This window comes from Ranitomeya variabilis, chromosome 2 (assembly GCF_051348905.1).
Source record: "Ranitomeya variabilis isolate aRanVar5 chromosome 2, aRanVar5.hap1, whole genome shotgun sequence".
Lineage (NCBI taxonomy): Eukaryota > Metazoa > Chordata > Amphibia > Anura > Dendrobatidae > Ranitomeya > Ranitomeya variabilis.
Genome location: NC_135233.1, coordinates 146,770,312 through 146,842,400, shown reverse-complemented (window position 1 = coordinate 146,842,400; position 72,089 = coordinate 146,770,312). Strand labels below are relative to the sequence as shown.

At 44.6% G+C, this 72,089-nt stretch overlaps 1 protein-coding gene across 1 annotated transcript; it reads right to left on the bottom strand.

Moving 5' to 3' along the window:
• Nucleotides 1–19,376: 19,376 nt before the first annotated feature.
• Nucleotides 19,377–50,418, bottom strand: LOC143804704 (sulfotransferase 6B1-like). Its single transcript, XM_077283066.1, has 7 exons — nucleotides 50,127–50,418; nucleotides 46,404–46,513; nucleotides 43,049–43,138; nucleotides 30,568–30,694; nucleotides 27,581–27,675; nucleotides 23,325–23,481; nucleotides 19,377–19,548 (listed from the first exon to the last, which is right to left on the bottom strand). Exons 1-7 carry the CDS (start codon nucleotides 50,323–50,325, stop codon nucleotides 19,418–19,420), a joined length of 909 nt encoding a protein of 302 aa, XP_077139181.1. The 5' UTR covers nucleotides 50,326–50,418; the 3' UTR covers nucleotides 19,377–19,417.
• Between the last annotated feature and the right edge of the window lie 21,671 nt (nucleotides 50,419–72,089).

Genomic DNA, 72,089 nt, shown 5'->3' with positions numbered 1-72,089 from the left:
CTAATTTGTGGAAAAACACTACATAGGATAAAGTAGAGGAGGGTTTTTGGGCCTTGCAGCGCCGTTTACGGCTGTCTGCACGGTCTCCGTGTGACTGCAGCTCGCCCTGTAGTCTGTGAGCAGCCGTAGCCTGGTTGTCTGCAGCTCAGGGTTGTTCACTGCGTCATACCGCCAAATCAATTTTAATTTTTTTTCAAGTAGTGTAGTCTGCTGCTAATTAATTTAAAAAAATCCTATTAGTGTCTTTCCACCCGTCTCCAGCTAATTTGTGGAAAAACACTACATAGGATAAAGTAGAGGAGGGTTTTTGGGCCTTGCAGCGCCGTTTACGGCTGTCTGCACGGTCTCCGTGTGACTGCAGCTCGCCCTGTAGTCTGTGAGCAGCCGTAGCCTGGTTGTCTGCAGCTCAGGGTTGTTCACTGCGTCATACCGCCAAATCAATTTTAATTTTTTTTCAAGTAGTGTAGTCTGCTGCTAATTAATTTAAAAAAATCCTATTAGTGTCTTTCCACCCGTCTCCAGCTAATTTGTGGAAAAACACTACATAGGATAAAGTAGAGGAGGGTTTTTGGGCCTTTCAGCGCCGTTTACGGCTGTCTGCACGGTCTCTGTGTGACTGCAGCTCTATCTGTTGTCAGTTCAGCCCCCAAAAAAGAAATAAATAATAAAGTTCACCAAACACACCAGTTACACCACTTTACATTTGTGTAGGCCACATTAGCTCATATTAAAGTCTAGTCCACACTTTAGAAAATTAGTGTTTCTTATACCTGTTAGGAGGAGTTGCTCAGGAATAAGCACACAAAGCCGTTAGTACTTTTCTGCTTATCTTTATCAGTCAACCAAGATGAAGAAGGCAGTGAGTAAGGCACGTGGGCGTGGGCGCGGAGCAGGGAGGGGACGTGGGGATTCTGTGCCTGCTGCGGGCACCGGTGACTCATCAGCACCCACTTTCACCAGGCAACAGTCGTTCATGCGCAGCTTTGTGTCAGAGCGCCGTACACCGCTGCTGCGTGAAGACCAAATTGAAGCCGTTGTCGGATGGATGGCAGCTAATGCATCAACTTCCATTAGTGCCACATCCTCTCAGACACAGAGCACTGGAGAGCAGCCATCTGTCTCTTCACCACCTGCCAAATTGCCCAGACAGACAGAGAGCCCAGGACAGGAGCCGTCTCTACTTCTGTTCTCTGAATCTCTTGGCTTGGAAACAGGGGGCCAGCCAAGCAGCATTGGAGAAATGGAAGAAGAGGCAGGGTGCAGTGATGCCCAACAGCTTTTTCTGTCTTCCTCTGAAGAGGCGGGTGGGCCAGTGGCTCCGGTCACCACATCGCAGGCCGCATCAGCTGATGATGACACTCAGGTGCCACTTACTGGTGCGTGCTCTGCTGCTGAGACTACCCAGGAGGAGCAGTTGGGGGCAGAGGGTAGTGTAGATGATGAGGTCCTCGACCCATCTTGGCGTGAGGGACAGGAAGGTGGTGGGAGCAGCTCTGAGGAAGAGATTCCCCGTACGGCCCAAAGAGGGAGAGGGAGGGGGAAGACTGCGGATCCTGCAGCCTCCGCTTTGGCACCCGTTAGGAGCATGTCTCTTCCAAAAGCCAAAAAGGGCGCTCCCAAGACTTGCAGTGCCTGGTCCTTTTTTGACACAGTTGCAGATGACATTTGCTATGTCAGATGCAACGTGTGTCATCAAAAAGTCAAAAGAGGTCGAAATGTCAGCAGCCTCAATACCTCCAACATGTGGAAACATGTGCGCACCAGGCACCCGGCGTTGTTAGAAAAACACACTGAAGAGGTAGGCCAACCAACAGCGGCAGCTACCACCTCTTCAGCTCGTGTTGCCTCTTCCTCTAGCTCACACGCAGCTGGTTCGGCTTCCTCCCAGGATCGCCGTGGAAGAACCTCTGGCCCTGTTGTCCAGAGACCCGCTGTAATTCCACCCGCAGTACCACTTTCCCAGTCATCCACACACTCCCAGCCCAGTCTACAGCCATCGGTAGTACAGGCATGGGAGAAAAGGCGGCCTTTCTCGTCAAACCACCCACGAGCACAGGCTCTGACTGCAGGCATTGCCAAACTTCTGTCACTGGAAATGCTGTCATTCAGGCTGGTGGAGACTGACAGCTTCCGTGACTTGATGTCATTGGCAGTCCCACAGTACAATGTGCCCAGCCGCTTTTACTTCAGCAGGCAAGCCGTCCCTGCCCTGCACAAGCATGTGGAGGGACACATAAAACACGCGCTACTGAACGCCGTCAGTAGCAAGGTCCACCTCACCACCGATGCGTGGACCAGTCAACATGGACAGGGGCGATACCTTTCCCTCACTGCCCATTGGGTTAATGTCATTGAGCCGGGTACAGACCGTGCGAGTGGCGCAGGACGTGTCCTGCCCACTCCAAGGATTGCAGGAATCCATTCTGTACGCATTGACTCCTCCTCTTACACCAGTTCCTCAGAATCATCGCTGCAGGAGCCGTCACAGTCCACCTCCACATGGACCCGTGATGAACGTGTACCTGTTACGACCGACATGAGCACAGCCGTGGCCAAACGTCAACAGGCCGTGTTGAAATTAATTTTTTTGGGGAATCGTAGCCACACAGCGCAGGAGCTCTGGAATGCCATCAAGCAGGAGAGCGATGTGTGGTTTGTGCCAGCGAATCTCCAGCCAGGCATGGTAGTGTGTGATAATGGCCGAAATCTGGTGGCAGCTCTGGGCCTCGGCAACCTCACTCACATCCCATGTCTGGCACATGTGCTCAATTTGGTCGTGCAGAGCTTTTTGAGGGACTATCCGGATCTTGATGCACTGCTGCACAAGGTCCGCCTAGAGTGTGCTCACTTGCGGCGTTCCAGCACGGCAAAAGCGCGCATTGCGGCTCTGCAGCGCCGACACCGCCTGCCGGAACATCGCATCATATGTGACCTACCTACCAGGTGGAATTCCACGTTACATATGTTGGAGCGGTTGTGTGAGCAGCAGCAAGCTGTAATGGAGTACCAGCTGCTTCAGGCGCAAAGAAGTCGCACTCAGCGCCGTACAGACTTCACAACCACAGAGTGGGCCACTATGAATGACGTCTGCCAGGTTTTGCGTCCCTTTGATTATTCCACGCGGATGGCGAGTGCAGATGATGCACTAGTCAGCATGACTGTCCCCCTTATCTGCCTGCTTGAAAAATCACTGCAAGCGCTAAGGGATGATGTTGTGGAAGAGGTGGAGGATGAGGATTCACCATTTCCATCATCTTCTGGACAGTCAGCGCCACGTGGTTCCTCACAAACGCTTAGGCAGGGGACAGTTTGTGAGGAGGATGAGGAGGAGTCAATGGAGGAGGAAGACGTCCGTCCAGAGGAGGGAGTTACCGAATTGTCCAGTACTCAGTGTGTACAGCGAGGGTGGGGTGATGACGAGCGGGCAGAGATCACGCCTCCAGCAGGGGACAGCGTTTCTTGGGCAGTTGGCAGTCTGCAGCACATGGTGGATTACATGCTGCAGTGCCTGAGAAACGACCGCCGCATCGCCCACATTCTCAACATGTCTGATTATTGGGTGTTCACCCTCCTCGATCCTCGCTACCGGGACAACGTAGAAAGCCTCATCACACCGTTGAACCGTGAGCGAAAAATGCGGGAGTACCAAGACACACTGGTCAATTCCATCATCTTCTCCATTCCAACTGAGAGAAGTGCTGCTAGTGCATTCCAAAGCAGCTCAGTGCGTCCAGGCAGTGGTGGAGGCTCTGCACAAAGAGGGAGCAGAAGCAGTGCCTCTGCCCAAGGCAAGACCAGTATGGCCCAACTGTGGCACAGTTTTCTGTGCCCCCCACAAAAGTCTACACCATCACAGACGGCTCCAGTCAGCAGGAGGCAACGGTTCCGTCAGATGGTGACAGACTACATGTCTTGCCCTCTTGCTGTACTCCCAGACGGCTCTTCCCCTTTCAAGTTTTGGGTCTCAAAGCTGGATACATGGCCAGAGCTAAGCCAGTATGCATTGGAGGTGCTGTCTTGCCCTGCGGCCAGTGTATTATCGGAACGTGTCTTTAGTGCTGCAGGTGGTGTACTAACTGACCGTCGCATGCGACTATCCTCCGATAACGTTGACCGGCTTACTTTCCTGAAAATGAACAAGGCCTGGATCTCGCAGGAATTTGCCACTCCTCCTCCTGATTAAATAATTAGGTCGCTGTATACGTTATCCAGGTCTCCTGTTGTGTTCATCTTTCTACCACCTGAACTTAAATTCCTGTGCTCCAACACCGCCAGTTGAGGCTCAGAAGTGCCGTCTGCACAGTCAAAACATACGACCCAGTGTTATTGGGTTTCAGTAACGTCAGCTGATCCCCAGCTGTGTAGCCGGCAATGTGTCATGCGACCGCCACGCTGACACAACAACTGAAATGTAAGGGAATCTGTCCCCCCCCCCCCAAGGCGTTTGTTACTGAAAGAGCCACCTTGTGCAGCAGTAATGCTGCACAAGGAAAAGGTAGCTATTTTTGTTTAGCTCCTTGCACACGCAGAACTTAACACTTATAAAATGTGTCCCCTGCAACCGTAAAACCGTCCCGGAGGTGGGACTTTCCTTCGTAATGTGACGCAGCACAGCCGTCATTCCTACCCCCCCGGCGCCGCGCACCGGCTCCTCAGCGTTGTTTTATTCCGTCCCGGAGCCTGCGCTGTTATGTTATCCCGTGGCCAGGCACACTTAGCGCTGCCCGTCTTCTGGCATCATTTGGTGTCAGGATGGCTGCGCCTGTGCGGCCGCGCTGGCAGAGAGCCCGCCTCGCAGTGTCTTCTGATTTAATCCCACTGGGGGCCTGGGATCCATGGACATGCGCAGTGCATATCTGAACCTCCACCTCTCACTCATTTCCCTATGGCTTCTTCAGACTGTTCGGTGTCAGCTGGTCCCTAATAGCATGCCACGGCCGTGACACCGCACAGTCTTAAGAAGCCGTAGGGAGGGGAGTGAGAGGCGAGGATATGCACTGCGCATGGCCATGGATCCCAGGCCCCCAGTGGGATTAAATCAGAAGACACTGCGAGGCGGGCTCTCTGCCAGCGCGGCCGCACAGGCGCAGCCAGCCTGACACCAAATGATGTCAGAAGATGGGCAGCGCTAAGTGTGCCTGGCCACGGGATAACATAACAGCGCAGGCTCCGGGACGGAATAAAACAACGCTGAGGAGCCGGTGCGCGGCGCCGGGGGGGTAGGAATGACGGCTGTGCTGCGTCACATTACGAAGGAAAGTCCCACCTCCGGGACGGTTTTACGGTTGCAGGGGACACATTTTATAAGTGTTTAGTTCTGCGTGTGCAAGGAGCATGATGAAAAGAGCCACCTTTTCCTTTTGCATCTTTTGTGCTGCACAAGCTGGCTCTTTCAGCTACAAACGCCTTGGGGGGGGGGTTAAAGGTTCCCTTTCGACTTTCTCAGGCTTCGGCCTACATTGTGTTCCTCTGCTTTTCCACCTGTCCCTGGGCTCCAACACCGCCAGTTGCCGTCCAGAAGTGCTGTACGCACAGTCAACAGTCCCTCCTCTGTTATTGGGGTTCAGTAACGTCAGCTGTTCCCCTGCTGTGTGTGTGGCAATCCCTCCTACCTCCTCCAACCTCCTCCTCCTCCTCCACCTGTCCCTGGGCTCCAACACCGCCAGTTGCCGTCCAGAAGTGCTGTACGCACAGTCAACAGTCCCTCCTCTGTTATTGGGGTTCAGTAACGTCAGCTGTTCCCCTGCTGTGTGTGTGGCAATCCCTCCTACCTCCTCCAACCTCCTCCACCTGTCCCTGGGCTCCAACACCGCCAGTTGCCGTCCAGAAGTGCTGTACGCACAGTCAACAGTCCCTCCTCTGTTATTGGGGTTCAGTAACGTCAGCTGTTCCCCTGCTGTGTGTGTGGCAATCCCTCCTACCTCCTCCAACCTCCTCCTCCACCTGTCCCTGGGCTCCAACACCGCCAGTTGCCATCCAGAAGTGCTGTACGCACAGTCAACAGTCCCTCCTCTGTTATTGGGGTTCAGTAACGTCAGCTGTTCCCCTGCTGTGTGTGTGGCAATCCCTCCTACCTCCTCCAACCTCCTCCAACCTCCTCCACCTGTCCCTGGGCTCCAACACCGCCAGTTGCCGTCCAGAAGTGCTGTACGCACAGTCAACAGTCCCTCCTCTGTTATTGGGGTTCAGTAACGTCAGCTGTTCCCCTGCTGTGTGTGTGGCAATCCCTCCTACCTCCTCCAACCTCCTCCTCCTCCTCCACCTGTCCCTGGGCTCCAACACCGCCAGTTGCCGTCCAGAAGTGCTGTACGCACAGTCAACAGTCCCTCCTCTGTTATTGGGGTTCAGTAACGTCAGCTGTTCCCCTGCTGTGTGTGTGGCAATCCCTCCTACCTCCTCCAACCTCCTCCACCTGTCCCTGGGCTCCAACACCGCCAGTTGCCGTCCAGAAGTGCTGTACGCACAGTCAACAGTCCCTCCTCTGTTATTGGGGTTCAGTAACGTCAGCTGTTCCCCTGCTGTGTGTGTGGCAATCCCTCCTACCTCCTCCAACCTCCTCTTCCTCCTCCACCTGTCCCTGGGCTCCAACACCGCCAGTTGCCGTCCAGAAGTGCTGTACGCACAGTCAACAGTCCCTCCTCTGTTATTGGGGTTCAGTAACGTCAGCTGTTCCCCTGCTGTGTGTGTGGCAATCCCTCCTACCTCCTCCAACCTCCTCCACCTGTCCCTGGGCTCCAACACCGCCAGTTGCCGTCCAGAAGTGCTGTACGCACAGTCAACAGTCCCTCCTCTGTTATTGGGGTTCAGTAACGTCAGCTGTTCCCCTGCTGTGTGTGTGGCAATCCCTCCTACCTCCTCCAACCTCCTCCAACCTCCTCCACCTGTCCCTGGGCTCCAACACCGCCAGTTGCCGTCCAGAAGTGCTGTACGCACAGTCAACAGTCCCTCCTCTGTTATTGGGGTTCAGTAACGTCAGCTGTTCCCCTGCTGTGTATGTGGCAATCCCTCCTACCTCCTCCAACCTCCTCCAACCTCCTCCACCTGTCCCTGGGCTCCAACACCGCCAGTTGCCGTCCAGAAGTGCTGTACGCACAGTCAACAGTCCCTCCTCTGTTATTGGGGTTCAGTAACGTCAGCTGTTCCCCTGCTGTGTGTGTGGCAATCCCTCCTACCTCCTCCAACCTCCTCCAACCTCCTCCACCTGTCCCTGGGCTCCAACACCGCCAGTTGCCGTCCAGAAGTGCTGTACGCACAGTCAACAGTCCCTCCTCTGTTATTGGGGTTCAGTAACGTCAGCTGTTCCCCTGCTGTGTATGTGGCAATCCCTCCTACCTCCTCCAACCTCCTCCAACCTCCTCCACCTGTCCCTGGGCTCCAACACCGCCAGTTGCCGTCCAGAAGTGCTGTACGCACAGTCAACAGTCCCTCCTCTGTTATTGGGGTTCAGTAACGTCAGCTGTTCCCCTGCTGTGTGTGTGGCAATCCCTCCTACCTCCTCCAACCTCCTCCAACCTCCTCCACCTGTCCCTGGGCTCCAACACCGCCAGTTGCCGTCCAGAAGTGCTGTACGCACAGTCAACAGTCCCTCCTCTGTTATTGGGGTTCAGTAACGTCAGCTGTTCCCCTGCTGTGTGTGTGGCAATCCCTCCTACCTCCTCCAACCTCCTCCAACCTCCTCCACCTGTCCCTGGGCTCCAACACCGCCAGTTGCCGTCCAGAAGTGCTGTACGCACAGTCAACAGTCCCTCCTCTGTTATTGGGGTTCAGTAACGTCAGCTGTTCCCCTGCTGTGTGTGTGGCAATCCCTCCTACCTCCTCCAACCTCCTCCAACCTCCTCCACCTGTCCCTGGGCTCCAACACCGCCAGTTGCCGTCCAGAAGTGCTGTACGCACAGAGCCAAACACCTCGCCAATGTGTTAGTGGGGTTCAGCACCGCCAGCTGTTCCCCTGCTGTGTATACGGCAACGTGTACTGCGACCGCCACGCAGTCACAACAAGTTTACTTTAAGGGAACCTGTCCCCCCCCCCCCCCAGGCGTTTGTTACTGAAGGAGCCACCTTGTGCAGCAGTAATGATGCAAAGGGAAAAAGTGCCTCTTTTCGTGGTGCTCCTTGCACATGCGGAACCTAACAGTTATGAAATGTGTCCCCTCACAGCGTAAAACCGTCCGGTAGGTGGAACTTTCCTTTGTCGTGTGACGCAGCACAGCCATCATTTTTACCCCCTTGGCGCCGTGCGCCGCCTCCTCAGCGTTGTTTGAATCTGTCCCGGAGCCTGCGCTGTTAGGTTAGCCCTTGGCCATGCACACATGTTGCGGTGCCCGTCTTCTGACATCATTTGGTGTCAGGCTGGCTGCGCCTGTGCGGGTGCGCTGGCCGAGATCCCGCCTCGCAGTGTCGTCTAATGTAATCCCACCGCGGGCCTGTGATCCGTGCCCGTGCGCAGTGCATATCCTCGCCTCTCACTCCCCTCCCTACGGCTTCTTCAGACTGTGCGATGTCAGCTGGTCCCTAATAGCATGCCACGGCCGTGACACCGCACAGTCTGAAAAAGCCGTAGGGAGGGGAGTGAGAGGCGAGGATATGCACTGCGCACGGGCACGGATCACAGGCCCGCGGTGGGATTACATTAGACGACACTGCGAGGCGGGATCTCGGCCAGCGCACCCGCACAGGCGCAGCCAGCCTGACACCAAATGATGTCAGAAGACGGGCACCGCAACATGTGTGCATGGCCAAGGGCTAACCTAACAGCGCAGGCTCCGGGACAGATTCAAACAACGCTGAGGAGGCGGCGCACGGCGCCAAGGGGGTAAAAATGATGGCTGTGCTGCGTCACACGACAAAGGAAAGTTCCACCTACCGGACGGTTTTACGCTGTGAGGGGACACATTTCATAACTGTTAGGTTCCGCATGTGCAAGGACCATAATTAAAAGAGCTAAGTTTACCTTTTCCAGCATTAGTGCTGTACACAATGGCTCTTTCAGCTACAAACGCCTGGGGGGGGGGGGGGTTAAAGGTTTCCTTTCAACTTGCTCGAGTGCAGGCTTCGGCCTACACTCCGCTCCCCCTGCTCCTCCTGCTGACCCTGGGCTCTAACACCGCCAGTTGGGGCCCGGTACTGCTAGCTGCACAGAGAAAAACACCAGCCAATGTGTCAGTGGGGTTCAGCACCGCCAGCTGTTCCCCTGCTGTGCAGCCGGCATCGTGTCCTGCAAAAGCCACGCAGACACAAGAACTGAAATTGAAGGGAACCTGTCCCCCCTCCCCCAGGCGTTTTTACGTTATCCAGCCACCTTGTACAGCGGTAATGCTGCATGTGTGCAAGGTGGCTCAGAAACGTATTCTCCTCGCACATGTGGAACTGAAAACACGTCTGCAATGTGTCCTCTGTGTGACCATTTAACCGTCCCGGTGGTGTGACTTTCCTTTGTAATGACACGCTGCAACCCCCTTGGTAGCGCTGCCCGTCTTCTGGCATCATTGTTTGGCTGGCTGCGCCTCTGCGGCCGCCCTGACCCACACAACGCCCCTCGGTGTCTTATTTATTGGGACTGCGAGGGTGTGATTGATGGGCAGGATCAGTGCATCAGTTCGCCTGTCCCTCCTCTCCTTCCGCCTTCTTCGGACTGTGCGGCTTCATGGCCGTGGCATGCGATAAGGGATCAGATGACGCCGCACAGTCTGAAGCGGGTGTAAGGACCCGAGTGTGAGAGGCCAACATATGTGCTGCGCCAGGCCCTGAATCCCAGCCCCGCAGTGTTTTTACAATGTTAAGACACTGCGGGGCTGGGATTCATGGTCATCGCGAACCGCACCGGCCGACATTAAATGATGTCAGAAGATGGGCAGCGCTAACAGCGCTAGGCCAGGGGATAACACGACAGCGCAGACTCCTGTACAGCAAATAACAACGCTCAGGAGGCTGCACCCAGCACCAAGGTGGGATTCTTGACATCTGTGCTGCGTCTCATTACAAAGGGAACTCGCGCCTCCAACACAGTTTGACTGTATAAAGGGCTAAATGTTATACGTGTTTCATTCAGCGTGTGCAAGGAGCGAAATTAAAAGAGCAACCTTTGACTTGTGCAGCACTACTGCTGCATAAGCTGTGGCTCTTCTACTTTCTAACCCCTGAGGGGGGGTTAAAGGTTACCTTTGAAATTGGTTCAAGTAGGCTTCGGCCTACACTCTGCTCCCCCTGCAGAGCCCGGGCTCCAACACCGCTAGTTGCTGTCCGGAAGTGCTGGCTGCACAGAGCCAAACACCTCGCCAATGTGTCAGTGGGGTCCAGCACCGCCAGCTGTTCCCCTGCTGTGCAGCCGGCAACGTGTCCTGCGACCGCCACGCAGACACAACAGACCCAAAGCTGCCGCCAGTGCAGGCTTCGGCCTACACTCCCCTCCCCCTGCTCCTGCTCCTCCTCCTCCTGCTGACCCTGGGCTCTAACAAACCGCCAGTTGGGGCCCAGATGTGCTAGCTGCACAGAGAAAAACACCAGCCAATGTGTCAGTGGGGTCCAGCACCGCCAGCTGTTCCCCTGCTGTGCAGCCGGCAACGTGTCCTGCAAAAGCCACGCAGACACAAGAACTGAAATTGAAGGGAACCTGTCCCCCCTCCCCCAGGCGTTTTTACGTTATCCAGCCACCTTGTACAGCGGTAATGCTGCATGTGTGCAAGGTGGCTCAGAAACGTATTCTCCTCGCACATGTGGAACTGAAAACACGTCTGCAATGTGTCCTCTGTGTGACCATTTAACCGTCCCGGTGGTGTGACTTTCCTTTGTAATGACACGCTGCAACCCCCTTGGTAGCGCTGCCCGTCTTCTGGCATCATTGTTTGGCTGGCTGCGCCTCTGCGGCCGCCCTGACCCACACAACGCCCCTCGGTGTCTTATTTATTGGGACTGCGAGGGTGTGATTGATGGGCAGGATCAGTGCATCAGTTCGCCTGTCCCTCCTCTCCTTCCGCCTTCTTCGGACTGTGCGGCTTCATGGCCGTGGCATGCGATAAGGGATCAGATGACGCCGCACAGTCTGAAGCGGGTGTAAGGACCCGAGTGTGAGAGGCCAACATATGTGCTGCGCCAGGCCCTGAATCCCAGCCCCGCAGTGTTTTTACAATGTTAAGACACTGCGGGGCTGGGATTCATGGTCATCGCGAACCGCACCGGCCGACATTAAATGATGTCAGAAGATGGGCAGCGCTAACAGCGCTAGGCCAGGGGATAACACGACAGCGCAGACTCCTGTACAGCAAATAACAACGCTCAGGAGGCTGCACCCAGCACCAAGGTGGGATTCTTGACATCTGTGCTGCGTCTCATTACAAAGGGAACTCGCGCCTCCAACACAGTTTGACTGTATAAAGGGCTAAATGTTATACGTGTTTCATTCAGCGTGTGCAAGGAGCGAAATTAAAAGAGCAACCTTTGACTTGTGCAGCACTACTGCTGCATAAGCTGTGGCTCTTCTACTTTCTAACCCCTGAGGGGGGGTTAAAGGTTACCTTTGAAATTGGTTCAAGTAGGCTTCGGCCTACACTCTGCTCCCCCTGCAGAGCCCGGGCTCCAACACCGCTAGTTGCTGTCCGGAAGTGCTGGCTGCACAGAGCCAAACACCTCGCCAATGTGTCAGTGGGGTCCAGCACCGCCAGCTGTTCCCCTGCTGTGCAGCCGGCAACGTGTCCTGCGACCGCCACGCAGACACAACAGACCCAAAGCTGCCGCCAGTGCAGGCTTCGGCCTACACTCCCCTCCCCCTGCTCCTGCTCCTCCTCCTCCTGCTGACCCTGGGCTCTAACAAACTGCCAGTTGGGGCCCAGATGTGCTAGCTGCACAGAGAAAAACACCAGCCAATGTGTCAGTGGGGTCCAGCACCGCCAGCTGTTCCCCTGCTGTGCAGCCGGCAACGTGTCCTGCAAAAGCCACGCAGACACAAGAACTGAAATTGAAGGGAACCTGTCCCCCCTCCCCCAGGCGTTTTTACGTTATCCAGCCACCTTGTACAGCGGTAATGCTGCATGTGTGCAAGGTGGCTCAGAAACGTATTCTCCTCGCACATGTGGAACTGAAAACACGTCTGCAATGTGTCCTCTGTGTGACCATTTAACCGTCCCGGTGGTGTGACTTTCCTTTGTAATGACACGCTGCAACCCCCTTGGTAGCGCTGCCCGTCTTCTGGCATCATTGTTTGGCTGGCTGCGCCTCTGCGGCCGCCCTGACCCACACAACGCCCCTCGGTGTCTTATTTATTGGGACTGCGAGGGTGTGATTGATGGGCAGGATCAGTGCATCAGTTCGCCTGTCCCTCCTCTCCTTCCGCCTTCTTCGGACTGTGCGGCTTCATGGCCGTGGCATGCGATAAGGGATCAGATGACGCCGCACAGTCTGAAGCGGGTGTAAGGACCCGAGTGTGAGAGGCCAACATATGTGCTGCGCCAGGCCCTGAATCGCAGCCCCGCAGTGTTTTTACAATGTTAAGACACTGCGGGGCTGGGATTCATGGTCATCGCGAACCGCACCGGCCGACATTAAATGATGTCAGAAGATGGGCAGCGCTAACAGCGCTAGGCCAGGGGATAACACGACAGCGCAGACTCCTGTACAGCAAATAACAACGCTCAGGAGGCTGCACCCAGCACCAAGGTGGGATTCTTGACATCTGTGCTGCGTCTCATTACAAAGGGAACTCGCGCCTCCAACACAGTTTGACTGTATAAAGGGCTAAATGTTATACGTGTTTCATTCAGCGTGTGCAAGGAGCGAAATTAAAAGAGCAACCTTTGACTTGTGCAGCACTACTGCTGCATAAGCTGTGGCTCTTCTACTTTCTAACCCCTGAGGGGGGGTTAAAGGTTACCTTTGAAATTGGTTCAAGTAGGCTTCGGCCTACACTCTGCTCCCCCTGCAGAGCCCCGGGCTCCAACACCGCTAGTTGCTGTCCGGAAGTGCTGGCTGCACAGAGCCAAACACCTCGCCAATGTGTCAGTGGGGTCCAGCACCGCCAGCTGTTCCCCTGCTGTGCAGCCGGCAACGTGTCCTGCGACCGCCACGCAGACACAACAGACCCAAAGCTGCCGCCAGTGCAGGCTTCGGCCTACACTCCCCTCCCCCTGCTCCTGCTCCTCCTCCTCCTGCTGACCCTGGGCTCTAACAAACCGCCAGTTGGGGCCCAGATGTGCTAGCTGCACAGAGAAAAACACCAGCCAATGTGTCAGTGGGGTCCAGCACCGCCAGCTGTTCCCCTGCTGTGCAGCCGGCAACGTGTCCTGCAAAAGCCACGCAGACACAAGAACTGAAATTGAAGGGAACCTGTCCCCCCTCCCCCAGGCGTTTTTACGTTATCCAGCCACCTTGTACAGCGGTAATGCTGCATGTGTGCAAGGTGGCTCAGAAACGTATTCTCCTCGCACATGTGGAACTGAAAACACGTCTGCAATGTGTCCTCTGTGTGACCATTTAACCGTCCCGGTGGTGTGACTTTCCTTTGTAATGACACGCTGCAACCCCCTTGGTAGCGCTGCCCGTCTTCTGGCATCATTGTTTGGCTGGCTGCGCCTCTGCGGCCGCCCTGACCCACACAACGCCCCTCGGTGTCTTATTTATTGGGACTGCGAGGGTGTGATTGATGGGCAGGATCAGTGCATCAGTTCGCCTGTCCCTCCTCTCCTTCCGCCTTCTTCGGACTGTGCGGCTTCATGGCCGTGGCATGCGATAAGGGATCAGATGACGCCGCACAGTCTGAAGCGGGTGTAAGGACCCGAGTGTGAGAGGCCAACATATGTGCTGCGCCAGGCCCTGAATCCCAGCCCCGCAGTGTTTTTACAATGTTAAGACACTGCGGGGCTGGGATTCATGGTCATCGCGAACCGCACCGGCCGACATTAAATGATGTCAGAAGATGGGCAGCGCTAACAGCGCTAGGCCAGGGGATAACACGACAGCGCAGACTCCTGTACAGCAAATAACAACGCTCAGGAGGCTGCACCCAGCACCAAGGTGGGATTCTTGACATCTGTGCTGCGTCTCATTACAAAGGGAACTCGCGCCTCCAACACAGTTTGACTGTATAAAGGGCTAAATGTTATACGTGTTTCATTCAGCGTGTGCAAGGAGCGAAATTAAAAGAGCAACCTTTGACTTGTGCAGCACTACTGCTGCATAAGCTGTGGCTCTTCTACTTTCTAACCCCTGAGGGGGGGTTAAAGGTTACCTTTGAAATTGGTTCAAGTAGGCTTCGGCCTACACTCTGCTCCCCCTGCAGAGCCCGGGCTCCAACACCGCTAGTTGCTGTCCGGAAGTGCTGGCTGCACAGAGCCAAACACCTCGCCAATGTGTCAGTGGGGTCCAGCACCGCCAGCTGTTCCCCTGCTGTGCAGCCGGCAACGTGTCCTGCAAAAGCCACGCAGACACTTGCTCTTGGACCTTCTGCTCCCCATCCTGGTTCCAGTACCGTCAGCTGGTTCCGGGCAGAGCCTTTGGCTTAGGTGCCTCCCTTTGGTATCCGAGTTCCACCAACGTCAGGTGGTCCTTGGTAGTGCTTTCAGGCACGGGTACCTCCTGCTTAGTAACCGGGTTCCAGTAACATCAGCTGGTCCTCGGTAGTTCCATTGGCTCTTGGACCTTCGGCTACCCATCCGGGTTCCAGCACCGTCAGCTGGTTCTCGGCAGTGTCTTTTGCTCTTGTACCTTCTGCTCCCCATCCTGGTTCCAGTACCGTCAGCTGGTTCCGGGCAGAGCCTTTGGCTTAGGTGCCTCCCTCTGGGTATCTGAGTTCCACCAACGTCAGGTGGTCCTTGGTAGTGCTTTCAGCACAGGTACCTCCTGCTTAGTAACCGGGTTCCAGTAACGTCAGCTGGTCCTCGGTCGTTCCATTGGCTCTTGGACCTTCGGGTAGCCATCCGAGTTCCAGTTCCATCAGCTGGTTCTCGGCATTTTCTCAGCCTTCTTGTACCTTCTGCTACATTTCCAAGTTCAAGAGACTAAACACGATGACCCGGAAGACCACCCCTAAGATGACGACGACACCAGAGACGACAACCACCGTGATGACGACGACCCTGGAGACGATGACCCTGAAGACCACCCCGATGACGACGACCCCGGAGACCACCCCGATGACGACGACCCCGGAGACGACGACCCTGGAGATGACGACGACCTGGAAGACCGAGAAGCAGAAGAACAAGAGGCTGCAGAACAAAGAGCAGAAGGACATTAAGCATAACACAAAATATCAGAGCAAAAAATATTATGTAAATTATAAGCAGAAGAAGACTAAGCAGTGTATGGGGGTGAGTCCGTTCCTCCTCGTGGTGCCCCTGGATAAAGCCTGATGCTGCAGGCCAAACTGAACGCGGACAAATGTAACTGTTTTGTGACAGGCAGAACGGAAGGTGTAATCTTCAAACTTTTATAGATAACAACTACGGGAATGCCTGTCACAAATAAGAATATGATGAAGAAGTAGAATATGATGAAGATAATAGTAAACTAAAAACAATATGAACAATGTAACCCAAAAAATAATAGGTAGAAGATGAAGAAGAAGATGAATAAGGTGAAGAAGTTGATGTCAAAGAAGCTGATGATGAGGATAATTAAGAAGAAAGCGTGGGAGAAGTAAAAAAAAAGGTGAAGGGCGTGGAAGCAGTGAAACATCAATATCTGACATTAAAAAAAAAATTAACATAGTCAAATTCTTTCTAACGCCGAACGTCATAAAAAAAAACGCAAAATCCTGCTATTCTATTACATTGGGCTAAACCTCTGTGCCTTTAATATCTCCGCCACGTCCCCCAATACATCCTACATTATTCTTAGTTGTTTTCCTTCATGTAGAATGAACCTACAAGTGTATAAAGGGTTTCTTTTAATTCCGATATTTTCGTCCCATTGACTTGCATTGGGATCGGGTATCGGTATCGGATTAGATCCGATACTTTGACGGTATCGGCCGATACTTTCCGATACCGATACTTTCCGATATCGGAAGGTATCGCTCAACACTACTTACCACTGACGTTCTTTCTGATGCAATTGTTCACTTTTCACGTCTAATCCATCTGGCCCAGACAGACATGACAACTTCTTCCAGCCAGGACTCGGCTGCAGAGAATGCAACAAAGACACATTTCACTTTTCACAATGGGACTATTTCCAACCTGCACAAATTGCTCATCCTGCTGATACCCCAATACTGAGTAGCTGCTGCCTTATGTGTCCCTATTAGTGCACCTATTGTGTGGTACTATGTGCCCTCTAAATTCTAAAGCAACCTACTAGAATACAGTAATGCCGCGTGCAAGTGCCCTAGAAAACTGCCCATGTTTTGTCCCCTAAAAAGTAATATTGCCCTGTGTGTGTCCCTTTTACAGTCACAGTAACCTGAATTCCCCTATAACAATAAGCGCCCACTTTAAATTTAATAATGTCCCAAGTGTCCCCTCTGTACAGCTCCCCTATACACAGTATGATGCTCTCTTATACACAGTGTAATGCCCCCTCATTGTATATATACTGACCCCTTAATATCCCCCAAACTGTTTAATGGCTCCAACACTGTATGATGGCCCTGTCACTGTAATCTCCACACTGTATGATGGCTCCCTAGATAGCCTCCATATAGCATAATACACCAGATAGTCCTCAATATAGTATAATGCACTCCCCATAGGTCTCCACATAGTATAATGCACTCCCCAGAGGCAGAATCTATATTGTATAATGCATTCCCCATAGGCAGACTCTATATTATATAATGCACTCCCCATAGGTCTCCGTATAGTATAATGCACTCCCCATAGGCAGACTCTATATATAGTATAATGCACTCCCCATATGTCTCCATATAGCATAATTCACTCCCCATAGGTTTACATATAGTATACTGCACTCCCCATAGGCAGACTCTATAGTATAATGTACCCCTCTATAGGGAGACTATATAGTATAATGCACCCCCATAGGCAGACTCTATGGTGTATTGCAGCCCCTAATATAATGCACCCCTATAGGCAGCCTCTATAGTGTAATGCACCCCATAGGCAGACTCTATAGTATAAAGCACCCCCACAGGCAGCCTCTAGTATAATGCAGCCCCTAATAAAATGCACCCCCATAGGCAGCCTCTATAGTGTAATGCACCCTATAAGCCTCCATATAGTATAGTGCACCCCCATAGGCAGCCTCTATAGTGTAATGCTGTATCAAGGTGGCACAGGGTGGTAGCCATGGTCAAGTTTACTAAGACACAGTCAGTCAGCACACCAGCCCCTTGCACACAAACAGACAAGTGAAGTCCCAGTCCTGTGGTACAGTCATTTACCTTCATCATATGCTCACTTCAGCCACTGGTAATGAGTATTCAGGAAATCACCCCAGGCCACAGTTCCAATCCAACGGGAAAACACAATTCTTCCTGCTCTGTCCCTGCAACTTCTCGAGACTGCTCAGCATCAATGGCTCCCACCAAGATTTGAGAACCACAACAGTCCTTCTGGAGATGTTCCCACAGTACCAGGACACATCCACACTGCCCGACAGTCCGTGGCAGCTTGTATTTCCTTGACCGGGGTACCCTCTGTTCCTGGACATGGTGAGCGTCTTGCCCTGGGCAAGCCTGCCCGGGAACTGCTCCTGATCAGGAAGTGCTTTCTCTAAGAGTCTGCTGTACAGCCTCTCTCCTCCCATTAAAATTCATTTTATCCCTAAGCTTGTGCATTACAAACACAGCACATTACAATATACACAGTGGAAGAACAGGCATAATAAACACAGCACATTACATTGGCAAAGCATGGCACATTAATACATGACATCACCATATAAAACATGAGGGAACCATTTGGGTGCCGCATGGGCTCGGTGTGTAGGAGAGATGAGGCAGTTGAGGGTCCCTGCCAACTCCTTACACTCCTCCCTCCTAAAATATCATCATCCCCGCATGCCCCATAGGCAGACTCTGTGGTGTAATGCACCCCCATAGGCAGCCTCTATAGTGTATTGCACCCCCATAGGCAGCCTGCTGGCATTCTCCACAACTAATACACCAGGATGAAATAGTTTGGAAACAAATACAGCAGAAAACCCAGGAGTGTGCTCACCTCTTGGCTGAAATTGGGCTACCTTTAGAAAAACTTCAGACCCTTGGAGATTGCACTCGCCCAAGAACTGGCGAGCTAAAAGGGAGGAGGAATGTAAGAGGAGGTGACAGTACTTCTGATGAACCTTGGCGATGTGTATCTTTGGTGTTGGAAGGCTGCCATCTACTGTCTAGAAAGGAGCATGCAAAATTAACTGTAACAGAAAGCGTTGCGGGGGTACGAACTCAAATACGACACCCAGTCAGGTGCCATCGATGACGAAGTTCTTGAATATAAAAGGTCTGCGCCAAAACTGGAGTGGGTTTTGGTGTCAAGAGAGAGATTTACAGACATGTACAAGAAAAGACATTGCAGCCGCAGTGATAGGCCTCAGTGGAAACGTGTGCCAGCAGGGTGTTGGTCGCTTGCAGACAGGACCCAGACAGCACCAAGTCAGATCCAGAGCCCAGACTACTCCAGTCAAGACCATAGGATCCGATCTACGCTGGTCAAGAGCCTGAGCCCGAGCTGTGCTAGTCAAGGCCCAAATCACAGACCGATGCCAGTCAAAATGTGGAGCCCAGCTCTTTTCCCCAGACCCGAGAGACACCCACTAATGGTCCAGCACAGAAGATCTACCTGGAAGAGAACACCTGCGGTAGTGGAAGGAAAACACAGGTGAGCAGGGCTGTCGCTTCCAGCACTGACGTACGATACACAGGTCGACCTGAGCTAGGACAACAGATAGAGTGGAGGTCAGTTGGAGCGAAGGAGTCTTAACATGCTCTTGTAGACTTTGTCAGAAGGACTTGCGGCCTAGAGGGAAACCCGATGACCCCCCTCTAGGGCCATTCTTATGGGAGGAGCTAGCGTAGCAGCTCCCACAGTAACAGGTGTACCACCCCCGTTAGAGGGACACACACATAATCCCCAGAAGACTTCTCTGTCATTCAAATTGAAGTCAAAGATTTATTATATGTTCCACATTGTGTAATTTTTTTGTGATTACTCTGTTTATACTGTTTAACTGTTTGCTAACTACTACAAGCTCCTCATGTCCGTCTGTACGTTGCATCCAGTTACCTGCTTTACAGGATAGTCCTAGAGATATCTGTTCTTTCATTAGGGATACAAATGGATCCTAGTATATCATTGGGATATGATAGTACATTTCCCAACTATATGACATAGCAGTATACCATAGGGGTTCTGAAAAATTTAATACTTGGCACCATAAACATGATACCAAATATATCAGTATCTAAATGCATAAAAAGACAGTATAAAGGATCCAGGTGAATATAAAATATTTATTGTACCACGTTACAGTTTCACCATTTACAGTGGACACCATACTTCAGCATTTCTCCAAGTTTGGTTCCGGCTAAACACTCTTCAAATTTTTCATCCATTTCTTGGCTTTGTGCTTCTGAGAAATTATTTTTCCAGTCTCCAACATCACCTAGAAAAAACAGTGATCAGTTAGTGATTGTCAGGGTCATGAGTCCTCTGGATTTTTTCTACAAACGTTAAAAGTGTCCTGTGTTAAGAAAAGTGAATTTAGGGACAACAGCAACATTACTCCCTGCCATTTACACAGAATATGGCAAATGACATTGGATTAATGCCCCATAAAGCAAATATTGGCACAAAATGGATGTTTAATGTGAACACCCTGGGATAAGCTAAGAAAACCTCTTGAGAAAAAATCAACACATTTAATGTGACATGTTTGATTTTTACCAGCTCTGAAAAAGCATGGAGTTGTAGGGAGCCGGGGCCAGGGCCGCTGTCATGGCCGGCAGTAACCCTTGTATGACCCCCTGGCCCTCTCCCAGCACAAGATCATGTTTTCTTCTCTGAGTACCTCGGTGCTACTTCTCTGTGTCATCTGGGGTCTCCCGGTACGAGAGTGTCTTCTCTACAGACAGCTCCGCAATTAAAGAGTCACAGTCTGGCTTCACTTTAACTTCAACTTCTTTACTTAACACAGCATTATCCAGGGCACAGTCAATCATAATAATTGGCAACGCTATACCTTGCCTTCCCTTCTCTCTGTCACTAAACCTGTCCCCGGGACGGTTCATTTCCTCCGGTCCCTCAGTGCCCTCAATTCCCAGAATTCCTGCTTCTCGTGGGGGTATTCTTTGCCATTTCGCCCCGGTCCTCAGAATAGCAGGCCATGCAAAAATCTGCCACATCTTGGATACTTTGCTCCTGTTCTGCTAAGCCTTCTTCCCGTAGCACCACAGTCCCACTTATACTGCACCACTATCTCTGGTGTCACTGTGCTTTGTTCAATACTCTGGCCCCCTGGATACTGACTGCTGGGCCCACGCTTCTAACAAACGTTGCAGGGCACGGTGTTGCCCTGGGCTAGCCATCCCTGTGTTCCACACGGGCACCCCGGCCCCAACTGCCTAAACCCGGGAAAACCTCACTACTTATCCCACTGTGTCCCTCCTATAATTATCTATGTGTTTGCACTAACTACACTATCTATGAGCTATGAACATAAACATGCCCCCCATCTAGTGGCCAACCCTGCCAACGCCACTTTCCCTAGTCTTGTGCGCATCAATGTAACAATATACAGTACATGTCATGCATTATACATATAACAGAAAATGGTAATACACTTAGATGTGTAGCAGTACCACAACTGAACATTGGTAATACACCTAAAGGTGTAGCAGTACTACGAGCATAAAGATAAACATATTTTTCTCATCCCCTTACAGAGTCAAGTAAGTGAACCCAGTGATATCAAAAGGTGTATTGTTCATTAGATCAACAATTATTCCACTAATAAGAGAACACAATAGATTTTTGAGGAATTTTTATTTATTCACTTGATCTCCAGCGTGTTTGCCAAATATTCTATTACTGAGGAGATATTATAGCACTAGTTCCTAGCTTTTCTATATGTGGTACCCGTACCCCAGGGGACTATATGCAAGGTTCTAATGTGAGTTTAATGTGAAGCATGATATATGAACCTAGACTTGAGTGTACTTTGATGTCTTTTATTTAAAGAGGATTTGTCACTATGTCCAAAGTGGCCAGTTTTTCCTTTTATTTTATTACTGCATAACTCAAGTATTCCACTTTTTTTTTCTTTTAACCTTCCATAAGGTTCCAGAGATGTGGGCATCACTGACAGGCCACGTGCACACGTTCAGCATTTGGTCAGTATTTTACCTCAGTGTTTCTAAACTAAAACCAAGAGTGGGTGATAAATACCGCAGTGGTGACGTGTTTCTATTATACTTTGATTATTCCACTCCTAATTTTGCCTTACAAATACTGATGTAAAATACTGACCAAATACTGAATATGTGATCATGGCCATAGGCTGCATGCCAGACACTGTGCACTACACTTATCTGTGTGCCCTATGCGAGCCTTATCCATGTGCATTTATAATGCTAGGCAGCCATCCCCTCCATGAACGGTACGTGTGTGAGTGATTGTTTCATTAGTGCTGACTTTTTTCTGTGATTTTTTTTTTTTATTCCATATCCTTTTCGATGAAGAGTTTTTATGTAAGACTAAATGTTAGGTCTTTATCAAGGGGGTGTTGCTCATTTAGCAGAGCAGCCAAAAGACATGACCCTTTGGTAAAGACTATAAAAAATAGCACTAAATAAAAAGGCTCATATCTCTGGAACCATATAGCAGATTAAAAAAAAATAAAAATGGCATAGTCAATATGAATGGAATAAGGGCTCATACTCATCTGTGTAAAAAATGGACAAGTGCAATCCGATAAAAACAATGGGATTGCTTGCATTCTGACTAATGTCATTCAATGATTCACTGTTCATCTTTGACTTTTTTTCAGCTCAGATCGGACTGAGTAAAAAAACAGCATGATGCAAGTGGCCATGTGTATCAGATGAGACTTGCCAATGCAAGTCAAAGGGTGCGAGAAAAAATTACAGGGCACACGGACAATGCATGTGCCATGTGATTTTTACGCACCCATCTCACAGGAAACCCAACTGCGTGAGAAAGTAGTCTTATTTTGGGGGGGTCCCATATTTTAATAACCAGTAAAAGCTAAGTAGACAGCTGGGGGCTGATATTAATAGCCTGTGAAGCTCCATGTTTATTACCCCCTTCCCAGGCTCTAAACATCACTCCCCAGCTGTCTGCTTTCCCTCAGCTGGTTATTAAAAATGTGGGGGACCACACGCCTTTTTTTTAACGTATTTAATTATAATCTCAATACATGTACAGGGAGCTGGACTGCACTATATATCTCAATTACATTGATGTATCTATCTCTGTATCCAAGATTGTTTTATTAGTTACTAAACTAGCTTGAAATGACAGAGAATTACTGCATTTAATAGCTGATGTTAAAAACGCAATGCATTCGGCTGCATATGCATGTCATTTGGCTGTCATATGGATTGTAGGTGATAAAAATCGCATGACACTTGTCTGACTTTTCAGAAACAGCATTGGACTGATTTTCTATGCAGTTGAATATGAGCCCTAAGACCAAAACCAGTCACTTTTGACCTGGTTATAGGTCCTCATTAAGTAGCAGGTATATGGCTTACAATTATTAAACACGGTTCAAATGTTGCATAAAATTCTGATATCATTCATAAAATCAAACAGGCGCCGTTCCAATGGTGACTGCACTCATATTACCAGTACTCACGTGAGTTTGGTATGACACATGAGGTCAGCACCCAATCACCACTGGCATCACTGTCCCCACCTTTGGACGCATAAGTTTCAATAGGTAATGAGAGCTGCAGCTTGCCACTCACTTCCTCTTGATCACTAATATATCTGAAGGAGGAGACAGCGACACCGGCACTGATTAGGCACAGGGCTCATATCTCATAATAACCTCAAGTGAACCTTAGGAACGCCAGTGTTGACTCCTCTGGAACAGCACCAGCACAGAAGGTGAATAGAAGTGATGTATTTTCATCACTGGGGTAAACATTCAGATCCAGTTGGCATTGTCCTAGTAGTGGACAAACCCTTTAATTAAGGCTGTGGCTATAGAACTTTTTATCCTCCAATCATTGTGTTTGTGTCAGTTACCTATTTAATATGTTTTTTGTTTCTTATGTAAAACCATTTACTGCTTTTCATATATCAAACTGCAGCATTAAAAGCAGTAGACTTTTGTTGCTGGACAGCGAAATAATGCAATTTTTGCTAATAAATTCTAGTCATTGAATACGGTAAAAAGGTAGTTAAAATTTTCACCTTTTCTAAAAACAATGTGTCCGAAAGCACCATGTGTTTTCCCAGAATTATCTTTCATAGCCTTGAACGTTCCTTTTTCAGCAACTTGCTTCACTTGTTCTTCAGTAATTGGGATTCCTAAGAATTCACTTATCTTCTTCACTGATCCTTCCAGGTCCTAGGAAGACAGTAGATTTCATTTGGGTTACTACCAGAAATAAACCAATCTTATCCTGTTCTCTATTATTTCTTCTGTAGGCACATGATCGGTTGTAAACCGTATTAATTTATTTTGACCTTTATGCAAACACCAAGCACTATCTTACCGCTTCCTGTCTGTATCATCCTTCATTTTCAGTACTGCACACGATAACTACCGGTGACTACAAATGTATTTGTTTTATGTGTAAGCAACATGGTCACCGATTCAAAAAAGACAAGCAATTAAAACATAGAAAATGGAAAACTCCATGATGCAATTTAACTGTTAATAAAATTAAAATCTTGGTACTATTTTCGCGCACATGACATTTTTTGATCGCTTTCTATTCTTATTTTTGGGAGGCATAATGAACAAAAACAAGATATTTGGGATTGTTTTATTTGTTTTTTTCCACTGTGTGGTAAAAGTGATAAGACGACCTTATTCTTTGGGTCTTTACAATTACAGCGATACCACATTTATATTTTTTTATGTTTTGGCCCTCTTACACAAAATCTATTTTATAGAAAAAAAGAATTGTTTTTGCATCACTGTATTCTGCGACCTATAGTTTTTTTATTTTTCCACTGATGCAGCTGTATGGTGGCTAGCAATCTTTTTTTGGGAAAAGATGGTCTTTTATTTACATTTGATCTTTTGATCAAATCTGAATCCACTTTTTGTTTGGTGGTATGATGAAAAAGCATAGTTTTTTGCCTCTTGTTTTTTTCTTTTTTTGCGGTGTTCACTGAAGGGGTTAAATATTTTAACAGCTTTATTGATTGGGTCGTTCTGGACACGGTGATACCAAATATGTATACCATAATATGACATGTTTTCTTATTTTTATTTTGTGATTTTTTTTTTTTAATTTTTAAAATTTGTTTTTACTTTTTTTTAACTTTTTTAATTAGTCCGCTATGGAACTTTCACTTTTAGCAGTCTGATGGCTGGTTTAATGCATTGTAATACACCAGCATTGCAATGCTTCATACCTGTCAGTTTTTCACTGAGGGAAGCCTCTTAGACCATGATCTGAGCATGGTTTAACAGGTCTTCCGTAGCTTTGTGATTCAGATATCATCATGGCAACCTTGGGTCACCATGGCAACGATCCAGCCCTAGTGATGAACGTTGCGGGTGCACTGATCGGATGGAAGAGGGAGACCCCTACCTCTCACAGCCTCTTAAATTTTATGATCAATATTGATCGCAGCATTTAGTGGGTTAAACAGAAAGTCATGTTATCTATCATGTTAGCTGAACACCCGGCGGCAATCGTGCGGTCACAGCTCTTGTGCCGCACACGATACCATGACGTGATTATACTTCATTGGTCGGGAACTCTTTACCTTCCATGATGTATGGGTACGTCAATTGTTGTAAAGGGGTTAAGTGCATAAACAGCAGCAATCGAGATGAGGTCTGTCTGCTACTGATACTGGCAGATGACGGTTATAGGTCATAGCCAGAGTTTGAATGGTATGGCGCAGGCTCAGCTCTTGAACTCGCTCCATGTAAGCAGAACCTCATGGTAGTTACGTCAAGGTGCATGAAGGGGTTACATTTCACTTATCTGTTTCTAAAGATGGAAAAACAAATGTAATTCCCCAACCCAGATGTGAAATACGATTTTAGATTTAGTAAAAAAAAACCTAAACAAACATTTTTTACACCTACACCACAATACGCTACTGCATACATGCACATACTACAAACAGACATATAATTCAACGTACAATTCCAGATACACAGATATGTACGCAGACAAGTGCACATTTGCAGACACGCATATACACAAAGCATATTCATATATACATACATGTATAAAGATACGTACATAGTTGTATACTTATTCAGACATATACATGCAGTGGAAAAAAATAAATATTTGATTCATTCCCATTTTTTCCGCCTATGAATAATGAAGAGGTCTGTAATTTTTCTCGTGGGTACACTTCAACTGTGAGAGACAGAATCTAAAAATAAAAACCAGAAAATCACATTGTATAATTTTTAAATAATTAAATTGGATTTTATTGCTTGAAATACGTATTTGATCACCTACCATCCAGCAAGAATTCTGTCTCTCATAGACTTGTTACTTTTTCTAAAAGAAGCCCTCCTACGCTGTACTTATTACCTGCATTAATTGTACCTGTTTGAACTCACTACCTGTATAAAAGACAGCTGTCCATACAGTAAATCATACACCAGCCTTTCCATCACGGCCAAGATCAAAAAGCTGTCTAAGGACACCAGGGATAAAATTGTTGACCTCCACAAGGCTAGGATTGGCTACAGGACAATAGGTAAGCAGCTTGGTGAGAAGGCACCAACTGTTGGTACAATTATTAGAAAATGGAAGAAACACAGGATGACTGTCAATCTTCCTGAGTCTGGGGCTGCATGCAAGATTTTGCATCGTGAGGTTAGGATGATTCTGAGAAAGGTCAGGAATCAGCCCGGACAACATGGGAGGACCTAGTCAATGACCAGAAAAGAACTGGGACCACAGTCTCAAACATAACTGTTAGTAACACACTACACCGTCATAGATTAAAATCCTGCAGGGCATGCAAGGACCACCTGCTCACACCGGAACATGTCGTGGCCCATTTGAAGCTCACCATTGACCATCTGGATGATCAAGAGGAGGCATGGGAGAAGGTCATAAGAAGAAGGTCATGAGACCAAAGTAGAAATCTTTGGTATGTACTCCAATGAGTACAACCCAAAGAACACCATCCCAACCGTGAAGCATGAAGGGGGAAACATCATACTTTAAGAAGGTGCTTTTCTGCAACGGAGACAGGACGACTGCACCATATTGAAGGGAGAATAGATGGGGTCATGTATGTAAGATTTTGGCCAACAACCTCTTTCCCTCAGTAGGAACTTTAAAGATGGGTAATGGCTGGATCTTCCAACATGACAATTACCCAAAACACACAGCCAAAACAACTAACAAGTGGCTCCGTAAGAAGCATTTCAAAGTCCTGGAGTGGCCTAGCCAGTTTACAGACCTGAACCCAATAGAAAATATTTGAACTGAGCTGAAACTCAATGTTGCCCAGGGACAGCCCCAAAACCTGAAAGATCCGGAGAAGATCTGTATGGAGGAGTGGGCCCAAATTACTGCTGCAGTGTGTGCAAACTTGGTCAAGAACTACAGGAGACGTCTGACCTCGGTAATTGCAAACAAAGGTTTCTGTATCAAATATTGGGTTCTAAGAGGAAAGATTTATCCGCGTGGCGAGTGACATACCATCTCTGGCTTGTCAAGGTAAGGAGGCTTATTCGCCATGCAAAGCTACTCAGGGAAATTTAATATGCAAATTGCCTCTTCAGAGAAAAAGAGGACTTGAACTCTTAAGCACCACCTGTTGGAAGTAGCTACCCTACGAGTCACAATCAACCCTATAACAAGTCTTGCAATGTGACTTACGATAAAAGCCAATATTAAGTTCTGCTTTTCTATTATGTCAAGAATTTATTTCATGTAATAAAATGTAAATTAATTATGTAAACATCATACAATGTGATTTTTCTGGACTTTTTTTAAGATTGTGTATCTCACAGTTGAAGTGTACCTACGATAAAAATTACAGACCTCTCCATTTTTTGTATGTGGGAAATCTTGCAAAATCAACAGAAGACATGTACACATACGTACATGCATATACACAGGCATATAGACATACACAAACAAACACACATAAAGCATACATTTATTATGTAGATTTGTACACCTGATGAAGCTTTGATATTAAAATGAGTCAAGCTCATAAAATACTACATTTGATATCAGAATTAGCCATGCATTTTCAAAGTAAGTACGTCAGTCCATCAATAGTGCTGAGAGATCGATTTATTTATGTATATAGTTTGTCTTATCAAATCTGGTGAGAAATCCATTTAAGGACAATTGAGAACAATCAAGCAAATCTGGTTCCCATCTGTTACAAGCTAGCAAAGCGGAATGGCATTTTGTATGTAGTTTTAAAACCTTGGGGATAAATATAATATTAAACATATAGTTAGTCATCATTCAGAAGAGTGAAAGCTGGCTTACTTCTTTCATATCTTCAAATGTCATCAACAAAACTGTATCTTCATCAAGATGTTTGTTCCAAGCAACTGCATGATCAAAATAGGATCCCCACACAACTAAAATGATCAAAGTTAAGCAATTAGTCTGAAATTCTAAAGAAATGTCTAGATTTGTGAAATGAGAAATCATAGAAACTTGATAAAAATGTATGAAGTTTTTCTACAGTTGTGCAAAATTAAGATAGTTTTCCTTTTTATTCAATAACATTAACATGTAAAAAATTATATAATCACAACCACGGAAGAGAATAACAGGAATTATTATAATTATTTATGTTTAGAGCACCATTGATTCCATGGTGCTGTACATGAGAGGGTTACATACAAAATACAAATATAAATTACAGTGAATAAACTAGCAATGACAGACTGTTACTGAAAGGAGAGGTCCCTACCCTTGCGGGCTTACGGTCTACTGGATAATGGTGAAGGAGACAGTAGATTGGAGGGTTGAGACAGCTCCGGTGGTGGTGAATTAGCATCAAGGTTATTGCAGGCTGTAAGCTTACTTAAAGAAACATATTTTCAAGTTCCTTCTGAAAGCTCTGAAACTTCGGGATAATCGGACATGTTGAGTCACAGAATTTCAGAGTATGGGAATGCTCGGGAGAAGTCTTGATTGCGATTGGGTGAGGAACATATAAGAGTAGAAGAGAAGGTCTTGAGAAGACCGGAGATTACATGTTGGAAGGTAAAGGGAGATTAGTTTGGAGATATATGGAGGAGACACAATATGACTGCCTTGGTAGGTCAATGTTAATTATTTGAACTGGATACATCGAGGAATCGGGAGCCAATGAAAATATTTGCAGAAGGGAGAAATAGAGAAATAGTGAGTAGAGAGATGGATTAGTTGTACAGCAGAGTTAAGGACGGACTGGAGAGGTGCGAGAGTGTTAGCAGGGAGGCCACAGAGGAGGATATTGCAGTAGTGAAGGTAAGAGATGATGATGGCGTGCACTAACATTTTAGTAGATTCAGTGTTGAGGAAAGGGCAGATTCTGGAAATGTTTTTGAGTTGGAGGTGGCAGGAGGTGTCAAGAGCTTGCATGTACGGTTTGAAGGACATGGCAGATTGGAAAGATTCTCCGAGGCAGCGGACCTGCAGTACAGGGGAAACATTATATCATTTATTGTGATAGATAGATAGATAGATAGATAGATAGATAGATAGATCAGATAGAGGAGTTAAGTGATATTGAGGATAAATGATGAGTTCAGATTTGTCTACATTGAGCATTAGGAAGGATAATGAGAAGACAGAGGATATGGCTGATAAACTGTCAGGGATTTTGAACAGCAGAGAGGGGACATCTGCTGTCAAAGAGTTATATAAGATATGGAAGAAAAGTTCAGCATGGACATGCTGTTTGAGGAGTTTGGAGGCAAACAGTAGCAGTAATATGGAGTGATAGCAGGACAAAGAGGTTGGGTCAAGGGATAGCTTCTTTAGGATAGGTGTGATTGGGGCATGTTTGAAAGCAGAATGGAAGTTATCAAAGGTTAGCGATAGGTTGAAAAAATGGGATAGGGCTAGGATAAACATGGTGAGGATGGGGAGGAGGTGGGATGGGGTCAAATGCACAATTGGTGAGGCGCGATTTGGAGAGGAGTGAGCTCTCTAATATTATGTACTAAAAATAGAGCGATATTGAAATTAAAGCATTTGTAAGAGAGTGGATGGAAATTATGATAATCTTTCAGTTCTAATGATTAATTTCATGACACATTGGCCCTCATTAATTAAGAATGGCGTTTTGTACGTCAGTCTTAATAAGGGGCATGCAGTTATAAGATGCACCAATACATTCGATGTTTCTTATCCGTAGTGTGCACCTTGCCAGAAATGTCAGAGAGTGCACTAACATTTCTGATGTAAGAAACTCTGCCACTATTGATGAATTTGACTGGTGGGCCACCTCCTCCTCATCTCTGCCTATCTTGGTTGAGTTGCATGAAACTGGTATGAAAATGCACAATGTCCCAAAATGTTCACACAACTCCACATTAAGCAAAAATTTACCAAATGTCCAAAGTGTTTTATATCAGTTATATCAGCTGAACATCATAGGAGTCAATGGGAGAGAAATTAGCAAATATGTTCGGAAACGATCTTCGGACATAAATTCGACACGGATAGGGTACCAATATGGCACGAATATGGCAAATTCGGTCATTTCTGAACATATTCACTCTACTTGTTACATCCATATTACATTAAAGGACAGGCTTCGAGTAGAATAGCTTATGAATTATGTGGCTACTCTCCAATTGTTGAGAGGTTTCCAATCTCCTAAGGACACATAGCCTGTATTCGTTCCTTGGTGCCAAGAAACACAGGGTTTGAGTTTAGTCCCTTAAATATTCAATTACTGAGCACAATCTATACAAAGATTTATGGGAACCCTCCTATATCACACAGTCCGCAGGTATACCTCTAGACTCTTAGAAGCTAAACTCTTTCTTTAACTTGCAATCAAACAAATGCCTATGCAGGGCAGAAATTTGTAAATGCTAAACTAAAAAAGAACATTCAACACAACATTTAATGCTGAGCAGAACTTGTTCTCCTTTTGCAACATGAGGAATGTTTAATCTCAGGATATTGGGGTGAGAGAGCATCTTACTATCTTGTCTATTTGATTGTCCAAGAGCTAAACCTTGTCATGTTGTATTTGTATTCTGTCCTCATTTTGATCACTCTCCCATGCTGCTTCTGCATCGTCTCACTTTGATTTGGACAAGCACTCAATTTTGACCTCTTATTCTTAACTTTCTCTCCTTTTTCATTAATCCTATACCTCTTGTACTATCCAATGTTTGGAACATTTCATTAATGGACTTCTTTTTCCTGACTATTACACTATCCTTGTTTCAATATCTGTTTTATTGTAAAAAATATCAAAGCACAAAAAAAATTGGTAAAAAGTTAAACTTTTAATACAGTACCTTTACCAGCCATGAAATCTGGGAAAAAATCATCCCAGCTATTGTAGCTGGGAAGCATTGGGTTGTTATTGTAGAAGTGAAAAAGTGACACGGCTGTATCTTTTGGATTTCGAAACACCACCAGCATCTGTACAATACAAAATAGCAATGAAAATATAAGAGGTTAGAATTTTAACATTTTGGCCATTGGAATGCAGGTAACAGACAATTCACTATGCCAGGAAAGTATGGAGATATATACAGTCATGGCCGAAAGTGTTGGCACCCTTCAAATTGTTCCATAAAATGAAGTACTTCTCCCAGAAAATTATTGCAATTACACGTTTTGTTATACACATGTTTATTTTCTGTGTGTATATTGGAACAACACTAAAAACAGATTAAAAAAAAGGTAAATTGGACCTAATTTTGAGCTAAACATCAAAATTGTTGGCAACTTTCCAAAATTGTGGGTAAACAACTTTGTTTCAAGCATGTGATGCTCATTCAAACTAACCTGTGGCAAGTAACAGGTGAGGCAATATGAAAATCATACCTGAAACCAGATAAAAAGGTGAGAATTTGACTCAATCTTTGCATTGTGTGTCTGTGTGTCCCACACTAAGCTTTGAGGACAGAAAGAGCAGAAGATAAGTGTCTGAGGACTTGAGAGCCTAAATTATTGAAAATATCAGCAATCTCAAGGTTACAAGTCCATTTCCAGAGATCTTGATAATCTCCGTGAATGCAAACATCAGGGAAAATTGATCAAAGGTTACAACTCAGGATAGTGCAGATGGTGGATAAGCAGCTCCAATCAAAGCCCAAAGACACTCAAGCTGTCCTGCAGGCTCAGGGTGCATCAGTGTCAGCACAAACTATCCATCAACATTTGAATTAAATTAATCACTAATGCGGGAGACCCAGGAGGACCCCTTTGCTGAAATAAAAAGCTAGACAGTTTGCAGTTTGTCAAAATGTATGTGAGTAAGCCAAAATCCTTCTGGGAAGCATTTTGTAGCCAGGTGAGACCAAGATAGAGCTTTTTAGTAAAACATATAGTACCACGGTTTACAAAAAACAAATGTGCAAGGCATAATGTAGTGCCTACTGTCAAAAAGCTGGGTTTGCGTCCTAGGTCATGGGTCTTCCAGCCTGACAATGACCCCAAACATACTTCAAGAAGCACCCAGAAATGAATAGAAACAAAGCGCTGGAGAGTTCTGAAGTGGACAGCAATGAGTCCGGATCTAAATCCCAGTTAACACCCATGGATAGATATTGAAATTCCTGTTGCAAGAATGCGCCTTCAAATATGAGAGACGTGGAGCAGTTTGCAAAAGAATAGTGGTCCAAATGAGAGATGTAAGAAGCTTATTGATGATTGTAGGAAGTGATTGATTGCAGATATCTTTCTAAGGGGTTTGCAACCAAATATTAAGATGAGAGTATCAACATTTCTGTCCGGTCCATTTTAGGGGTTTTGTGTGAAATTATGTCCAATTTGCCTTTTCTCTCTGTTTTTTGTGTTGTTCCAATGCACACAAAGGAAATAAACATGTACAGTATATCACAAAAATGTGTAATTGCAACAATTTTCTGGGAGAAATACTTCATTTTCTGAAACAATTTTAAGGGTGCCAACATTTTTGGCCATGACTGTATATTGTAGAAATAAAATCATGTACAAAAAAGCATTTCTACAAAACCTTGATTTTGAGGAACCACCAAAGATGCCGTTTCCTTTTCCGGTCCTCATCTTTGAGAAGACTAGAAGACCACATTTAGTATAATGTTAATAATGGATTTTGTGATGCTAACTAAATCTTGTGCAATGCTGTACTTTGGACCAGTGCATTTATGTACAATCATAAATTATTTATCCAAAAAGATAACACTGTAATTGCACACTATACAGGTCCTTCTCAAAAAATTAGCATATAGTGTTAAATTTCATTATTTACCATAATGTAATGATTACAATTAAACTTTCATATATTATAGATTCATTATCCACCAACTGAAATTTATCAGGTCTTTTATTGTTTTAATACTGATGATTTTGGCCTACAACTCCTGATAACCCAAAAAACCTGTCTCAATAAATTAGCATATCAAGAAAAGGTTCTCTAAACGACCTATTACCCTAATCTTCTGAATCAACTAATTAACTCTAAACACATGCAAAAGATACCTGAGGCTTTTAAAAACTCCCTGCCTGGTTCATTACTCAAAACCCCCATCATGGGTAAGACTAGCGACCTGACAGATGTCAAGAAGGCCATCATTGACACCCTCAAGCAAGAGGGTAAGACCCAGAAAGAAATTTCTCAACAAATAGGCTGTTCCCAGAGTGCTGTATCAAGGCACCTCAATGGTAAGTCTGTTGGAAGGAAACAATGTGGCAGAAAACGCTGTACAACGAGAAGAGGTGACCGGACCCTGAGGAAGATTGTGGAGAAGGACCGATTCCAGACCTTGGGGAACCTGAGGAAGCAGTGGACTGAGTCTGGTGTGGAAACATCCAGAGCCACCATGCACAGGCATGTGCAGGAAATGGGCTACAGGTGCCGCATTCCCCAGGTAAAGCCACTTTTGAACCATAAACAGCGGCAGAAGCGCCTGACCTGGGCTACAGAGAAGCAGCACTGGACTGTTGCTAAGTGGTCCCAAGTACTTTTTTCTGATGAAAGCAAATTTTGCATGTCATTCGGAAATCAAGGTGCCAGAGTCTGGAGGAAGACTGGGGAGAAGGAAATGCCAAAATGCCTGAAGTCCAGTGTCAAGTACCCAGTCAGTGATGGTGTGGGGTGCCATGTCAGCTGCTGGTGTTGGTCCACTGTGTTTCATCAAGGGCAGGGTCAATGCAGCTAGCTATCAGGAGATTTTGGAGCACTTCATGCTTCCTGGCACCTGCTCACAGTGCCAAAACCACTGGTAAATGGTTTACTGACCATGGTATTACTGTGCTCAATTGGCCTGCCAACTCTCCTGACCTGAACCCCATAGAGAATCTGTGGGATATTGTGAAGAGAAAGTTGAGAGACGCAAGACCCAACACTCTGGATGAGCTTAAGGCCGCTATTGAAGCATCCTGGCCCTCCATAACATCTCAGCAGTGTCACAGGCTGATTGCCTCCATGCCACGCCGCATTGAAGCAGTCATTTCTGCCAAAGGATTCCCGACCAAGTATTGAGTGCATAACTGAACATTATTATTTGATGGTTTTTTGTTTGTTATTAAAAAACACTTTTATTTGATTGGACGGTTGAAATATGCTAATTTATTGAGACAGGTTTTTTGGGTGATCAGGAGTTGTAGGCCAAAATCATCAGTATTAAAACAATAAAAGACCTGACAAATTTCAGTTGGCGGATAATGAATCTATAATATATGAAAGTTTAATTGTAATCATTACATTATGGTAAATAATGAAATTTAACACTATATGCTAATTTTTTGAGAAGGACCTGTACAATAAATAAATAAATAATAAATAACTAGTACTTAACCCCTTGATCTCTGTATTTTTTTAAATTAACGACCAGACACTTTTACTCATTTTCTACTTGTTGCTCTTAATCTATTAAAGGGACACTGTCACCTGAATTTGGAGAGAACAATTTTCAGCCATAGGGGCAGGGTTTTCGGGTGTTTGATTCACCCTTTCCTTACCCGCTTGCTGCATGCTGGCTGCAATATTGGATTGAAGTTCATTCTCTGTCCTCCATAGTACATGCCTGCGTAAGGCAAGATTGCCTTGTGCAGGCATGTACTACGGAGGACAGAAACAGTTAAAGAAAAAAAAGATCACAACACCTGTGTCTTGATATTAAGACTTCAGTGCCTCTAAGGCTACTTTCACACTAGCGTCTTCTGGCGTACGTCGCAATGCGTCGTTTTGGAGAAAAAACGCATCCTGCAAAGTTGCCTGCAGGATGCGTTTTTTCTCCATAGACTTTCATTAGCAACGCATTGCGACAAATTGCCACACGTCGCATCCGTCGTGCGACGGATGCGTCGTGTTTGGGCGGACCGTCGGCACAAAAAAAGTTACATGTAACTTTTTTTGTGCGTCGAGTCCGCCATTTTCAACCGTGCATGCGCGGCCGAAACTCTGCCCCCTCCTCCCCGCTCATCACACTGGGCAGCGGATGCATCGTAAGACTGCATCCGCTCCCCATGTTGTGATTAATTAGCACAACGTACGTCGGTACGTCGGGCCGACGATTTGCGACGGCCCCATACCGACGGATGAGTGTGAAAGTAGCCTAAGACTCAATGCACCTTAAACCACCGCTGCCTGTCTGTATTCTTCTTGACACCTCCTGCTTGTCTGGGTTTCCAGCATCCCAGCTGTCTGTCTGTGGTCTCCTGGACATTTCCTGCTTGACTGCAGATTTCAACATTTGAGCTGCCTCGCGGTGGTCTCTTGGTCATCTCCCAATTGCCTGTGGTTTCCTGAATTCCATCAGCCTGTCCGTAGTTTCCTGGACATCTCCCACTTGCCTGCAGTTTCCAGCATCCCAGCTGCCTCTCTGTGGTCTCCAGTCTCTCAGCTGTCCATGTTCCGTGTGCCTTACTCATGTGCTGCACCAATGCCCATGGCATGTGTGTCCTCCTGAAACTTGGGCTTGGAGGATCCACCTCACCAGTTGAGCCTAACAGATTGATTCATTTGGTGAAATAATCCACTTTTGTGGATCTTCTTTAATCAACATTTAAAGCTATCTGCCAATTAGATTTCATTCATAGGGGCTAAACTGTACTAGGTCGTCTCCTCTCTGTCTCTGATATTCAGGTGCCTGCGCCTGCCTACGGTCTATGAATGACTGTCCTCCTCTCAGCATTGACCTGTTATTCAAAAAACGGAAGTAGGCAGAGGGGCCGAGAAAACACAGAGGTATGAGAAGATCCAGTGCAAAGTTCAGCCCATGTACATCAAAATCTAATTAGATTAGAAACCTGAAAGTCAATTTCTTCACTAAAGGTATCAATTTAATCTGTATTACAGCCCCATTATAGCCATGTCTTTACTTCACAAAACAAATTCATGCTGACAGGTTCTCTTCAACTAGGGAATGTCATACAGTATGAAAATGGGTCTAGGCTAACCTTTGGGCAGCCTTGGAGATTTGACTGCTCAGATAACTGTGACCAAGGTTTGAGACCTTAATTAGCCTGTTAGGGTTATGACTTTATCACTATCCTCATTAGGAAATGCCAGGTCATGCAAATTTTCCTGTTTTATAAAAACCCAGCGTCCTTTAACCTTGTGCCAAAAACAGCAGCCATGGGTTCTTATAAGCAGCTGCCTAGAACTAAAAAATGGTGGAGGCCATATAAGGCTATATCAGGCTATAAGAAGATAGCTACGTGTTTACAAGTTGCCCCTTCCTCAGTTCAAAATGTAATGAAGAAATGGCAGTTAACACCAACAGTGGAGATCAAGATAAGGTATAAGACACCAAGCAAAATTTTAGTAAGAACTGATAGTAGGATTGCTAGAGAAGCAAATCAGAACCCCGCTTGACTGCAAAAGACCTTCAAAAATATTTAGAAGACTCTGCAGTTGTGGCACATTGTTTTAGGGTATGTTTCCACGTTCAGGATTGCATCAGGATTTGACGCAGGTAAAATCTGCACCAAATCTGCACCTGAGGTCACTGGCAGGTCACCTGGGTTTTTCATGCATTTTTTGATGCGTTTCTCATGTATTTTTTCATGCGCATTTGTGTGTGTTTTTGTAAGCTCAATAAAGATATACAAAACAAAAATTGTGATGTAATTTCTTGTCCAACCTCTTCATTTACATACTCTATTGAAGAATATACACACAGCTAGATAGATAGATAGATACATATCTATCGTATCTATCTATCTATCTATCTATCATATCTATCTATGGATCTATCTATCGTATTTATCTATATCTATCTATCTATTGATATATCTATGTATTATCTACCGATATATCTATCTATAAATATATCTATATATAGATATATCGATAGATAGAGAAAAAAAAAGGAAAAAAAACAAAAACCAACCAGCACCCCTAATGTGAACACGTGCAAAGCTGCAAGCTGCATCATATAGACAAAAAAACACAGCAACACATGTACATGAATCTAGGCCATGTGAAATATTCAATATGAATTATACTTCAAAAATATTTTTTTACAAATTTTTTTCAAAAAATGTTTTTTCATAAAACTTACAGTAATGAAGATTCTTAGCGCATAAATTGTCCAATTCATGTGTGCCCATCAACCACGGCAAGGTGTTTTTTTTTCTCTATTTAGTTATTGGATGTGGCTGCATCCATACTGATCTTGCACTCATCCGATTGACCTTGCAGGTGAGGGTAATCAGCTCTACCTGCCCATAAATTGTAGGTTTAGCCCAGAGTGACATGTTTTGTCCATAGTTGTAGGCTGGTGGCCCAAGAGTGGCATGTACGGTAGAGTAGGACCCATCAGAGGGAGATCACCTTGCCGTGGTTGATGGGCACACATGAATTGGCCAATTTATGCGCTAAGAATCTTCATTACTGTAAGTTTTATGAAAAAACATTTTTTGAAAAAAATTTGTAAAAAAATATTTTTGAAGTATAATTCATATTGAATATTTCACATGGCCTAGATTGATGTACATGTGCTGCTGTGTTTTTTTGTCTATATATCGATAGATATATTGATAGATAGATAATAGATAGATAATAGTTAAATAGATAGATAGATAGATAGATGAATACGATAGATAGATGCGATAGATATCTATCTATCACATCTATTGTATCCATCTATTGTATCTATCATATCTATCTATCTATCTATTGTATCCATCTATCGTATCTATCTATCAATATATCTATCTATAAATATATCTATCTATATATAGATATATTGATAGATAAATATATCGATAGATAGATAATAGATAATATATAAATAGATAATAGATAGATAGGATAGATAGATAATAGATAAATAGATGATTGATAGATACAGACGATAGATGATACGATAGATACATTCGATAGATTGATCACACAAGCAATAAACTCGGACGAGTCTCGCATCTTAATACCCGGCACTGCCGCCGGCACTGAGGAGCGGAGCGTGAAGCTGCATGTATTTCTATGCAGCTGCACGCTCCACTCCCGAGTGCCGGCGCCAGTGTCGGGTATTAAGATGCGAGACTCATCCGAGTTTCTCGCATGTGTGATCCCAGCCATAAATAAAGACACTCACACAAAATCTGCGTTAGGCCGGGGTCACACTCACGAGAAACTCACACAAGTCTCTTGCTTTAATACCCGGCACTGCCACCGGCACTCGGGAGCGGAGCGTGTGGCTGCATGTATTTCTATGCAGCTGAACGCTCCGGTCCCGAGTGCCCACGACAGTGCCGGGTATTAACCCCGGCCTTAAACGCAATATGTTTAATTGAAAAAAAAATAAATTTGAAAAAAAAATGGTGTAGGCTCCTGCGCAATTTTCTGCACCAGAGAGGGAAAGCCAGCGCCTGGGGGACTGATGTTTGTAGCCTGGGAAGGGGTTAATACCCATGCAGCTTCCCAGGCTATGAATATCAGCCCGCAGCTGTCTGCGTAGCCTTTACTGGCTATAAAAATAGGGGGACCCTAAAAAAATGGTGTGGGGTCCCCCTATATTTTATAGCCAGAAAAGTTACGCAGACAGCTGCGGGCTGATATTCATAGCCTAGAGAGGGGCTATGGATATTGGCCCCCCGGCTACAAGTACCAGCCCCCAGCCGCCCCAGAAGTGGCGCATCTGTAAGATGTGCCAATTCCGGCACTTAGCCCCTCTCTTCCCACTCACCTGTAGCAGTGGGATATGGGGTAATAAAGGGTTAATGTCACCTTGCTAATATAAGGTGACATTAAGCCCGGTTAATAATGGAGAGGCGTCAATAAGACGCCTATCCATTACTAATCCTATTGTAGTGAAAGTGTAAAAAAAAAATAAAGGCAGCCAGAAAAAAGTATTTTATTATTCTTAATTTCACCATACTTGCCATACTTGAGCACCTGCAAAAAAGTAAAAACAATAAACCAACCATATGCTTACTTTCCGCCGTAGTCCAATTAATAACGAATGTCCCATGACGATCTCCCCTATAGAACAGTGACATCGGGTGATGTCACTGCTCTATAGGCCCTCCAGTGACACACTGACAGGAGACAATGGCTCCTGCAGCGTATCACTGAGGTTACCTTAGTTCAGAGTCTCACTTTATGTCAAAGCTGTATGGGAATTTTCTCACACAGCAGTGCCACTAGTGAGACTAGGGACTATTTTCTCACAGGGGTGGAGGAATACATTGTGGGGAATACCTTGTGGAAGGATACCTCCCATCATTGTATTCCTGGAGCCCCTTGAGAGCGGTCACATCAGCTGATGTGGCTGCTCTCCACTGGAGATCGTCATGGGACACTCATTTTAATTGGATATCTCCGGATCAGGGAGTATATTGTTTGCTTATTATTTTATTATTTGTTACAGGTGACACTGGCTTCGGGGATCAAGGTGACAAGGTGATGGTGAGTATGTTCTCTATGTTTAATGTACTGTATGTCTATATGTATGTATTGTATGTGCTGCATGTATGTTATGAATGTTGCATGTTCTGTATGTATGTACAGTATGTTACATGTCGTATGTTGCATGTCGCATGTGGTATGTCGCATGTTGCATGTCATATGCCACATGTCGCATGTGGTATGTCGCATGTTGCACGTTGCATGCAGCATGCTGCATGTCGCATGATGCATGTGACATGTTGCATGTCATATGTCGCATGTTGTATGTTGCATGTCGTATGTCGCATGTTGTATGTCGCATGCCATATGTCATATGTCGTATGTTGCATGTCGCATGTTGTATGTTGCATGTCGCATGTCCTATGTCATATGTTGCATTTCACATGTTGTATGGTACATGTTGCATGTCACATGTTGTATGTCGCATGTTGCATATTGCATCGACGTATGTTGCATGGTGTATGTTGTATGGTGTATGTTGTATGTTGTATGTGCACACAGTCTAGACGAGTCCGGCTCTCCTACATCTGGATGCCTGACATCCAGATGTAGCAGAGCCTGTAGATGATCACGGAGATAACTCTTCAGTGATCACCTACACTGAAGCGTTCTCACAATCAGCTGATCAGCTGTTTGTGAGAACCAGACTAGTGACCGGAGATAACTCCCGGTCACGTGCACGGCAGTTCTCGCGATAAGATAAGTTATCGCGAGAACTGTAGTGGACGAGGGACTTCCGGCGGCAGGACTGGTGAGTCGGCATGGACATGCGTAGTAAGCTGCGTTTACGCAGTTTCTACACATGTGACTAATCATTAGATGTGGTTTTATGATAAATTTATGGCGCTGCGATGGAGTGTCGCCGCATTGTAAACAGACATTCTGTGTTCTGACAAGACGCATTGCATGTCCGTTTACGCGGGTCTGCCGCCGGCGTGTTTTACCGCATAGTGGAAATCCCCTCCACTATGCTGTAACATCTGGACACAGTGTGTTTCACACTGTGGCTCTACGCAGCGTCAAACACGCAGCGTTTCCTGAATGTGGAAACATACCCTTACTGTTCAGAGAGACTTCTGCAAATACGGTCTTCGAGGAAAAGTATTCAGAAGAAAACCTCTCCTGCGTCCTTACCATAAAATTCAGCATCAGAATTATGCAAAAGAACATCTAAACAAGACTGATGTATTTTGGAAACAAGTCGTGTGGACCGATGAGGTTAATACAGAACTTTTAGGCCACAATGATCAGAGGTTCTGTATGTGTGGAGAAAAAAGGGCACAGAATTTCAGGAAAAGAACAACTCGTCAACCATTAAGCATGGGGGTGGATCAATTATGCTTGGGGTTGTGTTGCAGCCAATGGCAAGAGGAATATTTCAGTGGTAGAGGGAAGAATGGATCAAATGAAATTTCAATCAATTCTTTATGCAAACATAATACCATCTGTAAAAAATATGGAAGTTGAAAAGAGGATGGCTTCCACGAATTGATAATGATCCTAAACACACATCAAAATCCACAATAGACTACCACAAAGGGTGCAAGCTGAAGGTTTTACAATGTCCCTCACAGTGCCCTGATGTGAACATCATTGAAAATATGTGGCTAGACCTCAAACTAGCAGTGCATGCAAGACGACCCAGGAATCTCATAGAACTAGAAGAATTTTACAGGGAGGAACGGATGAAAATCCCTCAAACAAGATGGAATGACTCTTGGCTGGCTACAAAAAGCATTTACAAGCTGTGATACTTATAAAAGGGGGTGCAACTAGATACTAAACATGCAGTGTGCCCAAACTTTTGCATCGGCCCATTTTCCTTTTTGTAATGTTTAAAATTTAAAAGATGAATATATATATATATATATATATATATATATATATATTTATATATATATGTATATGGCTAAAATTAAAAAAAAACATTGTCTTTAACGTTATGCCGTTTAGAGATCATTTCATCTTCCACCTGCTTAACTGTTCACAATAGCAGAAATTTGGACCAGGGGTGCCCAAACTTTTACATGCAACTGTATATGTATATACAGGGTGGACCATTTATATGGATACACCTAAATACAATGGGAATGGTTGGTGATATCAACTTCTTGTTTGTGGCACACTAGTATATGGGAGGGGGGAAACTTTTCAAGATGGGTGGTGACCATGGTGGCCATTTTGAAGTCGGACATTTTGGATCCAACTTTATTTTTTTCAATGGGAAGAGGGTCATGTGACACATCATTTATTGAAAATTTCACAAGAAAAACAATGATGTGCTTGGTTTTAACGTAACTTTATTCTTTCATGAGTTATTTACAAGTTTATGACCACTTATAAAATGTGTCCTAAGTGCTGCCCATTGTGTTGGATTGTCAATGCCCTCATCTCCCACACTTGACACACTGATAGCAACACCGCAGAAGAAATGCTAGCACAGGCTTCCAGTATCCGTTCTTTCAGATGCTACACATCTCGTATCTTCACAGCATAGACAATTGCCTTCAGATGACCCCAAAGATAAAAGTCTAAGGGGGTCAGATCAGGAGACCTTGGTGCCCATTCAACTGGCCCACGATGACTAATCTACTTTCCAGGAAACCATCTCGGGTGTCAGGTCCGAGCATTTCTACATGAACAGTTTCCTGGAAAGTAGATTGGCACGAGATGTGCAGCATCTGAAACAACTGATAGAACAGAGTTGCATTGGCAATCCAACACATTGGGCAGCACTTTGAACACATTTTATAAGTGTTCATAAACTTGTAAATAACTCATGAAAGAATAAAGTTACATTAAAACAAAGCACACCATTGTTTTTCAATAGGTTTGATGTGTCACATGACCCTCTTCCCATTGAAAAAATAAAGTTGGATCTAAAATGGCTGACTTCAAAATGGCCGCCATGGTCACCACCCATCTAGAAAAGTTTTCCCCCTCCCATATACGAATGTGCCACAAACAGGAAGTTGATATCACCAACCATTCCAATTTTGCTTAGGTGTATCCATATAAATGGCCCACCCTGTGTGTGCGTGTGTGTGTGTTTATATATTTGTGTGTGTTTATATATATATATATATATATATATATATATATATAAATATCCTACAGCTTTGTAATTACTCAGTGTGTTGTCCTATGTCCTATTGCTTTTTATGAAAGGTGATACAATAAACCTGAAGCCCAGTATACATTTCAGATGGTTTGGCTGGGATCCAAGAAGTATCGTTTCTCCTTGCGGAGAGTGACATGATAAGCATGTCGAGGTGAGGAGACTTAAAGCCGCAATGCTCCTCTGGGAAATATGCAAATTGTCTCTTCAGAGAGGAAGAGGACTAGAACTCTAGTGCCACCTATTGGAAGTAGCGATTCTAAAAGTCAATGTCGACCCTTTAACGAGCCTTGTCACATGACTTAGGATAATAGCCAAACCAGAATCTTAATTTGCAGACACTGTTTCGGGGTACTGCCCCTCGTCAGTGCAAAGTGGAGATCTGGTTTGGCTGATTGAGAGGCGTCAGACCGGGATCCAAGAAGTATCGTTTCTCTTTGCGGACATGATAAGATGGTTTGTCTGAATGTTTGGCTGGCTGCTCTCTTGCCTGACTCTTATATACTGTAATGCTCGCTCTGCTGAGTGCTCCTATGTTCTCTGACAGAGCCTCTGCCAGACATCTCTGGCGGAGGCTTATCTGACAGAAAACAAAAAGGATCGACTTTAGGAAATTTGACCTGCTGGATCCATATCTTCCCTGACATCATCTGTCAGGGGCCTCCATACACATTAAACCCGTTCATATCTGCTTCATGTGTAGATAAATTTGCAATTCACACACTTTGCATTACTAATTTGTGTACTATATGTTGCTGAAGAAATGTGGCAGCAAACATAATTTTTAGTATAACAGATTGGAGACTAAGTTTACCTTTACTTTCTTGTCAAAAAATGGTTGAGGTATGTTGTCATAATGCAAGTGCGATCCTAAAACTCGTGGTGAAGATTCTACTTTTAACTTCTGAAAAAAAAAATAATTAAATTTTACTTAAAGAATAATCACAATTTTAATCCTTGTTTCATAAATTAATAGTACACATGAAAACAAGAAACTTTGTAATATATCTTATCAAAAAAATCTGCTTTCTCCTCCTGGACTGATTTTTCATTCTCAATTCAATGGTAAAATCTGCATTCAGTGAAAACAAATTTTCCCATTTCTAGAAAAAGAGATGCCAATTGGTACTTTTACATTTTTTTTTTTGAAGAAAGGAGGAACCGGAGGCAAATGTATTCTGTGGCAAATTCTCCAGAAATAACATTATCCATAGACCTTTATGAGCACCAACTGTCATCTCCTATTCATGAAGGACAGATTTTACCCATGAATTGAGAATTTTGAGAGTGAATTATCATTCCAGGAGGAGTAAGAAGTGGATTTCTCTTGCAATATATATCACAATTTTTTTTCTATTGATTTATAAAGAAAAAAAAATAAAACAAACTAATATTCTCTAGGTTTTTTTAACAGTCCAATAGGGTTTGCACAAGTCTATCAAATAATGTAAAAAAGTGTGCCTATCATTTCAGGTGAATCTTCAAAATAGGTCATCGGTACTTGAGTAATATCAAAAATATAACTTGTGTGATACATTCTTCAGCACTTTCCCCTCTCTGTGGACTCTTATCTCTAAAGCCAAATTCAGGCGTCCTCATAGGAATATATGAGGCTGTCAGTGGTCAGTCCATGCACCATGGTCTGCATATAGACCGTGATTCGTAGACATCTAATGTTGGCCTAAATTTCACATGGCAGCTCCAAAAGGGTTAGGCATTAGTAGCAATCATGTTCCACCACGCTCAATCGCACTGCACAGCCTCTAGCCCGTCATTCTGCACCAACTTCTGATGAACTAGCAGACACCTCCAAAACATAGACATAGCCAAAGACTGTTTATGACATGATACCTAATGGTTACCATACAAATTAGACTCTCTTGGACTGATGCCGCCAACTTGAGAAGTACTGCAAATCTTTCCTTCACCAGGGCAAAGATTGAGTTTGACAAACTAACCCCCAAATCTTAAACCTCCTACCTTCAGCAATATTGTGTCTGTGTGACTATGGCATTATTAACCATAAAGAGACTGTGGTGACAATTTAGTAAAGCAGTTGATGCAGTCACTCCCTGGCTTGGCACAGCCACACCTCTCAGTAATTTATTTTGTAGTGGGTTGGGTACTGGATGGCTGCTGCATCAGCTGCTTTCCTCAATGTGAGCTTCCATCAGTAAAGTTGGTTTCACACATCCATGACCCATGAGCATCACCCAGGGGCAGTCCCACTGTGGTCCGGTCTGATGGGCATCGCGGTCCGGGGCCTCCTATCTTCATTCGATGTCGTCCTCTTCTTGTCTTCCTGCCGAGGCTCCGGCGCAGGCGTACTTTGTCTACCCTGTTGAGGGCAGCGTAAAGTATTACAGTGCACAGGCGCTGGGCAACGCTGACCTTTCCTGGCACCTGCGCACTGTAGTACTTTGCTCTGCCCTCAACAGGGTAAACAAAGTACGCCTGCGCCGGAGCCACAGCAGGAAGACAAGAAGAGGACGTGATCGTATATGAAGATGGGAGGCGCTGGACCCGGACCGCGACGCCCATCGGACCAGACTGCAGCGTGACCGCCCCTGGGTGAGTATAATATAACCTGTTTTTCTTACTTTTCAGGATACATCGGGGGCTTATCTACAGCATTACAGAATGCTGTAGATAAGCCCTTGATGCCGATGGCCTTATCTCATATACGATTTTTGGGGTGACAGACTCCCTTTAAGTAGGATTTGTAAATTTTGATATGGATTTGGATGCAGATTGGAACTAGATTAGAACTTGAGGCAGCAAATGTGCCCTAAGAAAGGAGCTGCCTCTATAGACATCTGTCACGGACGTGGTTGTGGAACCACTGTGCATCGGACCGTGGAGAGCATGGAGGAGCATGACTAAGCGAGCACTGGACTGTTCACTAGAGCCTCTGATGGTGAGGTTAGGCTTGGCTCCCGATGCACATCACGTCCCACTCCAGGACTGACCAACGGATGCACAGCAGCTAGACCCAAAAGAACAGACTGGATGGTGGGTCAGGTGGAGTTTGCAGAAGGCAGAGCTTGTATCAGAGTGCAGCAGGCAGGACCTGCACCAGAGTGCAGCAGGCAGGATCTGCACCAGAGTGCAGCACGCAGGATCTGCACCAGACTGTAGCAGGCAGGATCTGCACCAGAGTGCAAAAGACAGGATCTGTACCAGAGCACAGCAGACAGGATCTGCACCATACTGCAGAAGGCAGGATCTGCACCATACTGCAGAAGGCAGGACCTGCACCAGAGTGCAGCAGGCAGGACCTGCACCAGAGTGCAGCAAGCAGGACCTGCACCAGAGTGCAGCAGGCAGGATCTGCACCAGAGTGCAGCAGGCAGGATCTGCACCAGAGTGCAGCAGACAGGATCTGCACAAGAGTGCTGCAGGCAGGATCTGCACCAGAGTGCAGCAGGCAGGAACTGCACCAGAGTGCAGCAAGGACTGGTATGCAACCTTACGCAACTTAGACTGCAGAACAGGAAGGTTGCTCAGGCACCTCCCCAAAGGGGAGGAAACAATACATACATACTGCCCCACAGCCATTGGCTGGGGAGGAAATAGCAAGTGCACATGCTGGTCCTTTAAGAGGGTTGAAGCGCGCGCGTGCTCTAAGGACATGGCTAGAGGCCCGGCTGGCAGCTCTGCTGGAAGCATGCGGAGCACAAGAAAGGGGATAACCGACCACAGCATGGGTGAGTGAATTGACATGCCGGAGGCCCTGCCTGTCAGTGCAGAGATCCGGCGTGGTGCTAAGAACATCACACTAACTTCATTGCTGGTGCCACGTGGAGTGTTTCATTGAAGACTCGCTAAAATATGTAGATTAGCAACAATAATTCTGGCTGCACTACAAGCAGTATAGGTCCACAGTGGTCTCACAAGTGATTGTGATTTACTTTACAGAAAGCATGCTAATGTAGTTTATGTCACTATTTCTTCACTATGAAGCTGCTGTCAGTGAACAGAACGGTTCTCTGATATCTAAAAATGATTTTCACGTCAGTTCAATGACAGCATGGCAAAGAAAAGGGCTAGAGATGTAGTATGTCATAAAGGAAAATACACTTTTTTTCTACATATAGTATACCTTTCAATGCCCCTTTAAAGTTGCATGTACTATACCAACAAAATGTATATTTACAGTTTGCACGTACCTCAAATTTATCGGGTGCTTTAAATTCAATCAATGGCATAAGAGCTGAAGGTTCCTTTTTGTAAAAAGCATAAGCAATGGAATGTAATAGTGATATAGTCCAATTGGATCCTATGAATAATGGGACAATTCATTATCTTTACATATTGACTGCAACTACCCAACACATTACAGATGTTCCTGAACCTCTTGCAAATTCAATTTTCAGTTTTGAAATGACTTATCTTACACTAATGTTATTAATGTTTGATGATCAGGTGTCACTATGGAGGTGACATCAATGAGCCCAAGTGACTCCACAAGCCTCCAGAGGACTGACAAAGAGCAACGGCAGGGCGAGTGACAGAAGCAAGGCAAATATCTCAAATATCTCTCCTATTCGACGACTGAATGCATGAAGGCTTGTAATGCTACATGTTTTCTATCCAAATAATAAAAAAATATGATTTCTGCATTAAAGTCTTTGAGCCAAACGCATTTGCCCATTGTATTAGTGATGGAATCTAAGAATTTTTAAATTTATCAATAAAGAAGTATTAGGAGATTGATGCTTAAATAATATCTTTTTACTAAGTTAAAAAAATGTTCTATCAGAGGGATCTAGGCAAAGCTCAAATCTTTATGATGTGATGTCCTTTCTGGAGTGAGTTAGTAGTGGAAACTGCCTCATATGCCCCATTGGTTGCAATTACAAGTTTTTCTACTCTATTGTGCTCCCAACTAGGGATAAGCGGACTCGTGGTAGTTTGGGTTCATTGGGTTCGGCCAAACTTTAGTCCAAAGTGCAGTTCGAGTACCAGAACTTGACCCCGAAACCCATAGAAGCCAATGGGGACCGGAATTTTGGTTCTGTAAAATGGTCGAAGGAAGGGTTAGGGGGCTGCAAAAGGAAGCAACAAGCGGCTAAGAGCAGGATAATTGCCCTGCAAACAAATGTGGATAAGGGAAATTACTTAAAATGACATATATCACTGAATTCTGTGTTTCAGCCCATATCCCTTGCTGTCTTCAGAGTACCTAGCAAAAACCTGCTGACAGTTTCCAATTAGGAGTTATGTAACAGCATTGTTTCCTTATCAGAACATTGGAATGTCTTCCTGTAACTGGACTATAAGCTCTGATAAAACTTAGAAAATATTGAATATTTTAGTTTCTAAGTTCTAAATATCCATTTAGATGAGCCAATAATTAGCAAAGTAGCTTTCCTAGTAATACTCATTTCCCAATTATTGGTCTGTCTGTCTATACTGCTACTCACCCAAATAATGAGCAAAACACTAGTTTGTCTTGTGATATGACTTGCACAGAACAATCATATTAACAATCATTCTGTGTGTATAGAACTTTGTTATCCTTACCAATCAGGCCATTAAGGGTCATTTAAAGGCAGCGGTTCAGGGTTAAGGGTCATTTAAAGGCAGCGGTTAAAGTGAACCTGTCACCAGGTTTGGCCGATAAGAGACACAGCCATCACCATTCAGGGCTGATATACAGTATTCTATAATGCTGTAGATCTGCCCCCAACCCAACCTGCAGGAGAAGAAACACAACTTTCATTATACTCACCTGCGGGGTGGTTCTGTCAGAAGGGCGTCGCTGGTCTTGATCTGGCGCCTCCCTTCTTCTTGCGATGCCGCCCTCCTGCTTGCTTCGTGTGGATGACGCGTCTCCTCGGCACCATGCTCCTGCGCAGGCGTACTTCTCTGCCCTGTTGAGGACAGAGCAAAATACTGCAGTGCGCAGTTGCTAGGAAAGGTCAAAGAGCCCCGGCGCATGCGCACTGCAGCGCTTTGCTCTGCCCTCAATAGGGTAGAAGTACACCTGCGCAGGAGCGCTGTGCCAAGGAGACTGTATGGACGTGTCATCAACATGAAACAAGCAGGATGATGGGGATCGTAAGAAGATGGGAGGCGCCGGACCAAGACCAGCAACACCCATCAGACTTGCCGCCCCGCAGGTGAGTATAATAAAAGTTTATTTTTATTCTCTTACAGGTTGGGGGCAGATATACAGTATTATAATATGCTGTATAACAGCCCTGAAAGGTGATGGCCATATCTCTTATCGGCCAAAATTGCTGACAGGTTCCCTTTAACCCCTTAACACTGGATGCCTCCCCCCATTTGGCGCAGGCTACGGCGGTGGGACCACACCTTTTCCAGGACATGACAGCTGATCTGATCAGCTGACATGTGCCCAGAACAGCTGCGGGTGAAATAGTGAATCACCCGCGGCTATTAACATGATAAATGCTGCAGTCAAACTCTGACAGCGGCATTTAACATGGAAACGCAGGAAGGGCGTCCTTTCCTCCCCCCATCGGTGCCCAGGTCAGATAACCGTGGCTCACTGATGGGTTGGCATGACAACCCGGGGTCAGGAGAAGACTCCTGTGGTCGTCATTGCTGAATTGCTATGAGCGCCACCTAGTGTTCGGCGTTCATAGCAAGTGAGCATTTCTGATACATAGAGCAGGGCTGCAGCAATCAGACAAGTACAGCTTCTAGCCTCCCATGCAGACTATTGAAGCATGTTAAAAAAAATGTTTTTAAAAATATTAAAAAAATGAAAAAATATAAAAGTTCAAATCACCCCCCTTTTGCCCCATTCAAAATAAAACAATAAAAAAAAGATCAAATATACACTTATTTGGTATCGCCGCATTCAGAATCGCCCGATCTATCAATATAAAAAAAGAAATCAAATCGGTAAATGGCGTAGTGAGAAAAAAATTAGAAACACCAGAATTACGTTTTTTTGGTCGCTGCAACATTGCAATAAAATACAATAATGGGCGATCAAAATAACGTATCTGTACCAATATGGTATCATTAAAAACAATCAGCTCGGCGCCCAAAAAATAAGCCCTCACTTTTTTTTTTTTTTTACAAACTGGATTTTTTTTTCACCACTTAGACAAAAAAGAACCTAGACATGTTTGGTGTCTATGAACTCTTAATGACCTGGAGAATCATAATGACAGGTCAGTTTTACCATTTAGTGAACCTAGCAAAAAAGCCAAACAAAAAACAAGTGTGGGATTGCACTTTTTTTGCAATTTCACCTCACTTGGAATTTTTTTCCCGTTTACTGTTACACGACATGGTAAAACCAATGGTGTCATTCAAAAGTACAACTCGTCCCGCCATTTTGACCAAAAAATAAAAAAGTTATGCCTCTGGGAAGAAGAGGAGCAAAAAATTAAAATGCAAAACCAAAAATACTCTTGGTCGTTAAGGGGTTAAACAAATCTAAATTTTCCATTACATATTGACATAACCCATTTTCTGCAGCTAATTTGATAGAATTATGAAACCTTTTGGCATTCGATGATAATTGCCATCACTATACAGTACAATACATCTCTGTTTACATGGTATCCGCTTATCAGGAGGGGGCAGGGCTACCTATGTACTGGGTTTACACCTTCTACATGCAGATAAAAATTAACTGACAGCAAAGATCTACAAAATGGTGAGGAATTGAAACGCAATGTGCTACAAAGATGTAAAACTTTTTAATTACACAGTCATTAAACTTTATTGACATAAAGCTGGAAATTTCCTTTTTGGATAGAATCTAAAATAAAATAAATGTAGCAAAACTATAAGAATAGCAATCCTAATCTATCCCCCAATAATATAACCACTGTTTACATTACTATTTGCTATGCTATAAGTTATTAATGATTCACCCGTCACCTAGAAGTCACCTTAGAACTTACCACATTTGGGATATGCTACCAACATCAAATCCTCTTCCCGTGCTTCAAGTGTTTCAATAGTCTTAAAAGTATCAACATCACATGTCATTGTCGGATACAGCACTCCATTGTAAGTAAATATCAGGTCCTCCTTTGGAGTGTTCTTGGCTATGTCAAATACTTTTTGTAAATTTTTAGCCAATTCCAAATTTCCCTCCATTGTGATGTGACTTAGGGCTGCTAATAGCAATCTTAGATTGTTTTTCCCCTTTTCTTAAGCTTACAGGCAACAAGAATGATCGAAAGAGGGCAGGCATACAAAAGGAAGAGGCTCATGTTGCTACAGTTTTTAACCTCTTGCGGTCTGACATGGTATGTCATCTTAATACTATGTTTAGAGTGAGTGTATTGCTGATGTACTGGTTTAACCAGAATCAAGTCATTAAAGTATATCAGACAATAAAATATAATGCATCAGTAGACTTGCTGTGACTGGATAATGTAAATTATGCCTTTATGTTACTAGTCATTAGACAACACGACCAGTAAATCTCCAGAAAATTAATATCTATCCCCTGGATCTTGAGAAAGGAGATACATATAGGACTGGATAGCATTCTAGCACTCTAGAAGACAGTACAAGTCAACCAGACATGGGCATAGCTATACAGTGGCATATAAAAGTTTGGGCACCACTGGTCAAAATTACTGTTATTGTGAACAGTTAAACTTAAGATTAAATGATCTCTAAACAGTCTAAAGTTAAAGATGACACATTTCCTTTGTATTTTAGCCCCAAAAAATATTTTCATCTTTTATATTTTAAAAATTACAAAAGGGAAGATTGGCTGATGCAAATGTTTGGGCATCCTTCATGGTTAGTACCTAATAGTATCCCATTTTGCAAGTATCAGTCTGCAAACACTTTTCATAGCCAGCCAAAGAGTCTTTCAAGTCTTCTTGAGGGATTTTCATCCATTTTTCCTTGGAAAATTCTCCCAGTTCTATGAGATTCCTGGGTCGTCTTGCATGGGGGGGTTATTAAAAGGTCCTGCACCATCCATACCTCATCCCCTTGAGAAAGTGGCGTGGTTTAGCCGCGAAACGCGCGTCGGGGCGCTCTTTTGTTCCGGTGGGACCCCCCTTTTTTGCCCCCTCAACTGGTAAGCTCACCTATGGTATCCATTATATTATTATGCACTATGCACCTTTATTGTGGCCCTGCTTTGGCTACCGCATTAGCGGAGGATATACCCTGGTGTGTTTATAACTCCATTTTCTACTATGGGGGCTTGTTGTTCTTCTTTCTTGCTCTCCTCTTATGTTTATTTATGTATCTACATATGGGGGCAATATAGGGGGCAGTTCCCCTTCTCGTGTTTGACTGGGAAACACCATCCATTTGAAATATATTACTGTTTTTAATATTTTTTGTACTAATAAAGGATATTTGTTACATAATACTATATGCTCCTCATTTTCTCCTGTTTGTATATGTACTTGATGGAGCTTAATTTGTCTGGAGGCACTTAATGTGTATGTGCTTGGGTCCAGACTATCGCTATGACTCTGGGAACTCTGTTAATATGGTTAGTACCTAATAGCATCCCATTTTGCAAGTATCAGTCTGCAAACACTTTTCATAGCCAGCCAAGAGTCTTTCAAGTCTTCTTGAGGGATTTTCATCCATTTTTCCTTGGAAAATTCTCCCAGTTCTATGAGATTCCTGGGTCGTCTTGCATGCACTGCTATTTTGAGGTCTAGCCACGGATTTTCAATGATGTTCAGATCAGGTCACTGTGATGGACCTTGGAAAACCTTCAGCTTGCAGCTTTTGAGGTAGTCTATTGTGGATTTTGACATGAGTTTAGGATCATTATCCATTTGTAAAAGCCATCCTCTTTTCAACTTCAGCTGTTTTACAGATAGTGTTATGATTGCATTAAGAATTTGCTGAAATTTCATTGAATCCATTCTTCCCTCTACTCATGAAATTTTCCCGTGCCATTGGCTGCAACACAACCCCAAAACATGATTGATCCACCCCCATGCTTAATGGTTGGCGAGATGTTCTTTTGCTGAAATTTTGTGCCCTTTTTTCTTTACACATAACTTTGATTGTTACGGCCAAAAAGTTCAATTTTAATTGTATCGGTCCACAGGACTTGTTTCCCAAAGCATCAGGCTAATTTAGATGTTCTTTTGCACAATTCTGATGCTGAATTTTCTGGTGAGGATGCAGGAGAGGTTTTCTTCTGATGACTCTTGCATGAAGACCATATTGGTGCAGGTGTCTCTGAACAGTAAAACAATGTACCACAACTCCAGAGTCTATTAAATCTTTCTGAAGGTCTTTTGAAGTCAAGCAGGGGTTCTGAATTGCCTAGCAATCCTACAAGCTGCTCTCACTGAAACTTCGCTTTGTCTCCTAGATCTTATCTTGACCTCCACTGTTAGTGTTAATTGCCATTTCTTAGGCCTCTTTCACACTTCCATTTTCAGGCATCCGTTGCAATCCGTTGTTATGGCAAAAAAACGGATCCTGCAAATGTGCCCGCAGGATCCGTTTTTTTGCTATTGACTTTAATGGACGACGGATTGCCACACGTTGCATCCATCGTGCAACAGATGCGTCGTGTTTTTGCGGTCCGTCGTGACAAAAACGTTCAATGGAACGTTTTTTTGTCCATCAGATCCGCCATTTCCGACCGCGCATGCACGGCCGGAACTCGGCCCCCTCCTTCCCGCTCTTCACAATGGGCAGCGGATGCATCGTAAAACTGCATCCGCTGCCCACGTTGTGCTGATTTTAGCACAACGTCCGTCGGTACGGTTTGCGATGGCCCCGTACCGATGGAAGCATGAAAGAGGCCTTAATTACATTTCAAACTGAGGAAAGGGCAACTTGAAAATGCTTTGCTATCTTCTTATACCCTGCTCCTGCTTTGTGGGCCTCCACCATTTTTGAGGTCACATTTATGTGTGTTCAGGGACTCGGCTGAAATAAGCCCCTAGAATGACGGCACCTCCGGCGAGGAGATTGTGTGCGTGGATTTAGGGCCCCGGCTGAAATAAGCCCCTAGAATACCGGCTCCTCCGGTGAGGAGATTGTATGTTTGCGTGACCACAGACTGCCTTCAGCTCGGCAGTTAGCTGTGAACTCCTGTGGGGTTAACAGGGCACAGCGTCTTGTTTCCGTGCGACTCTGTGAAGTAACAGAGTTCGCTTAAACCGTCATATATTGCCGTCATTTGCTAGCAGCAGGTTCCTCCTGCACGGTGGACCCCGGGCTGCGAACGCACCAATAAAAACATCTATATTTAATCAGTGCGTTCCGCTAGCCCTAACAAGAAGTGCATCTCACAAAATTAGAATATCATCAAAAAATTAATTTATTTCTTCAATACAAAAAGTAAAACTCATATATAGAGTCATTATTATTATTATTTTTTTTATAGTGCAATTTATTCCATGGCACTTTACATGTGAAAAAAGGGGCACACAGACAAGAGCAATCAACATGAGCAATACAATGCACACACAAGTACAGAAGGAGAGAGGACCCTGCCCGCTAGGGCTCACAGTCTACAGGGGATGGGTGAGGATACACTAGGAGAGGGTAGAGCTGGTTGTGCGGTAGTTCAGTAGACTGAGGATCACTGCAGGTTGTAAGATTGTCAGAAGAGGTGGGTCTTCAGGTTCCTTTTCAAAGTTTCAGTGGTAGGCGAAAGTCTGATGTGATGTGGTAGAGAGTTCCAGAGAATGAGGGAAGCAAGGGAGAAATCTTGCATGAGGTTGTGGGAAGAAGAGACAAGAGGGGAGTAGAGATGGAGATCTTGAGAGGATCGAAGGTTGTGTGTAGGTAAGTACCGGGTAACCATGTCACAGATGTATTGAGGAGACAGGTTGTGGATGGCTTTGTACGTCATAGGGTTTTGAACTGGAGCCTCTGGACAATAGGAACCAAGTGAACGGCTTGGCAGAGAGGAGAGGCTGGGGAATAATAGGGAGATAGGTGTATTAGTCGGGCAGCAGAGTTTAGGATAGATTGGAGTGGTGCAAGATTGCTACAGGGGAGGCCAGAGAGCAGGAGGTTGTAATAGTCAAGGCGGGAGATGATGAAGGCATGCACAAGCGTTTTTGCAGTTTCTTGGTCAAGGAATGTACAGATCCGGGAAATGTTTTTGAGTTGGCAGGAGGAGATAAGGTCTTGGATATGTGGCTTGAAAGAGAGGGCAGAGTCAAGGATCACCCCGAGGCACCGAGCATGCGGGACTGGGGAAAGTGAGCAGCCATTGACATTGATGGATAGGTCTGGTGGAGGGGTAGAGTGAGATGGGGGAAAGATGATAAATTCTGTTTTGGTCATGTTCAGTTTTAGAAAGCGAGTAGAAAAGAAAGATGATAATCGGTGTAGAGATGATATTGCAGACCGTGGGATTCTATGAGCTGTCCCAGGCCAAAGGTGTAGATGGAGAAGAGCAGGGGTCCTATAACTGAGCCTTGGGTAACACTGACAGACAGGGGGCGAGGTGAGGAGGTGGAGTGGGAGAGACACTGAATGTACGGTCTGATAGATATGACGAGATCCAGGATAGGGCCAAATCTGTGATGCCAAGAGATGACAGAATCTGTAGCAAGAGGGAATGGTCCACACTGTCAAAGGCAGAAGACAGTTCATGATGGACTTGTTGTCCCAGTAGTTTTGAGGCATAAGGGAGAAGTGATATTGGGTGAAAGCTAGACACAGAGGATGGGTGTGATTGAGGCATTACAAACAGAGTGATCTATTTCAAGTGTTTATTTCTGTTAATGTTGATGATTATGGCTTACAGCCAATGAAAACCCAAAAGTCATTATCTCAGTAAATTAGAATACTTTATAACACCAGCTTGAAAAATGATTTTAAAATCCAAAATGTTGGCCTACTGAAATGTATGTTTAGTAAATGGTCGGGGCTCCTTTTCCATCAATTACTGCATCAATGTGACGTGACATGGGGGTGATCAGCCTGTGGCACTGCTGAGATGTTATGGAAGCCCAGGTTGCTTTGATAGCAGCCTTCAGCTCATCTGCATTGTGGAGTCTGGTGTCTCTCATATTCCTCTTGACAATACCCCATAGATTCTCTATTCTCAACATTAACAGATGTAAAACACTTGAAATACATCACTCTGTTTGCAATGACTCTATATAATATATGAGTTTCACTTTTTGGATTGAAGAACTGAAATAAATTAACTTTTTGAGGATATTCTAATTTTGTGAGATGCACCTATATATGTATATACACTGCTCAAAAAAATAAAGGGAACACTAAAATCCTAGATATCACTGAATGAAATATCCCAGTTGTAAATCTTTATTCATTACAGAGTGGTATGTGTTGAGAACAATAAAACCTAAAAATGATCAACATAAATCACATCTAATATCTCACAGAGATCAGATACACAATCTCAGGGATCGATAACATAGTAGACTTTAGGATAACCTCTTAAAGCTACTCAGAATATAAAGAAGTGATGCTTCCAACTACCTTATTGAAACACAACCTTGAAGCATATGACCACACAAGATAATTAGTAAAATATAAATACCTTTATTATTATTGGTTAAAAAGCAGTACCAAGTCAATTTTAACAACAATTATAATTTAACAAAACCTGCGTAAATACAATGAGGAGAAAAGGGTGCACCCACTAAAAAGTGCTGCACCATGGAAATAGCATGAGCATTCAGATGGGGGGTACCGGAACAATCATAATCAATCAGTAGTCCGCTAAAGTGCTTAATGCCTAAGGTGCCACAATAAATATAGCTGCCTCATTATGAGGTGAACACACCGATGCCCCATGAAAAAACAATGTTCCCATCAAAGGTCCTTACCCATGCTCAGATCCACGTGAACGCACCCGCGCCCCAACGCGCGTTTCGCCCTCGGCTTCCTCGGGGGGCGACGTGATCCAATTGTCCCACAACCCGGTTTATATATCCTCCATATCGCCATGTTTAATTACGGCGCATGCGTACGACACTCCAGGCGCCGCTGATACATCACATCCGGCGTCGGCATAGGACCAGGGGTAAGGGGAAATCCCCAATGACGTCAATTACCCACAATCCTTGCTGTAAGACGCCCCATGTGATGCGCGGTGATGCCTGGGTCGCAGACATGCGCACTAGGCACAACAGAGTATCTCGGCCACCATCTTTATTTCGGGAGATGTACCTGCAATATGTACACTCATTTCATAGCAGGATGATACAACGTCCCAGTGACCCAATAATACAGTAAGGGAGAACATACAAGGAATATGTGCAAATCTGATTAATATACAAAGAATATTACAAATAAACAAAAACCATCATATAATTATGAACATGTCCATTAGATACTATACCATGGAGCCTAAGCCCTGGAACCTAGTGCACCTAAATATACTATGTGAATCCAAAAAGAAGTGAAATGTGATAACAGATTAAATATGTGAAATAAAATAATAAATCCATAATATTATATAATAAAAAATATATAACATAAATGTACTATTATGTGGAAGCTGGAAACTAAATCCCAGCGTGAAAAATAATATCAATACAGATGTGTCTAGGTGTATATCCATATATACATTAGTACATACATACATATAAACCCATATGCAAACACAATATTGTGACATAAAAAATAAAAAATATACAATATGCAAAATGATGAAAAATAACAATTGAAGGCAAGGATAACGGACAACATAATTGAAGCCCGAATACTATTCCAGGGTTGTGTCCATGGTAGCACATCTATCATAATATGAAGTCTTTTGGATGTGTCATCAATATGATTTCTAGATGGAATTGTCACTCATAGGTGCTTGGGAGTCATAGTGCTAAATATATAAAAAGAATAATAAGAAAAGACACAGACAATTAAAATCACAATTTAAAAAATGATCCTTAGTCCAGAGATAACGAAAGTCTAAAGGAATGAAGAGAAACTCAACTGTTCATTAAGGCCTCGGGGAGACATTGTGTCCACATTAACTATCCATCTGCACTCTTTCTGCGTTAAAATACACAAATAGTCACCACCTCGAGTGCCCATGTGGACACAATCTATTCCCCAGACACGCAATTCTTTTGAATTGCAGTCATGTTTTAGGCGAAAGTGTCTAGGCAATGTTTTTAAAGTATCCACTTCCTCAACATCACGGGCGGCCTCAATTTCACGGACATGCTCACGAGTTCTCACTCGTAATTCACGGGATGTCAATCCGATATAGATTAAATTACAACTGCACATCGCATAATACACGCAATGTGTAGTAGTACACGTGATATATTCCCTGATATCAAATATTGTCCGGCCGTCCGATGACTTAAAGGTCTTGGATCTTACATGATTTTTACAGGCTAAACATTTTCCACAAGGAAAGAACCCTTTGTTTTTCCCCCGATCATTAAAAAAGCGAGGTACTTTGGGGATATAGTGACTAGACACCAAATTATCACGTAAGTTACGTCCTCTCCGTGCCGTCATTTGTGGATCAGGGGATAGATGCTTGTTCAACGTGGAGTCCGTCATTAGAATGGGCCAATGCTTTTTAAGTATAGTCCTCATTGTATTCCACTGCTGATTATATGTGGATATAAATCAAGTCCCTATATCCTTTCTCTTGCTTTTCACTACATTGTGTGGAGCCAACAGATCACTTCTCTTTACATTTTTAGCTCTCCAATAGCCTTGCTTAATATTTTTATTGCTATATCCACGGTCCCTAAACCTCTGCCCAAGGTCCATGGCCTGTCCCTCAAAAAGTTCGTCGGAAGTGCAAATTCTTCGTGCTCGAAGAAACTGGCCTATAGGGATGGCCTTTATTGTCAAGTTAAGATGCGCAGAGGATGCATGCAATAATGAATTGACAGATGTCTCTTTACGGAACATGTCCGTATGTATAGATCCATCCTCCTGCACTCTCAACTCCACATCAAGGAATGAAACTACCTTAGAGCTGTAGTTATAAGTGAATCTGATGTTGGAGTTGTTGCGATTCAATCCCACCATGAACGTATTTATATTTTACTAATTATCTTGTGTGGTCATATGCTTCAAGGTTGTGTTTCAATAATATCTCACAGAGGTCTGGAGTTGGAATGATGCTCAAAGTCAAAGTGGAAAATGAATTTACAGGCTGATCCAACGTCAATCGAACTGCCTCAAGACAAGGAAATGATGCTCAGAAGTGTGTGTGTGGCCTCCACGTGCCTGTATGATCTCCCTACAATGCCGGGGCATGCTCCTGATGAGGCGGCAGATGGTCTCCTGAGGGATCTCCTCCCAGACCCAGACTAAAGCATCCACCAACTCCCGGACAGTCTGTGGTGCAACGTGACGTTGGTGGATGGTGCGAGACATGATGTCCCAGATGTGTTCAATTGAATTCAGGTCTGGGGAATGGGCGGGCCAGTCCATAGCTTCAATGTCATCATCTTGCAGGAACTGCTGACACACTCCAGCCACATGAGGTCTGGCGTTGTCCTGCATTAGGAGGAAGCCAGGATCAACCGCACCAGCATATGGTCTCACAAGGGGTCTGAGGATCTCATCTCGGTACCTAATGGCATTCAGGCTACCTGCTTTCATCTGTGAAGAGCACAGGGCACCAGTGGTGAATTTGCCAATCCTGGTGTTCTGCGTCAAATGCCAAGCGTCCTGGATGGTGTTGGCCTGTGAGCAAAACCCCCATCTGTGGATGTCAGGCACTCAGACCATCCTCATGGAGTTGGTTTCTAACCGTTTGTGCAGACACATGCACATTTGTGGCCTGCTGGAGGTCATTTTGCAGGTACACTACTTGACAGACACCGCAAACCTTCTTCCACAGCTCGCATTGATGTGCCATCCTGGATGAGCTGCACTACTTGAGCCACTTGTGTGGGTTGTAGATTCTGTCTCATGCTACCACGAGTGTGAAAGCACAGCCAACATTCAAAAGTGACCAAAACATCAGCTAGAAAGCATTGGTACTGAGATGTAGTCTGTGGTCTCCACCTGCAGAACTACAACTTAATTGAGTGTATCTTGATAATTGCCAATAATTTCCATCTGTCGTCTATTCCATTTGCACAACAGCATATGAAATTGATTGTCAAACAGTGTTGCTTCCTAAGTGGCCAGTTTGATTTCACAGAAGTGTGATTCACTTGGAGTTATATTCTGTTGTTTAAGTGTTCCCCTTATTTTTTTGAGCAGTATATATATATATATATGTGTGTGTATATATATATATATATATATATATATATATATATATGCACATACAGCAAAGAACAAAAGGGTAACAATGTTTTCAACTTTATCTTTCCACCTTCATAATTCATTATCCACTTCTGCTTTGAACTTGAGGCTGCCAACATTTTATAGACCATCACCTCAGATATCTCATACTTAAATTTGACTTGCAACTATTTAGCATATGATTAGTTATGCAGATTCTTGTCATGACACTGCACTGTTTTACTGTTTTACTGTTTTCTTATTTTGTAAGTAATTAGTATTTTGTAAATCCACCTTTGGGTTTCAACACTCCCTGAATCCTTCTGGGCATGCTCTTGATCAGATTCAAACATGTGTCGACCAAAATTTTATCTCAGTCAGGTATCTTCTACCCGTTCCCAAAGTTGGTACATACTGGTCGACTCACTTGGGTACTATACGGTTTTTTCTTCAATTCTACCCACAAGTATTTGATAAGGTTGAGGTCTGGGGACTGTGGCGGCCAATCCAGCACCTCTACGTCATTTTCATTGAACCATTTCTTTGCCAATCTTGACATATGCTTCATGTTGTTGTCATATTGGAACACTACATCGTCCTTTTCATACTCATAGCACTTGAGTTATTCCCATAGTCCTATTTAGCAATGGCTATGTCACTTTAATGATACATTTTACAACATAATCAATTATGGTATGGTGCCATAAGAGAAAAAGAAGTGAAGAGAGTAGTGCAGCTCATCCAGGATGACACATCACTGCGAGCTGTGGCAAGAAGGTCTGCTGTGTCTGTCAGCATAGTGTCCAGAGGCTGGAGGAGCTACCAGGAGACAGGCCAGTACACCCGGAGATGTGGAGGGGGCCATAGGAGGGCAATAACCCAGCAGCAGGACTTCTACCTCAGCCTTTGTGCAAGGAGGAACAAGAGGAGCACTGCCATAGTCCTGCAAAATGACCTCCAGCAGGTCACAAATGTGCATGTGTCTGCACAAACTGCTAGAAACCGACTCCATGAAGATGGTCTGAGTGCCCAACGTCCACAGATTGGGATTGTGCTCACAGCCCAACACCTTGCAGGACGCTTGGCATTTGCCACAGAAAACCAGGATTGGCAAATTCGCCACTGGCGCCCTGTGCTCTTCACAGATGAAAGCAGGTTCACACTGAGCACATGTGACAGAGTCTGGAGTTGCTGTGGAGAACGATCTGCTGCCTGCAACATACTTCAGCATGACCAGGACCCATAGCACTTGAGTGTATGAAGTAATTCATCCTGTTGGATACTCAAATATAGCTCACATTGAGATCACCATCAATCCTGTTCAAGTATCCAATGCCTTTTGCTATTGAACCCCATATCAGACTTCCTTCACTGAACTTGACATTTCCTTCAATTTCTATATCCATTCGCCCTTTTTTCCCTTTTTTCTTTCAGACCCATTGGCACCACAGAGCCTAGTCTATTGACTTTCGTGCCATTTCTCCAAATCACCAGCTTCCAATCTTCTAATGTCCACTTTTTGTACGTTTGCAAACTGAAACCATCACTTCTTATCACAATATTGAAGTTGAGGCTTACTCACCTTTTTTTGGGCCACCATACCAGACTTGTGTAATGAGCGTCGCACAGTTCTTGTGATCTCATTATTATGAAGAGTTGTCACCACATAATGTGGGACGTTCTGAGATGCTGTGCCTGCTCCAAATTAAATTGTAAAGCTTAAATATGTGCATGGAAGAGTCACTACAATACATTAAGCATCAAAGCAAATCTCCCTTTATTACCTCATAGCATCATCTTATATAGGTATTTAATAGCCTTACATGGTATCAGTATAATTGGCTCAGCTTATCTCTAAATATGTGCTGACATTAGCATACATACATCTCATATGCTAACGGTAATACCATCTGCACCCAGCTGAAAAGCTGGATGTGTTTCCTTTCCTTAATTTTCTCCAACTTTCCTACGTTTACTCTAAGTCCATTAGATAAAGACATTCCTAAGGGTACTGTCACACAGTGGCACTTTTGTCGCTACGACGGTACGATCCGTGACGTTCCAGCGATATCCATACGATATCGCTGTGTCTGACCCGCAGCAGCAATCAGGGACCCTGCTGAGAATCGGACGTCGTAGCAGATCGTTTGGAACTTTCTTTCGTCGCTGGATCTCCCGCTGTCATCGTTGGATCGGTGTGTGTGACACCGATCCAACGATGCGTTCGCTTGTAACCAGGGTAAACATCGGGTTACTAAGCGCAGGGCCGCGCTTAGTAACCCGATGTTTACCCTGGTTACCATCGTAAAAGTAAAAACAAACAAACCGTACATACTCACATTCCGGTGTCCGTCAGGTCCCTTGCAGTCTGCTTCCCGCTCTGACTGACTGCCGGCCGGAATGTAAGAGCGGAGCACAGCGGTGACGTCACCGCTGTGATCTGCTTTCACTTTACGGTGGCACTCAGTCAGAGCGGGAAGCAGACGGCAAGGGACCTGACGGACACCGGAGTGTGAGTATGTACTGTTTGTTTTTTTTTACTTTTACGATGGGAACCAGGGTAAACATCGGGTTACTAAGCGCGGCCCTGCGCTTAGTAACCCGATGTTTACCCTGGTTACCCGAGGCCTTCGGCATCGTTGGTCGCTGGAGAGCGGTCTGTGTGACAGCTCTCCAGTGACCACACAACGACTTTCCAACGATCACGGCCAGGTCGTATCGCTGGTCGTGATCGTTGGAAAGTTGCAGAGTGTGACAGTACCCTAAGAGATCACTGTAAGAGATCACTGTTAACTCTCACACACACACACACACTAGCTCAAGCTCCATCTTGGAAAGCAGAAGAGAATATACTGTGTGTATAGAATATCTACAATAGAGTCAGGATAGATAAATATAAATCCTTCTCTCTCAGAAGCATATGAGCCACCTCCAGTGCCATGTTTGTGGCGCCAGAATTTATAGACCTTGGGAGAGCCTACTTGTTGACTCCGATATTTTGCCTGGATGTACACCTTTTGGCTTCTGAATGGATGGACTTAATTTCGTATTCTTCCAACTGTAATGAGACCGCTATCGAATAGCTGAATGATGCCGTTTCTCTTTTCTTGGGATATCCTCTTCATGGCTGCTCCTCGATTCGAACCATTGACCTTTTACTTAGGAAACAACCTAATAATACATTGAGCTTTGAGGGAATGTGAGAACAGGTTGTATTTTTTAGTAATCAGGAAGAAAAATGTTTTCACACCACCAGGAGCAAAACAGTAACAATGTAGTGACACCACAAGAATCTGCATAACTAATCATATGCTAAATAGTTGCGTCAAATTTATGTATGAGATAGCCAAGATGATTGTCTTATAAAATAATGATAGTCTCACATTCACAGCAGTAGTGGATTGTGAGATATAGAGCCTGAAAGTCAAAAGTTAACAACATTGTTACCCTTTTGCTCTTCACTGTATATACGGTGCCTTGCGAAAGTATTCGGCTCCCTGGAACTTTTCAACCTTTTCCCACATATCATGCTTCAAACATAAAGATACCAAATGTAAATTTTTGGTGAAGAAACAACAACAAGTGGAACACAGTTGTGAAGTTGAATTAAATTTATTGGTTATTTTACATTTTTGTGGAAAATCAAAAAGATATATCTCTTAGAATAATCTGATGCAAAAATAATTATTGGCTCTATAAAATATTTGTTTTTGCACAAAAGTGCCAAAACACGAAATAATATATAAATGTGGTATCTGTGTAATCATACTCACCCGAAGAATAAAGTTGCCTTATCAATTTTGCCACACACAGAAAGGTATAAAAAATCCCAAAAAACAATTACTGAATTGCTGTTTTTTTATTCACTCTGTCTCACAAAAATCAGAATAGAAAGCGATCAAAAATGTTATGTGCACGAGGAATGACATAAAAAAAATAAAACCGATTCTTCACCTGCTGTTGATTTTTTCATTCTGCCTCCCAAAAATTCACAATAAGGCCACATGGGTCCACTGCATCCTGATAGTGCATTTGTTTGGAGGCCTAGGCAGGTAAGCATCTCTGCCTTGTTTTGCTGTTTTTTCTCATTTTTGGAGGATCTCTGAATCCTCTTTTTGTGCTTTTAGCTATTTTAGAGTTAGGACTCATGAGTGTGGGGACCCTTGACGTGGGTCATGAGCTTCTTTATTTTGGCCAAAATATCAACTAATACCTCACATAAAAATATATTTTTTATGTGTTTTTTGCATTTTTTTTCGGGGTGCAGTTGGGCCCATTTTTCTCTTGTAAACTGTGGTGTCTGTTCACATGGGGTGCATTTGGATAGCGCTGGGCAGGCCCGCCTGATCTAATAGAAGGGTGTCACTACTAGGCCTGCCTGGATGCTGTGCATCTCCATTGTGTGAACAGCGCCACATACAAGTTTTTTATGTGCAGCAATGTGCCAAGCAGCCACCCCCTCCATTAGTTTGGTAGGCCGTGAGTGGCTGCCTCATCGGTTATGCTGCACCTGTGTTTTTTTCATCTTGACCACATGGGTCCACTGCATCCTGATAGTGCATTTGTTTGGAGGCCTAGGCAGGTAAGCATCTCTGCCTTGTTTTGCTGTTTTTTCTCATTTTTGGAGGATCTCTGAATCCTCTTTTTGTGCTTTTAGCTATTTTAGAGTTAGGACTCATGAGTGTGGGGACCCTTGACGTGAGTCATGAGCTTCTTTATTTTGGCCAAAATATCAACTAATACCTCACATAAAAATATATTCTTTTATGTGTTTTTTGCACTTTTTTTCGGGGTGCAGTTGGGCCCATTTTTCTCTTGTAAACTGTGGTGTCTGTTCACATGGGGTGCATTTGGATAGCGCTGGGCAGGCCCGCCTGATCTAATAGAAGGGTGTCACTACTAGGCCTGCCTGGATGCTGTGCATCTCCATTGTGTGAACAGCGCCACATACAAGTTTTTTATGTGCAGCAATGTGCCAAGCAGCCACCCCCTCCATTAGTTTGGTAGGCCGTGAGTGGCTGCCTCATCGGTTATGCTGCACCTGTGTTTTTTTCATCTTGACCACATGGGTCCACTGCATCCTGATAGTGCATTTGTTTGGAGGCCTAGGCAGGTAAGCATCTCTGCCTTGTTTTGCTGTTTTTTCTAAAGAAAGTGCTGAGCCATTTTTTTTTTCTGTACTCTGTTGTTTTTTTTTTCTTTCCCTCTTCACTTCTGGGTGGCTCAGGAGTTAGGCGTTGACATGGATGTTCACGGACTTGCTTCTCGGGTGGAACAACTTGCTGCTAGAGTACAGGGTATTTCTGATTATATCATGCAGACTCCTGTTTTAGAGCCTAGAATTCCTACCCCCGATCTGTTTTTCGGGGACAGGTCCAAATTTTTGAGCTTTAAAAATAACTGTAAATACAAGCAGGGTGTGACTATAACTAAAATATAACTTTTAATAAATAGGCTGAAAAATGGTGTAGTAAACCAATATAAACACACTAGAACGGACTCACAAGAAAATCACATTCATTGGAATGTAAAACTACAATAATCCCCGAGATCTTACGCCTCTATTTCACTTCATCAATCTCAAAGGGGAAAGAAGATTCTCATAAGTGTGAGAATCACAATAAAAAAGCAATCAACCATCGCATGTCTCATATTCCCAATACCTTTTTGTGGAAAGGAAACACAGTAGTGGTGATTAACATATGCAAATGGAACGATCTCACCTCAAAGTTCTCTTTCTTTGATATGGGAAAGACCGCTCACTATTGGCGCTGCATCCGGGAGGGGGGCACATTCCAGCCACACATTCATCCACCCACGCTGCCAAAAGGATTTTTGCTTAGCCCCAGAATAAAGAAACCATTTCCCTACGCGTTTCGTTATCCAAACTCATCAGGGGAAATTTACAAGGTGTCCCTCCAAAAACGTGGTGGGCACTCAAAGCGGGGGTATGAGTAGCAAAAATCCTTTTGGCAGCGTGGGTGGATGAATGTGTGGCTGGAATGTGCCCCCCTCCCGGATGCAGCGCCAATAGTGAGCGGTCTTTCCCATATCAAAGAAAGAGAACTTTGAGGTGAGATCGTTCCATTTGCATATGTTAATCACCACTACTGTGTTTCCTTTCCACAAAAAGGTATTGGGAATATGAGACATGCGATGGTTGATTGCTTTTTTATTGTGATTCTCACACTTATGAGAATCTTCTTTCCCCTTTGAGATTGATGAAGTGAAATAGAGGCGTAAGATCTCGGGGATTATTGTAGTTTTACATTCCAATGAATGTGACTTTCTTGTGAGTCCGTTCTAGTGTGTTTATATTGGTTTACTACACCATTTTTAAACCTATTTATTAAAAGTTATATTTTAGTTAGTCACACCCTGCTGGTATTTACAATTTTTTGGATTGGTGGATTCATTCTTTAAAAATAACTGTAAACTGTTTTTTTCTCTTAAGCCCCGTTCCTCTGGTGATCCCATCCAGCAGGTAAAAATTGTCATTTCTCTGTTGCGTGGTGACCCGCAGGATTGGGCATTTTCCCTGGAATCTGGGAATCCAGCCTTGCTTAATGTAGACACCTTTTTTCAGGCGCTTGGGTTATTGTATGATGAACCTAACTCTGTAGAGCATGCTGAGAAAACACTTTTGGCCCTGTGTCAGGGTAAAGAAGCGGCCGAATCATATTGCCAGAAATTCAGAAAATGGTCTGTGCTTACTAAGTGGAATGAGGATGCTTTGGCGGCAATTTTCAGAAAGGGTCTTTCTGAATCTGTTAAAGATGTTATGGTGGGGTTCCCCACGCCTGCTGGTCTGAGTGATTCTATGTGTCTGGCCATTCAAATTGATCGGCGCTTGCGTGAGCGCAGAGTTGTGCACCCTATGGCGTTGTCTTCCGAGCGGAGTCCTGAGCCTATGCAGTGTGATAGGATAGTGTCTAGAGCGGAACGCCAAGGATTCAGACGTCAGAATAGGTTGTGCTTTTACTGCGGCGATTCTGCTCATGTTATTTCTGATTGCCCTAAGCGTGCCAAGAGAATCGCTAATTCCGTTACCATCAGTACTGTACAACCTAAATTTCTGTTATCTGTGACCCTGATCTGCTCATTATCGTCATTCTCTGTCATGGCATTTGTGGATTCAGGCGCCACTTTAAATTTAATGGACTTAGAATTTGCCAGACGTTGTGGTTTTTCTTTACAGCCTTTGCGGAGTCCTATCCCTTTGAGGGGTATTGATGCTACACCATTGGCTAAAAATAAACCTCAGTTTTGGACACAGTTAACCATGTGCATGGCGCCAGCCCATCAGGAAGATTGTCGCTTCCTGGTGTTACATAATTTGCATGATGCTATTGTGCTGGGGTTTCCATGGTTACAGGTACATAATCCGGTGTTGGATTGGAAATCTATGTCTGTGACTAGTTGGGGTTGTCAGGGGGTTCATGATGACATTCCTCTGATGTCAATTTCCTCCTCCCCCTCTTCTGAAATTCCTGAGTTTCTGTCAGATTTCCAGGATGTTTTCGATGAGCCCAAGTCCAGTTCCCTTCCACCACATAGGGACTGTGATTGTGCTATTGACTTGATTCCAGGCTGTAAGTTTCCTAAGGGCCGACTTTTCAACCTGTCTGTGCCTGAACATGCCGCTATGCGGAGCTATGTAAAGGAGTCTTTGGAGAAGGGGCATATTCGGCCATCTTCTTCTCCATTAGGAGCAGGTTTTTTTTTGTTGCCAAGAAGGATGGCTCCTTGAGACCCTGTATTGATTATCGCCTCTTGAATAAGATCACGGTCAAATTCCAATACCCTTTGCCTTTGCTTTCTTATTTGTTTGCCAGAATTAAGGGGGCTAGTTGGTTTACTAAGATTGACCTTCGAGGGGCATATAATCTGGTTCGTATTAAGCAGGGTGACGAATGGAAAACTGCGTTTAATACACCCGAGTGCCATTTTGAATATCTTGTGATGCCATTCGGACTCTCTAATGCCCCATCTGTGTTTCAGTCCTTCATGCATGATATTTTTCGGAATTATCTTGATAAATTCATGATTGTATATTTGGATGATATTTTGATTTTTTCAGATGATTGGGAGTCTCATGTGAAACAAGTCAGGATGGTATTTCAGGTCCTTCGTGATAATGCCTTGTTTGTGAAGGGGTCTAAGTGCCTCTTTGGAGTACAGAAGGTTTCTTTTTTGGGCTTCATTTTTTCTCCATCATCTATAGAAATGGATCCGGCTAAGGTTCAGGCCATTCATGATTGGATCCAGCCCACATCAGTGAAGAGCCTTCAGAAATTTTTGGGCTTTGCTAATTTTTATCGCCGTTTCATTGCCAACTTCTCCAGTGTGGTTAAACCCCTGACCGATTTGACGAGGAAGGGCGCTGATGTAGCGAATTGGTCCTCTTAGGCTGTTTCTGCCTTTCAGGAGCTTAAGCGCCGATTTACTTCTGCCCCTGTGTTGCGTCAGCTGGATGTCTCTCTTCCTTTTCAGGTTGAGGTTGACGCTTCTGAGATTGGGGCAGGGTCCGTTTTGTCTCAGAGGAATTCTGATGGTTCCTTGATGAAACCGTGTGCCTTCTTTTCTCGAAAGTTTTCGCCTGCGGAACGCAATTATGATGTCAGCAATCGTGAGTTGTTGGCTATGAAGTGGGCATTTGAGGAGTGGCGACATTGGCTTGAGGGGGCCAAGCACCGTATTGTGGTCTTGACCGATCATAAGAATCTGATTTACCTTGAGTCTGCCAAACGGCTGAATCATAGACAGGCCCGATGGTCCCTGTTTTTCTCCCGTTTTGATTTTGTTGTCTCGTATCTTCCGGGTTCTAAGAATGTTAAGGCTGATGCCCTCTCTAGGTGTTTTTTGCCTGATTCCCCTGGGATTCTTGAGCCGGTTGGTATTCTTAAGGAGGGGGTGATTCTTTGTGCCATCTCCCCTGATTTGCGACGGGTTCTTCAGGAGTTTCAGGCTGATAAACCTGATCGCTGTCCAGCGGGGAAACTGTTTGTTCCTGACAGATGGACTAGTAAAGTGATTTCTGAGGTTCACTGTTCTGTGTTGGCTGGCCATCCTGGGATTTTTGGTACCAGAGATTTGATTAGTAGGTCCTTTTGGTGGCCTTCTTTGTCACGGGATGTGCGTTCTTTTGTGCAGTCCTGTGGGACTTGTGCGCGGGCCAAGCCTTGCTGCTCCCGCGCCAGTGGGTTGCTTTTGCGTTTGCCGGTCCCTGAGAGGCCTTGGACGCATATTTCTATGGATTTTATTTCGGATCTTCCTGTTTCCCAGAGGATGTCTGTTATCTGGGTGGTCTGTGACCGGTTTTCTAAGATGGTTCATTTGGTACCTTTGGTTGCCTTCCTCTTCTGAGTTGGTTCCGTTGTTTTTTCAGCATGTGGTTCGTTTGCATGGCATTCTGGAGAATATTGTGTCCGATAGAGGTTCCCAGTTTGTTTCTAGGTTTTGGCGGTCCTTTTGTGCTAAGCTGGGCATTGATTTGTCTTTTTCTTCCGCATTTCATCCTCAGACAAATGGCCAAACCGAGCGAACTAACCAGACTTTGGAAACTTATTTAAGATGCTTTGTGTCTGACGATCAGGATGATTGGGTGGCTTTCTTGCCATTGGCCGAGTTTGCCCTTAATAATCGGGCTAGTTCTGCTACCTTGGTTTCACCATTCTTTTGTAATTCTGGTTTTCATCCTCGTTTTTCTTCAGGGCAGGTTGAGTCTTCTGATTGTCTCGTCCGTTGCACTCCTGCACTTTGTTCTTCCTTTCCCCGTGCCGTGAAGATGGTTTTTGTATGAAGCAATAAAGCATTTCTGAACTGCGAGATTGGTGAGTGCTCTGGCGTTTTTTTCTACTATTGTTTCTGAGTCTTCTGATTGTCCTGGGGTGGACTCTGTGGTTGACAGGTTGCAGCAGATTTGGGCTCATGTTGTGGACAATTTGGTGTTGTCTCAGGAGGAGGCTCAGCGTTTTGCCAACCGTCGTCGGCGTGTGGGTTCCCGGCTTCGGGTTGGGGATTTGGTCTGGTTGTCTTCTCGAAGACACAAAAAAGCACAGTGAGGTCAAAAATACTCTGTTGTAAAAAAATCACAGTAATAAGCAAGTGCTAGTCAAAAGATGTAAAGAAAACAGGGTATTTAGTTGATACGTTTTTTTGCAATAAAATGTATACTAAGCTGCTCCACCAAATCGCCAAGGTATACCCCTATAGAGCAGTCCTAACTAATGTATGCAATCCCTATCTGATGTATTTAAAACCTGATTATCTGTATAGTACCTGTATAAGCAGGGTTCAGAGAGAAAAAAATATACATGTGGACATGCAGGATGGAACAGCTTAAATGCAAATGACCCACAGAGGAGTGGTGGACTCCCCAGTCTTGTAGAAACAAGAGAACAATTATAGAACCAGAAACACATGGGCTACTTGCACACTGAACAAGTCTGTAGGAACCTGTTCACACCACCAGAAAACTTGAAGACACAAAAAAGCACAGTGAGGTCAAAAATACTCTGTTGTAAAAAAATCACAGTAATAAGCAAGTGCTAGTCAGTCTGGTTCTATAATTGTTCTCTTGTTTCTACAAGACTGGGGAGTCCACCACTCCTCTGTGGGTCATTTGCATTTAAGCTGTTCCATCCTGCATGTCCACATGTATATTTTTTTCTCTCTGAACCCTGCTTATACAGGTACTATACAGATAATCAGGTTTTAAATACATCAGATAGGGATTGCATACATTAGTTAGGACTGCTCTATAGGGGTATACCTTGGCGATTTGGTGGAGCAGCTTAGTATACATTTTTTTGCAAAAAAACGTATCAACTAAATACCCTGTTTTCTTTACATCTTTTGACTAGCACTTGCTTATTACTGTGATTTTTTTGCAACAGAGTATTTTTGACCTCACTGTGCTTTTTTGTGTCTTCAAGTTTTCTGGTGGTGTGAACAGGTTCCTACAGACTTGTTCAGTGTGCAAGTAGCCCATGTGTTTCTGGTTCTATAATTGTTCTCTTGTTTCTACAAGACTGGGGAGTCCACCACTCCTCTGTGGGTCATTTGCATTTAAGCTGTTCCATCCTGCATGTCCACATGTATATTTTTTTCTCTCTGAACCCTGCTTATACAGGTACTATACAGATAATCAGGTTTTAAATACATCAGATAGGGATTGCATACATTAGTTAGGACTGCTCTATAGGGGTATACCTTGGCGATTTGGTGGAGCAGCTTAGTATACATTTTTTTGCAAAAAAACGTATCAACTAAATACCCTGTTTTCTTTACATCTTTTGACTAGCACTTGCTTATTACTGTGATTTTTTTACAACAGAGTATTTTTGACCTCACTGTGCTTTTTTGTGTCTTCAAGTTTTCTGGTGGTGTGAACAGGTTCCTACAGACTTGTTCAGTGTGCAAGTAGCCCATGTGTTTCTGGTTCTATAATTGTTCTCTTGTTTCTACAAGACTGGGGAGTCCACCACTCCTCTGTGGGTCATTTGCATTTAAGCTGTTCCATCCTGCATGTCCACATGTATATTTTTTTCTCTCTGAACCCTGCTGTTATGGTTCTCAATGGCAAGAGAACATAGCCAAGCAAACATAAGTACTAGCTCTTGGAAGGATGGAAACTAAACTGACCATGAACTAAACCTGCCGCACAACTAACAGTAGCCGGGTAGCGTTGCCTACGTTTTTTATCCCTAGACGCCCAGCGCCGGCCGGAGGACTAACTAATCCTGGCAGAGGAAAATATAGTCCTGGCTCACCTCTAGAGAAATTTCCCCGATAGGCAGACAGAGGCCCCCACATATATTGGCGGGGATTTTAGATGAAATGACAAACGTAGTATGAAAATAGGTTTAGCAAAATTGAGGTCCGCTTACTAGATAGCAGGAAGACAGAAAGGGCACTTTCATGGTCAGCTGAAAACCCTATCAAAATACCATCCTGAAATTACTTTAAGACTCTAGTATTAACTCATAACATCAGAGTGGCAATTTCAGATCACAAGAGCTTTCCAGACACAGAAACAAAACTACAGCTGTGAACTGGAACAAAATGCAAAAACAAACGAGGACTAAAGTCCAACTTAGCTGGGAGTTGTCTAGCAGCAGGAACATGCACAGAAAGGCTTCTGATTACAATGTTGACCGGCATGGAAGTGACAGAGGAGCAAGGTTAAATAGCGACTCCCACATCCTGATGGAAACAGGTGAACAGAGGGGATGATGCACACCAGTTCAATTCCACCAGTGGCCACCGGGGGAGCCCAAAATCCAATTTCACAACAGTACCCCCCCCTCAAGGAGGGGGCACCGAACCCTCACCAGAACCACCAGGGCGATCAGGATGAGCCCTATGAAAGGCACGGACCAGATCGGAGGCATGAACATCAGAGGCAGTCACCCAAGAATTATCCTCCTGACCGTATCCCTTCCATTTGACCAGATACTGGAGTTTCCGTCTGGAAACACGGGAGTCCAAGATTTTTTCCACAACGTACTCCAACTCGCCCTCAACCAACACCGGAGCAGGAGGCTCAACGGAAGGCACAACCGGTACCTCATACCTGCGCAACAATGACCGATGAAAAACATTATGAATAGAAAAAGATGCAGGGAGGTCCAAACGGAAGGACACAGGGTTAAGAATCTCCAATATCTTGTACGGGCCGATGAACCGAGGCTTAAACTTAGGAGAAG

What these genes read in the sequence shown, in the direction of transcription:
- LOC143804704 (XM_077283066.1), bottom strand. Translation starts at nt 50,325, where the DNA reads ATGGAGGGAAATTTGGAATTGGCTAAAAATTTACAAAAAGTATTTGAC. An exon ending in TTTTTGACAAGAAAGTAAAG is followed by an intron (nt 30,695 to 43,048) that starts GTAAACTTAGTC and finishes TGTATTGTACAG; the next exon opens with ATGCTGGTGGTGTTTCGAAA. An exon ending in ACACATTGTTTTTAGAAAAG is followed by an intron (nt 19,549 to 23,324) that starts GTGAAAATTTTA and finishes TGTTTTTTCTAG; the next exon opens with GTGATGTTGGAGACTGGAAA.